Genomic DNA, 60,948 nt, shown 5'->3' on the forward strand with positions numbered 1-60,948 from the left:
ACAGGGACAGGGGGAGCCTGGAATCTGGGCTACCTGTAACAGAAGAGGGGGCATCGGGAGGCGGAATGGGTTTGGAGCTGGCGTGGGGGACAGGAAATGAGAAGCTGAGCAGAATCATTGAAGCTTCTGTGTATGAGGCAGTAGGGAGCTGCCACAGGTTCCTGGGCAGGCACACAAGTCCTCCGTTTCTAAGTCCCGAATCCCATGGATACGTCCTTTCCTGCAGGCACACAGAGAAAGTCACTGGGCGTCACTTATCAAAGCTCTACTTGGTAACAGCAGGGCGATGGCCACAGTGGAGCCAGAGTGCCGAGACAGAAGGCTGCTGCTGGGTCGGGTTGGGGCCCACGAAGCAGAATGGGCTTGTCTGAGCTGGTCTAGCATTTGTCTGGGTGGAGACATGGAGAAAGGACTCTTCAGGCTGGGACAGGAGCAAGTGGAAAGGCCTAGAGGTGGGACCGTGTTGGGGAGCTCCTGGAGGAGCAGGTGGCCAGGTGTACTCGGGGAAGGGGGGCTGCCAAGGTGTGCTTGTAGGGAAGGAGGCCACAGGTGAAGGGGTGCAGTTCATAGAGATACTAAATGGTCTTTTGGAACACGACACAGGATTGGGGTCAGAGGATGCCTTTCACTGGGGAGGATTCCAAAGCCTGATGGGCCAGAAGGGCTCAGCAAGTGGCAGAGTTCAACACAACAACACAAGATGATGTTTTTAAATACGGCCTCTGCCGAGGAGTCATACTACTGATTAAAAGCAGAGATGAAACCCATCTCTTGGCTAAAAATTGAGTGTGGTATGGCCTAGGGCAGAGCCCCGTGGCTGGTCACTCGGCACCTCCTATCAGGCTGCCATTATTTGGTGCTGTTTGGGGGCAGTTCTTCAAACAGCTGAGCAGTACCATGTCAAACGCAGTTTTCCACCATAGGCATGGATGAGGTTATGAAAGGATGCATCAAAAGTCCAGACATCACAAAGCAAACCCAATGGGTGTCTACTGACCTAGGCAGAAAAGAAGTGAGGTTGGTTTCACTCATCCCTCCAACTCTCCCTCACTCCTTCCATTCCTCCTTCCATCTACCCGACATATGCTGAGCGTCTAAGGTAGTGTGAGGCAAGGGAGATGCAAAAGAAACTGAGCAAAGTCCCTGCCCTCAAAAACTCTCACAGAAAGGAGAGGAGGCAGGAGGCAGCCTGTAAAAAAGTCATCACTCAGTGTGATCAGTGTCAAGACATAGCGTCAGAAAGAAGGGAGGGAAGGTGGCTAACTCAGCCTGGGCGCCAGGAAAGTTTCTGAGGAAAGGATCCTTGAACCATCAAACAAAGGAGGCAGTGGGCAAAGGCCCAGAAGTGGAGAGAGTGGCTCTTGGGTGGAGGGTGGCCCGGAGCTGGGAGTGCTTGCAACACCCAATGCAGAGGCCCTGGAGAGCGGTGAGGCTGCTGGCGGGGGAATCTCATGCCGGGCTGGGGAGACGGGCCTTTATCCTCGAGACAACAGGAAAATGTCAGAGCTTTGTAACAGAACAAGGACATGACCAGATCTGCACTCTTTGAAAGCTCATTCTGGGGTGATATACAGGGGGAGTCAGAGGGAGCAGCCGCCAGGGGCGGGGACACCTGCGGTTTCAATTGCCCAGATGAGAAATGAGTTTTGCCTGGCGTGCTCTTCATGAGCCCCTGCTGGGCTTTTTTATTTTTATATCCATTCAGAAAACGTATACTAGACCCCTCCTGGGATGCAAAGGTGAAGTGCTCCCCTCCCCATCACCACAGCTTGCAAGGTCTGCTTTTTCCCTTCTCAGAAAACCCAGCCTCCCGGATCTCCTCCCAGGGACTTCCCCCACCCCCTGCTTCTAGGGCATCTCCAAGCGCAGAGAATAAAACGGCCGGAGGAAAGGTGTTCACATTGGGCAAACAGTAGGGCTGAGGTGAGATGGACTGTGGCCACCTCCTCTGCCCCCCAGTACCAGGGAGGACATTTGGGGCTCGTAGAGAAATGAATAGAGAATGGTGCCAATATCCCAAAGGACATGGGGGAGGGGGGACATTTTCTATGAATGGAGGACCCTGTGAAAGCAGGATCAGAAATGAGTCTAAACACTGCCTTAGCCCAAGAATTATTGGAGAGAAATAAAAATCAAGATCCTCGGAGGAATACGTGCTCCTCCGGGGAGAATCGGATTTGCCGCAGTGGTGACTTTCTCTCAGATAAACCGAACAGGAAGCAGTGCATTCTGGTTGAGAGACTGAGCGAGAGCTAAAGTACGACCCTCTTCCTCTCACAGAGGAGCAAGGGAGCCCCCAGCTGAGACACCCTGTGCGACGGGCGTTTGCTTGCTCCCAACCTCCTTTGCGCGGATAGTCAGTCTAAATGAAAAAGGGTGGATAGATATCCACATTGTTCTGACCACGCTAAGGACTTACCTTCTCTGACCGGAGGAGAGGCTTTCTGTCCTTTTGATATGTGACTAAGGAAAGAGGTAGCCCTGTTTGCCACTGGAAGCATCTTAGGACCACAAAGGAAAGCAGCCTTCAAATGAAGCTGACACGGAGGGAGGCAGAACGGAGGAACGGAAACACCTATGTCCTCCATGGCTTCATGGAACTGCTGGTAGTACATACTTGGGCCCGCCCTACTTCTGATGTCTTTGTTCTTCACGTCTGATCTTTCGGGTTCCTTTACAAAACACTGAGTCTGAACCTTGGAGGGCAGGACGGTGCTATAAAGGGGTGTGGCCCCTTACTAAGAACCTTACTGCCAACCAGGCTGCATTAACAGAGTATAGTGTCTGAAATGCGGAAGGTGACGGGCTCACTCTGCTCCCTCCTGGCCAGACCACCTCTGGGCTCTGAACTTCAGGTCCAGGACAGCAGGGAGGAGAAAGATCTTATTAGATGAGTAGCATCAGTGGCAACTGAGCTGGTTTACCCTGCAGAAGAACAGCTCAGGGACATGGCATTTCTGACTTCAGAGTGGTCTACAGTTGGGGCTCAGGTCTAGCAAAGTGGGGTTTGGTGTCTGGTGCTGTTGCTTTCATCAGTGGCCTTGCCTAGGTTACATCACATGTCTGTGCCTCAGAATCCCACCTTCCTCACAGTGTATTAGGAAGACTAAGCGAGGCGATGCATGACAGGTGCTTATTATTATGGGTGGCCATAGTGGTTCCTCAATTAGTATTAGATACTATTATGATTACTAGAGGCCCAGTGCATGGGATTTGTGCACTGTTGGGGGGCGTGGCCTGCAGGGATCGGCCTGCTGTAGAAGTGCCGCGCATCCTGGTCAGCCAAGCAGTGTTACCACTGTGGGAGCACACTGACCACCAGGGGGCAGCTCTTGCATTGAGTGTCTGCCCCCTGGTGGTCAGTGCACATCATAGCAACTGGTTGACCGGTCATTCTGGTTGTTCCACCATTCGGTCGCTGGGCTTTTATATAGAGAGATTACTGCTATAGCTGAATGGCTGTCATAGGGAAGAGGGAGAGTAGGGGGTGAGCATAGGGAAGGGCAGCAGGCTCTATATAAGGAGGACCCTTCTCATTATTAAAGCTGCCTCAGTGGGTATGAGCTTTCCACTCCTGGAGGTGTTCCAACAGAGGCTGTATGAGCCCCCTCCCACACTTTAAGGGCCACCTCCAGTTCTTAGCCTTTTGGGGTCCTTTCCAGTTTTGCACCTGGTGGGGATGCCCATGTCAGTCTGTCTGCTGGGACTTTATTCCGGTTCAGAGCAAAGGAAATGGGCAGATGGCGTGGCCCAGCCAGTGTCTGCACAGGAGGGTATAAGACCGCTTTCCGCCTCATCTCTCTGCTCAGAAAAGCCTTTGGAATTCTTTCTGAGCACAAGCAGCAGGATAGGGACAGGGCCGAGGGCAGGAAGAGGTGGCTTAATAAAAAATCCCAATAAAGCTCTGAGGCCCCTGGCGGCCAGGGGCAGGTCCTGGGCACAAGCCTTCCTTAGACCCGCCTAGTGGGGGGCCCTGACTAATATTCCTGGAGTCTGCACCTGCCCCCGACTTCATTAACAATGCTGAAGGGGCTGAGAGGTCCTGGGGGCTCCTCAGTGTTGCCTGACAATATTGCTGAGCCCTGCACACCAGCCCCACCCCATCGTATGTACCCCCACCCCCATTCCAGACCCTCTGCTGAGGAATGGGCTTGATTCAATCAGCCGTTTGCCTGTGGGACTGTCCGGGCCAACTTATTACGGGCAGTTGCCAGCTCCAGGGAGCCAGGCAGTCCTGGCGTGGAATTTGGAGCAAAGATTTATTAAAGAGCAGCAGAGAGGTGCCAGGTGGGGTTCTGTTCCCCCATCCCCACCCCTGCAACCAGACCCAGGGTAGGCCCCAGCCAGAGAAGGCTAGGCTGGGGTAGGTAAGGGCAGGAACGGAGGCAGAGCCCCCAGGGCGTCTGGCCTGGCCTGCTGGTTCGAGCTGGCATCCCTCCACTGGGGACTCTGGGTGGGACAAGCTCAGGCCTTGTTCCCTCTACCTACCCCCTAATATAAAGCACAATGCTTTAAGGAGTTTGGGCTGAGAAAAGCTAAGTCTGGCCGGTTTGAAGACAGCCAGACAAAGGCCTAGCGCGGGACCGCCCGGAGTGCCTCGGCCCTCAGCTGCCTACAAAAGAAAGGAAAAAAAGAGTGCGGACTTTGCAGTTCAGCTTAAAAAATAAACCTGTGAAACAGAGCCAGTCCCCCCTTCCCCCGGCTCCAGCATTAGCAGGAGGGGCTGAAAACATTTGTTCACACAGGGGAGGGGGGGGGGACCCTAAGTGCTTCTGCTTCCTTTTTTTTGCCAAATCATGCAGAAGATGCTGGCAGCTGCAAAGATTCAATTATGCACAATGCAAAAAATCATTTACAAAAATAATGGCACTCGAAAAAAATGGCCTCTCCAGAAATGGCGTGGAACAATAAATCCGTTAATTAGCTAATTAATATTCAATTGGGGTCAGTGGGCTTAATAGAACCTTTCTTGGAGACCCAAGAAATTCTAAACTGCCGCGAGGCGCCTGCCCACTGCCATTATCTCAGGCATGCAGGCCCTTATCGGGCTGCCAGCTGTCCCCGAACAATGCGGGGCCCTTATCAGCTGGGGCAGCAGCCCTGGCCGCTTGCTCCAGCTCCCCCCGCCCAGAGGAGCACGCAGCCTCTTGGTAATTGATATATGGCACAGCTTTGTCTAAGGCTGTTTGCTCTGCTGGTATTTAAGGCAGCGCGGGGCCCCCTGATTGATTGCCATTGGCCAAGTTTCTGATGACAGTGACAATCAGTCAATGAGGAACCAGCCAATGACAGTGGCTGACGCTCTTGATGCCCTGGACGCCTGGGCCAGGGCAGAGGCCCCACATGTGGCAACTCGCTTGGGTTGAACTTGAGCTTTATTGCTCTCCTCAAGTGGGACCAGGTCCCTCGTAGATAGGCCTTTACACGGGTGACCAGCATTCCCGCCCTGCTGTGCTCAGAGGTTGGACCAGACCCTGGTTACTCTAAGTGTGGTCCATGGACCTGCTGGTCCCTCACCTTAGAACTTGTTAGAAACATAAATTCATGGACCCTGCCTCAGATCTCCTAAGTCTGAAATTCAAGGTGGGGGCTAGAAATCAATACTTTAGTAAGCTCTCTAGATCAGTGGGCACCAACCAGTGGTGATCCGTGAGGTCCAAAAGGTTGGCGACCACTGCTCTAGATGGTTCGGATGCGCCCTGAAGTTTAAGAAGCAATTGAGGAGATCAGAGTTCCCACTCCTGGCTGTGTCTTAGAATCACCGGGATGGGGAAGAGTTAAATATACACATTCCTGGGTCACTGAGGTGTGAGCCCTAAGCACTGGTGGACACTCTGGGAAAAGTAAGACTGGCCAGCAAAGAGGCAGGGGAACAGGCTACCATGGTCACGGGCCATCAGGAGTCCTGTCCAGTGGAACAAGGCTGCACGTGTCCAACAGTGCGAGCTCTGGCTGTGCAGGATTTATGCTGCAGAAACCCATTTGGGAGCCATCGGGTATTCAGAATGCATTTTCCGCAGAAACGATGTCCACCTGGAGGATGAGTCCTCAGGCTAACCCCCAGACACTGTGAGGCCCACAGGGAATCTGTCTCAGAACCCTTAGCAGAAGGGTCCCTGAAATGGGGACGGGATGAGGAGGATGGAGGGGGACTTATCTATTCTCTTCCCAAGGCTGACAACACACTGAGGCCTCAGCTGCTTTCTGAATGGGCAGTTTTCTCAGTGTCCTACTTGCCCCTCCTGCCCCATCTTCTCTCTTCACCCCCTGAACCCTCCTCTATCATTGCAGCCTCTCAGGCCCACCCTTGCATGTAGGGCTCTGAGTCTATAGCTCTGTCTTCTCCCTGCCTTCCCTTAGCCCAGACCACATATCCAGAGTCACAAGCACTCAGGGGGCAGCTTGATGGCAACTCCACAAATAAAAAAGCAAGCTTGAGTCGCCGAGGGAGAGGGCGTGAAGGGGCCTGGATTTGGAGCCAGCCCAGGATGAGGAAGTAGGGAGGATCCCCACCTTGATCATCTTCCACCTGCTCCCAGGTGCTGCCTGAGAGTTAGCCAAGCAATAGGAACAAGGAGGCCATAGGGGCAAAACACCAGGCATGACCCAGCTCAAGCTCAATGCCCCCGATCCCATGCAGGGGGAGGAGTATCTGCAGATTGCCGGGCCTAGTGATGGGAACCACGGCCAGGTGCAAGGAGGGCTGAGCGTCAGCAAGTGATAGGGCCTCAGTCACAGCAGCTGGAGGCAGGGCTGGTGGGGCAAAGCTGGTCTGAGCAAAGGGCATCTCTAAGCGTAGAAAGCTGGCATCCTGGGCAGGTGAGTCAGGTGAGCCCCATTACACATTAGGATAAAGTGATCAGCCCTGGGGCCCAAGGCAAGGACGAGATGTGATACTGAGCGAGACCGGAGTGATGCCTCCGGGGCCACACTGAGGCCACTGGTGGGGTTTAGTGGCCAAGGAGAGAGGAAGGAAGGAAGCCCCAGGAAGCAGCAACTGGCCAATCTGAGCCGTTCCTTTGTCTCTAATGTGACTCAGCAGCGAGGACTCAATAGGCTGCTCCTCCCAGCTGTTTCTATGTTGAGAGCAGCCTCCAGGCCCTTGACCTCTGCGCAGGAGGATTAACAGGTGTCAGGTGTTTCTGGATCAGCCCCCGGCCTTGTCTGGGAGGCTCAGCCGCACATTCCGCCTGTGTGGGCTGTTGGTATCACCAGCACTCAGCGTGGGAAGGATGCACGGGATCCCAACCAAATGATCCTTTCATCGGCGTCCTCCCGGGGGCTCCCGGTGCATCAAACGGCTGTGGAAGAATATCAAGGCAAGTATCCATCATCCTTCACTCTGCTCAGTGAAATGACTGCCACTGTAATGTACTAACAAACCCTAATGAGAAAAATCACCCTGCGTTAAGTAAGCAAAGTGTGGACTTAAGAACTCAGGGATTTGCACAGGCCCTAACCTACCAAGTGAGCAATTAGCCTCAAAAGCTGCCCAGAACCCCAAAACAATCCCTCCTCCCACAGGTGTGCACCCCAGTGACTTTTACCCCCAGGCGGCTCCCTGGTCCCTCACTGAGCAAGTCTGCTCCTTTGGACAACGGGTTTAGCCCATCTCACCAGATCGGGATTGGAGGCTACAGTGTTGGCACCATCCCCTCTGGGGAGTGAACGTGTGGTCCCAGGTCGGGGGTGCTGCCATGCACAAGCTTTTGAGCGCAAAACACCCCGATCTTCTTTTCCCAGATCAAATCTGTTCCAGTTGTGTTTCAGCGGCCGCTGGATCCAGCCCCTCTCCAGGAGGCTCCCACAGCCAGCTGTTGGGAGAAAGAGAGACAGCGAGAGCTAGTGACAGACAGAGACATGGAGAGAGATTGAGAGCCTCAGAGACAGCCTTGGGAGAGAGGAAGGGGGCCTTGAGAGAGCAAGCTGGTTTGTGTGCGAGGAGGGGAAGCTCTAGTGACTGGTGATATTAGCTGGGGCTCTCCTTCCTGCGTCTATGATGACAGTTGCCAGGGCAGGAGTGGTGGTGGGCTGGGACCTGCAGGTTTTCCTGAATTCAAACCCCGATTTTAATCTTGAGCGACTGGTTTTCTGTGGGCCCAACGTGGCTTCTCCTTTAAGCAGGGGACAGCCTAAGCTTGCTCCCATTTTGGTTGTTGTTGTGTGTTTTTTGCCACTTGTCCCTGAAACATCAGAGCCTCAGACCCGTGTCCACCCCGACTTTACAGATGGAGAAACAGGCTGCCCAAGGGCACACTACATGCACTGAGTCAGGTGCTGGGCCAGTGCAATACTCCAGGAAAGCCCATCCCCTCTCCCTTCACTACCTACCTCCTGGCCAACCCTCAGTCCCCTCACCTGCCTCTGTGCAGGGACATCCAGGCCCCACCACCAGGGAAGTTTCCACTCACCTGAATGCCAGCAGCCGGAGCAGGAGGGCCTGAGTGCGCCTGCGGAGTCTGGAGCTCCTTCAACTTCACAACTAATTGCAGAGAGGCAGTGGGCGGGCTCTTGGCAAGCGATTAACTGTCCCACGGCATGAATAATTTGCATAGAAAATGCTTTATTTTGGCAATCTATTAAAGGGCCCACAGTGCGGTGGCTTATCTCAGTCTCACAGCACGGGGAAGGCTTGGCTATCTCGTTAAGTTCTGTTGATGCATAACAATTTGAAATGGGCACAAGCTACTATGACATTTAAAGATGCCTTCACTTAATTATATTACACAAACAAGGAGCTGTTTATCCTTGGGAATAAAGTCTTTTTGAAGTCAAAGTTGGCATGTGCATAAAGGAAGGCATTTTAACTGATTTTTCAAGAGGGGGGCCTCCTCACTTTAAACTTGTGGTGGGGGGGGGGGGAGCATTTCCCTAGGGCCTCGTAACACAGAGGGTTCCATGGCTGAGATGCAAACTTTAAGATTGGCTCCCTTGTTCTTCTTCTTCTCTGGGGGTGGCCTACAGATTGGCACTTAGCACAAAATTGTGGAAAGAAAAGCTTATTAGAGCGAGGAAAAGAGACTGGCTGTGTGACCTTGGGTGAGCCCCTCCCCTTCTCTGAGCCTCCCTTGCTTCCTGAGCAACACGTGGGTGGGGCTTTCCTGATCTGAGTCAATGGCTGGAGAACCACAGTGTATTTCTGCTTTCTCTTCGCGGCGCAGCTTGTTGGCAACACAGATAAAAGTACAGTCTCCTTGTTAAAAGCCAAAGGAAATCCAGGTTCCCCATCAGTACTGGTCTTGGAACTGGAAACATGCTATGGGAGGGAGATGAGAGCAGAGAGGAAGGGGCTTGCAGCTGCTGCAGGTATTGGTACCATTTGGCTCTGCCAAGCCACAGGCCCCAAGAGACTACAGAGCTAGCAGCCTTGCCTCACCTCCTTGAGAACTAGGAATCGGGTCCTGGATGGAGGGAACGCAAGAGAGCCCTAAGAGCACTGAGAAAACCCATGGAGCCCTGGGACGCCTGCCTTGCCCACAGGTGCTCATGGCAAGGCTGACAGATGCTACCTAGCTCTTCACCTCTGGGCGTCGGAGCAGAGACCAGTGCTGCTGTGGGAGAAGCGCTGGACACAAGGTTAGGCGGGCTGGTTCCTGGCAGGGGGAACCTCTGATGTTTCCAGGGACAGCGCTGCCTGGTCATTCAGGAGAAAAGGGTGCAGAGAAAGAAGGGCTTTGTCTGGGGCCCTGGCTTCCAGGCTCTGTGTTACTCCTGGCTTCAAGCTTTCCAGAAAACAGACTCTCTTCCCAACTCCCAGTGCCCTTCCTGCCCCCTCCGAACTGAGGACTGCACTCTTACCAGCTCATGGTCACCATGCTCCTGCTTCTGCCTCTTCCTGGCACAATATATATATTTATATATTTGTGATTAATGGGCACATTAGCTGCGATTAGGTATAGAGATAATTCCCATTCCATTATGATTTCCTTGAAATAAAACTCAAAGTAATCGATAGAGATTAATTAGCATTAATAGTTAAGTTTCTGTTTCACCGATGTGTGCCACTTTGAATAACACCTAATGAAATGCCAACTGTTAGACAGCATTAGGTAGCTCCTCGGCTGGTCTTCAGCTGTCGTCCATCACTGCCTGCTCTAACATGACTGTCCCCAGTCCTGAGTAAAACCAAGCCGCTGAGTATGTAAATTTTGAGTCAAAACCTTCCTCATTACTAGAAAGAGCTTCATCTCCAAATGTTAGCAATAGACACACAGGTGAGGGCAGAGAAGTCACTCTTAGGCCTAGACCATCTGGATAATAAGAAGCAAAGCTACCACATACTGAGCAGTTTTTCTGCACCAACCCCTGTGCTAAGCACTTTGTTATGTTAAACCACATAAAATTAGTGTTTTGCAGCTCAGAAATAGCCAGCTAGTTGTAATCTTACATGGTTCTACCTAATATGTCATTTGATTCTTACCATACCCTTATCATCTATAATACTCTTTCCATTATTACACATTAGAAAAATGAGGCACAGAAGTTAAATAATTTACCCAAATTTCAGAGCAAGTAAGTGGGGCCAGGGGCCATCTTTGGAAGACCAAGAGCTCTGACTCTACAGGCATCTAGCCCTGACACTTTACTTATTACCAAAATGTCCCCATAAGCATTTCACATGTTTCAATCAACAAATGCGGTTAAACTGAACCTGGTACGTACTGTGTGCTCAATTAATGTTTATTATATCATGAATAAAGGGCTGATTACAGGGGTGCCCAAGGTACCAGTATCAGAATGGTGTGCAGAAATGGGTAGTGGGGAGAGGGGTAGTGGGGGGCAGATACTGCTCAGCCATCAAATGCTTGGCTGAGGCTCCTCACATTCTCTTCTCCCAATCTGTCCCCACCAGGTTTATTCTTAGAGTCAGATATGGCTGGAGGGGTGTTGGGGGGGGGCAGAGATAGACTCAGGAGCTGCATGGCTGGGGCACAGACCAGGACAGGGGGTGGTCTTGGGAGAGCAGAGGAAGGGAGCAGAGGAAGGGAGAAGAGGTTGAGCAGAACCATCATGCCATGAGCCACCGTGACTAGGTTGGAGAGGAGAGCCTCCCTGGGCCCGGGTTCCCCTTCCAGACCAGCTGCAAACAGGCTGTAAATGTCCACTGACATCAGAGAGCCCTGTGCCACGTGTCCTTCCAGAGCGCTTGGAGTGCTTTCTTTCTGAGCCCAGGTCTGCTCTCTGAGCTCAGGTCAAATCTGCCCTCTCTCAGCCACCTGAACCTCAGCTTCTTCTCTTCCCTTAATGTTGACCCATGACGATGCCCAGAGGCTGAGGTCGGGCGTCCTCAATGGCCAGCTGTGGAGGGAGGGAAAGGTACATGAGCACTGGTTTGCCAGCTCCAGAGCGTGCCCGATGGTCTCATACATGGTATTAATCAGTGGGTTGTACTCCAACTTATGTATTTACCAAGTTTTGGTCAAATATAACTAAGAAATTGAAAACTGGAAAATGACACATAGCTATATAATAATTCAGCCACCCTATTGAATAGCTCCCAATAACAAGAGATGGATGTAGTTAGCATAATTATTGCTTTCAGTTTTGCATTGAGTAGCGTTTCCATGAGGGAGTGATTGATTAGCAGATGCTGTCGCTGTGCATTTCCTCCCTTTGGGTAGCCAGCCACACTACACACAGTGATGACAACAGTCCACGTGACAAGGTTCAGAAGAGGCACTTGGTGAAGTTGGAGGCTTCAGACTCCAGGCTGTTTCTTTGAGGCCCAGAGTGATGGGTGGATGGGAGCCAAAGGAAGAACAGCTAATCCCTGGAGAATAACAGGAGTCTCACCTTCTTTAGGCCTAAAACCTCCAGATATGGGTTACTCCTAGCATCTTTTGAAAAAGGAAGTTCATTTCCATTCATTGACTTACTTGGCATTATGTACTTCCCCTACTGTGTCCTGGGGGACTCCAGAGAAGAATCACCCACATGCTCTGCTCTCGCAGAGCTTGCATAGTTTATCTTATCTTATCTTGGATGCTACACTCAGTATCATTACCATCACAGCCTTACCCCATCACCATGTGTTATGACCTGTAAAACTCTTCCAACTCATTAGATTACTTAATCTTGCAATGATCCTATAAAGGTAGAGACCATTATTCCCAGGGGAAATGGAGGCCCCATAAATAGGTGACCTTTCCAAACTCACTCAACAAGTCAGTGATGATGAAGGGACCATGACACCAGTGTTTAATTCGGAGTCCAGAACTCCTCCCATAAAAGCGTACTATCTCCTGGGATGGGAGGGTGGCAGGGGGAGAACTCTGCTTTGCTAGCATTGATCTGGTGTGATATGAACAGGGTGGAACTCATCTGGCCTCGGGGGCCCACACAGAGAGCATGAGCCTTCATGAAGCCAGGGTTCAAATAGCCTCGTCTGGATGGAAGAAAGCAACAGATGGACAAATCATCTTCCAGATATGCCCACATCTGTATGAGTGTCCTGAGTCATTTATCATTCATTCAACAAATATTAACTGAGGCCCTACTGTGTGCAACACACTGTCCTGCAGGACATCCTGGATGTGCAAGACATCCTGTCACAATCCCCCAACTCTTCCCCCTCCCTTCTCCTGCCCTCAGTCTGGCTGTCACGACCCAGAAAGGGAAGGTACCATGGACAGCTCAGTGCACTTGTCAAAGGGAGGAATCGCGCAGGAAGGAAGGCAGAAACCTCAGCCACCTCCTCTTTTCCTGGGAACATTCTCTTTTCCTCTATGAGAATCCAGAGGAAACCTGGTCTCCCCCTGCTTCTCCCACACATTTAAATCTATCTATACCCCCATCCATTTGCCTTATGGCACCCAAAAGCTAAGAAAGAATATTTGGGTGTTCCAAGACGGCTGAGAAATCAGCCAGACACTCTCCCTTGTCCCTTCCTCATCTGCTTTTCCTTGTGAAACTATTTCATGTGACTCTAAACTCTTGCTCCACAACCCAAACTCTGTTCCTGCCACTATCCTTTTGGACTTTTAGTTTGTTCTGGGTGTTTCTAGTGAGTGAAATTTCATTTTTCCTTATTTAGCTTGCCCCTGTCTTGCCTTGGGTGAGAGCCCCCACATCGCACCCAGACCCTCACATCAGCTACATGGCTGTGTCCCCTCTCGGCTAAACCTAAAGAGACTATCAATGTGGTCATATCATCAAAGTGGCTCTACTGGGGGAGGAAGGAAGAGCTGGAGTCTGAGAACTAGTTAGATCAGAGCTAATAGACTGGGAGAGGTTGCAACTCATTATTGATAGAGAAGGCCATCAAAGGAGTTACCATATGAAGGTTTCTAGTCCTAGGGCTTTCTGATATGAGTGAGTAAGAGGGAAATTAGAGAAGAGGGAGAAAATCTGAAATAGTTTCTGTGGAAAGCAGGACACAGAGATACTGGGGACCAACAGAGGGCAGGATGGTCAGTACCGAGAGCCTGGCAGAAAGGAGCCCATAATCTGTAAGATTCTGCTCCTTGTATTTGGGTGATTGTCCCCAGTAGTACTCAGCTCCCAGGATGCAAAGAGGAAAGATGAATGCTTGGACTGACACAGGATTAGGAGTTTGCCAACAAGGGCAGTGGGAAAACAGAGGCCAATTGAACTGAGTGTGTTGACAAGACAGTAGTAAATGTGATGGATCAATGGAAGGATCAAGAGGAACTGAAGCCACAAGAAGACCAAAACATTTCTAGGAAAAAAGAACATGACGAGCTTTCAAGTTCAAGGAAGTGTGAACATCCTAAAAATATAAGGTTGTGGTCACCAGGAAATACCAGAAGATAAGGCTTCAAAAGGTGAAGTAGTTTGGGTAAAAACAAGGTCAAGAGTGTGTCTCTAGGCAAGGGCTGCTAAAGTAGTGTGGAGGTGGAAATGAAGCAGATGCAGATGGAAAGAGGAAGCTGAGACCCTGAGAAGTTGGGGTAGTAAGTGGACCCTCCCATAGATATGAGAGTCTCTCACTCTATCACCCATGCTGTCTAAGAGTGTGTTCTGGAAGGGCATAGATTTCAGGAAGCCATTGACAGCTATGAGAATGTCATGTTATCTGAATTGTGAGAGCAAAGACAAGGCACTTAGTGAACAAGAAGTTTCATGGTTTCCTCACCCCCACCCCCCAACACCCAGCCTGTATCTAAGGCATTAGGTCTGTATTTAAGGCTTAGGAGCAGACGTATGTGTTTCTACCCACAAGAGCTCCCTGGGGCTATGCTTTGGTCTCCTCTCAGGTCTCCTGCTTGTAATGGAACCTCATGGTCAGAGTTAGTGGTGGGTAGTAGGTTGCAGAAATGGCTGCAACTTATATTTCCTCTGTTTTCCCTTTGGAAATGTGACTTGTAGCATTTCCCAGCAAGAGTCTTTTTCCTACTTCTTGAATCTTGCTTGGGTGGTTTTGTGACTTGTTGCTCAAAAGAATATGGCAGATGAGATACTGTGCAAGTTCTGAGCCTGTACCAAAAAGGCCTTGCATGCTTCCATTTAATTTCTTTGAACCTTGAGATGCCAGGCGAACAATTCCAGACTACCTTGCTAGTTGGTGAGTCACATGTAGCCAGTTGCCCCTGTTCCCGCAACTGACAGCCAGCCAGCCAACTTTCAGAAGCAGAGCTGTCAGCCATGTGAGTGATGCCTTCCTGGGTCATCCAGCCCGTTGCTAAGCCTCCAGCCAATGGCAGACACATGAGGAGGCTTAGCCTAGATCAGTGGTCAGAAAACTCATTAGTCAACAGAGCCAAATATCAACAGTACTTCTTCAAAATAGACTCGCCCAGGCCTAAAACCAACTTCTGCGCATGGGCCACGAAGTTTCAATCACACTGTATGTGCGCCCACACGTGGTATTTTGTGGAAGAGCCACAGTCAAGGGGCCAAAGAGCCGCATGTGGCTCGAGAGCCGCAGTTTGCCGACCACGGGCCTAGATCAATGAATCCAGGGCCAAATCAGCAGAACCACCCAGCCAGCCCATGGACTCATAAGCAATAACAAGTGGTTGTTATTTTAAGTCACTAATTTGGAGGAGTGTCTTAGCTTGAGCTGCTATAACAAAATGCGCCAGGCCGGGTGGCTTAAACAACCAACACTTTTTTTCCGCTCACAGTTCTGGAAGCTGGGAAGGCCATGAGCAAGATGCTGGCTGATTTGGTTCCTGATGAGAATTCTCTTTCAGGTTTGTAGATGGCTACCTTCTTGTTGTAACCTCACATGCAGAGGAGAGAGAAAGAGATCAGCTCTCTTGTAACTCTTTTTATTAGGGCACTAATTTCATTCATGAGGTCTCCACTCTCATGACCTAATTATCTCCCAAAGGTCCCACCTCCCAATGCCATTACACTGGGCTTCAACGTATGAATTTGAAGGGGATGCAAACATTCAGTCATAGCAGGGAGGGTTGGGTTGTTATGCAGCAAAAACTAGCTGGTACAGGGTGGAATAGAAAGAGATAAGAGATGCATAGACCTATGTAATAAAAAGATCATGTGCTAATCATAGCATCTGACACATCACAGGACCACTTCTCTTCTGCCAAAGACAACCCTCTTCCCTTCCCCTGGGCAGATGCAGCCCCACATGAAGCTGCATGGCTTGCCAAGGAGGGCAGATGGAACGGCAGCCCCCGCTTGCCAGGCACCCTTGTGCAGGGCACCACTTGCCCAACTGTAAGTAGCCTCCTGGCATGCTGTCACGGCCTCCGAAATTGCTCTCTCCTGGCAGCAAGTGTTGTACTATGCAGTCCCCCAGGATAACCAATTGAACAAGAACTTGGTATCTGGTCAGGAGATGGCAAATCAGATTCTTCCTTTTGGAATCTGGATCATAAAATGAGGGAGAAAATCCATTAATAGCAGGAGTAGAAGGTAAAAAACAAGATGCATCCAGAAAGGCCTTGCAGTTGTGTATGGGATCATAACTTCTGAAGGGCCAGGGAAGGTTGTGGGAAACTGAAATTGAGAAATTATGAGTAAAAGGAGCCGGGAACTCAGCAGGCACACAGACTAGGTGTGGAAGAGGAGAAGCAGCTACACAGGGAATGGCCCAGAGCTGCAGTGAAGACCTGCTACCGCGGTCCTCCGGCCACTTGAGGTCTGGAACAGTTTTCAGTCAGGCAGTCCTGTCCTTGGGCTGCAGGAAGTCTCAGATTCACTGCTTATCTGTCTCCCTCCCTTGGGCTGTTCTGTTCCTTTTGCACCAAAGACCCCTGAGTAAAACCAAAGAGACCCCATCACTGCCCATCTGCTGGCCTTCTTCTCTGCAGTCTGGGCTGAGAGGCCAGCCTGGGGCACCAGGGCTGGGCCATTGTCTGCCTCTCTGGGCTTCATTCGTTAGGACACTGTGGGGGACGTATAGACCTGTGTCTGGAGAAGTGGCCAGGTCAGTGAGGCTGAGCTCTAGGGGCCACTGAGAACAAGCTCAGGCCCACACAGCCCAGCCACGCAATGGGGCCCAGGAGACAGGATAGAACAGACGGACGGCGGGGAAGCTACCCAGAGCAGCTTTAACCTGAGAGCTGGGGACAAGCTGCAGCCACAGAGCTGGCTATACAGGGGTGGGCTTCCCCATGTGGGTGTGCCCTGAGGTCTGTGACCAATCCTAACTCCCCCCAAGCCCCCAAGAGCCTAAGCACTGGGCAAGGCAGGTGGATCTAACCCCAGGGAGACAGAAGGGTCCCGCCACTATTGGGTCAGCACTCCTGCACAAGCCTCACCTTAGCAACTCACCAGGGTGGTTGAGTCATCCAGTTCTTTGACAGGAGGGACAGTTGTGGACTTCCTGCTCTCTAGCCTGTAAAATCTTCCTCTGGTGATCCCAGGAGCTGTCATCGCTTTGGTTCCCATACAGACACTGCCATCTGCTGGGAGGACATAGGAGCAACCCAAAGGCTGCCCTGCCTGCGTTTGGGTCCAAGCCAGCGCCCATCCTAGGAAAGCCCCTGTCTCCTGCTAGTCTAGACAGAAGGTCCCCAGCCTCCCTCCCTGACTCCCTGCCGGCTTCCTTTGGCTTCCCAAGCCCTCTCACACTCCCTTAGGGTACCGATCCCTCTCTATTTTTGGGTTCCTCTCCCCTAACTTTCCACCTTAGGCACTTGCTCCCTAACTAGCACAGAGCTGCAAGCACAGAACAGGGCTTTGGGGGAGTACTGCCCCTTGGGCAGGAAATGTCTGTCCCCTCAGTCATGCTGGACCAGGCCAGGCAGGGAAGGGTGGCCACAGTGTCTGACCTGTCATAGGTCCGGAGGGGAAGCTGGGTGTGCTGCTTCAAACTGCCAGCGGACTGCCAGCCAGAGAACCAGGCCCATGCCAGAGCTGCCTGCACTGAAGACGGGAGGAGAGGAGCAGGGAACCTCCCTGCTAGTGAAATCTGGAAGGAAGTCAGGAGAGTTACCTAGCGGGGCACAGAGAGGGAGGAGCCCTCTGAAACATCCCATCGGAACTCCCACTTAATGGATGAGAAAACTGAGGCCCAGAAATAGGGCCTATCACACTGCCCCTCTGATAAGAAGAATGATGAAAGCTCATTCCTGAAGGACCTGGAGGACATCTAGCCGAATCCTTTCACTTATAGACAGGGAAACCAAAGTCTGGAGGGTCACAAGAGGGAGGGATGCTCACCTGCTGGAGGTTGCAATGCTAGTTAGTATTTATCCTGTGCTTTTTCTATGCACAGACTGCCCCAGAGTGAAGAAGTCAGCCCCTAATGTAGGATCTGGGTGGCAATTAGGACAGGGGGACCCCGGGGGATGGGTGGGCAGGGAGGCCGCCCAGCTTCTGGGGAGGAAGGGGCTGAGGCTGCAGCCACTGGCTGCCCTGTCCTACTGTGTGATGTTCCTACCATTTCCCTCACTGCTCAGAGCAAGGCCGAGGTAGGAGGCTTATTTATTCCTGCACCTTTATTTATCCATCTTTTATTCATGCAATCTTGTCAGTGTATATTATTTACATTATAAACCATATGCATTCCCACACTCCCTCTTTAGAAAAGGCCCAAGAATACAGATTGCTGCAAAGCTGTGAAAACGGTGGTGGTGGCGCTGTGTCTTCACCCCCTCCCTTGGGCCTCCCAGTGGAGCTGCAGAAAGCCCTCATTATGCCAAGCGGAGAGCCCTGAGACCTCCCCAAGCACCTACTCAGTGCAGTGTGTATATCTGACCCCCAATAGAGGAACAAGAGGAGGAGGAGGAATGAGAGTGGGTTGGATCACAGGGGAACTGGAGGATGGCATTTCCCCCCACACCTTCTTCCTGAGCAAGCCAGGCAGGGCTGGGTTGTGGCACCAGCTGCCTGAGGCCATCTGAAGGGAGTGAGCTAACTCCAAACTAGTCTATAGAAAAGCCTCAAGACATCAGACAGGTGGATTGCAAATGCCAAGACCAAAGGAGGAGAACAGGTGTGTGAAGGAGAGATGGAGGGGGTGGCATTTGAGCAGAAGCAAGTCAGGAGTAGATGCAGCAGGCAAAGAGGGGCGGGGGGCGGGGGGGCGGCCAGCCACAGTTTGCATTTATAGACGGACTTAGGTGGAGTGGGAGGGCCTGGAGTTCTGGCCAGACTGAGATTTGAAGAACTGGACTGAACAGATGTATCCTGTAGCTGTGAGACTGAACAAAGGGGAACTGGTACATACATCTCTGAACAGGAAAAATAAATCAATTATTATTTTAATTATGTATCAAAACCTCTGGGTATGTCTAAAGCTATACTCAGAGGAAGAGTCATAGCCTAAATACATTGTTAGACAAGATAAGTAATAGCTAACAGAACAGGCAAACCTCCAAATTACAGAGGCTTAACACAATAAAGGTTACTTCTTGTTCATGCTTCATACTTGTTTCTAACAGTCACTTAGGGATGCAGGCTGATAGAGGATCTTCTGCCTTGTATCTGGGCCATACTGGAACACCTGGCCTACAAAACTGCAGTATTGAGAAAATTGACCCCCAAAACGTGTCTCTTATATGTACACACACACACACACATAGAGTTTCACAAGTGAATTCATTCATACCTATGAGGAAAAAAAATTATGACATTGAACTGTTCCAGTGAATTTTTTTTAAAGGAAATATCCAGGTTATTTGTTACAAAGCTAGTGAAATATATTTTTTAATTTGAAAATATGTTTTAAAATTACAGTTACAATTGGCATATAATAGTATATTGGTTTCCAGTGTATAGTGGTTAGATACTTATATACCTTACAAAGTGATCACCCAGATAAGTCTAGTATCCATCTGACACCATACAAATTTTCAATATTATTGACTATATTCCCTATGCTGTACTTTAAATTTCTGTGATTGTTTTTCTAACTGGCAACTTGTACTTCTTAAATCTTTCACCTTTTTCACCCACAAAGCTAGTAAAATACAAATAGCAAAACTGTACAAGACATAAAACTACTATAGATTAATTTCACTTTTGAATAAGAAAGCAGAAAGCTTAAATAAGATATTTTCAAATAGAAGTTAGCATATTTTTAGATATTACAATAATTACCAAGTGAAATTCATACCATAAATGTAAGGGTGATTTACAATTAAAAAATATAATTTAGCATATCAATACACCTTGACATAAGTTCTCAGACTAAAAGTTATTGTTCTTAATGTTGAAAAATAATTATTTCTATCAACATCAACAATAAGATCAGAATGTACTCTAACACTACTATTATTTAACATTGTGCGCAGCTATTGACCAATATAAATACAGGACCACCCAAACTGTCACAAGTACAAAATAATTGCCATCTGAAAAAAATAGTAAAAGTGAGGCTATTGAGGAGAGTTTCTGTTATCAGTTTTGGCACCAATTTATTTCTGCCTTTTGTTTTGGCCACATAGTATTGAAGACATTCTGATACCCAGAGAAATGTAGAGAAGCAGAATGACAACCTATTTTAAGTTCACCTTGCAACCTCAGGAAAAGCTCAAACTAACCTGTTTCAGAGGCTTGAAAGAGAACGGTAAACTCCCCCCACCCCCCCAATACAGAATCACCAAAGTGATCTAACTCCTATGTTTCTTATTAATTACAGTTTCACCAATGACGAACTCCAAACTTATAATTTTTTATGGACACATTTATAGGAAATCAACATATATTTATGGAAATAGAAGAAGAATCTTTTTAGGCTCTACTTTTTTTAATGAGTTAATATGAATAGTACATCAGGAACTATCAATATATTCAAATTTAGTAGATGCTGGATATATGTATTTTATTCTCAAAATAGCTAAAATATATTTGAGTATGTATTTTATTCTCAAAAGAGTTGAAAATATATTTGAAAATAAAATTAAGAACAGCCCTATCCAGTTTGGCTCAGTGGATAGAGCGTCAGCCTGCGGACTGAAGGGTCCCGGGTTTGATTCTGCTCAAGGGCATGTACCCTGGTTGCAGGCTCCTCCCTGGCCCAGGCCCTGGTAGGGGCACGTGCAGGAGGCAACCAATCGATGTGTTTCTCTCACATTGATATTGCTCTCTGTTTTTCCCTCTCTCTTCCACTCTCTCTAAAAATCAATGGAAAAATATCCTTGGGTGAGGTTTAAAAAAAAAAAGAAAAGAAAATTAAGAACAATCATTGAAGGAAGCCCAGCAGCACACAAGTTCCTACTGAAAACCATTTACAGACCACCAGCCCCAGCACCATAAACATCATCTAAGCCAAACATGAGAATGTGGACCATCAGTGATTCAGTGTAAACCTGGGCCCACTTCATTTCCCCAATTGTGATTTCCAGCTGCTATGTAATATGCATGGAGGCTTATTTCCCTGTCAGTTTAGGAGCTGTTTCAGAGCACTTTACCTGTAGAATCTAGACATCGTCATCTTCATTCATCCACCCAAAGAATACTTACTGATGTTTACCATGTACCAGACACTGTTCTGCGCACTGGGGACACAGAAGTGAGCAAAACGGACCCAACTCCCTGCCCGCATGCAGCTTATACTTTAGAGGGAGCGACAGGAGAGAAACTAAAGTGCCAAGCTGTAGAAGGTGCTAAGCGATGCTATAGACTGAATGTTTGTGTCTCCCCCAAATCCGAATGTTGAAACCTAATCCCTAATGTGATGGTACTTGGAGGTGGAGCCTGTGGGAGTTGATTAAGTCATGAAGGTGATGAGCCTCATGTGTGGGTTTAGTGTATATAATGAGACCCAGAGAGTGCCCTTCCTCTTGCGCATGTGAGGAGGTGGAAAAGATGGCGATCCATGAACCAGGAAGGGCCTTCACCTGGTTCATAGGTTGACGTGCAACCACTGAGCCAAACCGGCTGGGCCAAACTCACGTATTCTCTGCAAGTTTGATACATTCAGTTGCAAGAGCTACAAATCTAACTCAAGCTTAACATGTACCAAAAGAAATGGGAGAAATGAATGGCTCACGTGGCTGGGAAGGGTTCAGGGCAGCCCATAGAACGAAAGGAGCAGGAGAGTCTTGCGAGGCGGAGCCAGGATTCAATACCACCAGGCTCGCTCTCCATTCCTCTCGTGTCTGCTTGTTCCTGCTGGTCTCAATCTCTCCTCCTTCAGACAGGCCTATCCCACATTGTGAGAGAAAATAATCGCCTGGAAACCCCAACCTTACATCTGTCTTAGTTTGGGCCCCCCTAAAGAAAGCAGACTCCAAGGCAAGAGTTTGGGTGCAGTACTCTACTTGGGAGATGATTTAAAGAGGCCTGGGGGAGTCAGAAAGTGAGACAGGAAGGAGAGGAAGCCCCCAAATGGATGTGTGAAGGAGCAGGTCACAGCTGGAGCCACTGGAGCTTCATCCCATTGGGATGCCTCGGAAAGAATGTGCAAGGAGGCTGGAGTATTTACCTTCCAGCCCATCACCTGAGAGTTGCTCTGTGGGCGATTGCTCTCCAGTAGGCCTAGCTTACTCCTCAAGCCAGAGAACAGCCTTATCCAGAGAAACACAGGACCCCAACCTGTGTACAGAAACTGTCTTCTGGTGAGCTCAAGGGTGGACCAATGAGGTCTGCTATAAGATCCACTACAAATCCTTCCAGCACCAGCTCAGCCTATGAGGGACCCTGACCCAGCAGGCTTAGATCAAGTGCCCGTCATGGACCAATCACAGGCCAGGGAAAAGGCTGCTTGCTAGGAAGGGGAGCAGCTTTACCTGTTGAAATAGAAAGGGTTCCCCTACTTCCCTCCACCCTCTTCAGTGCCTCAGTAACTAAAACCCATACTCACTACAGAAGTACTGAGTCGTAAGAAGAAAGGAACTGGCGAACACAAAACTGCCTACTTCTCCAGTTTGCACCAACTTGATCTCCCGGCAGAAAGAAAACAGTCATTATCAAAAAGCCAATTGTCATTCTGCCTCTTTAGCAAAAATTCCCATTAAAGATAAAGCAAATTTTAATTAGATTAAGTATCCAATTACTGTAATTACATTTTTTAAAAATTCACATCATGGAGATGACCCTTTTAAAAAGGGTTATAGGAATAATTAGTGTATTCATATTAACCAGAATGTATTGGATAATATTTATACCCAGAAGACAAAGTACGTTACGCACATTTCACCTTTGGGGAAAGCTTGCAAATGTTGTGGCAGTGACATGAATATTTATAGGCAAGAGTGTGCTTTAGCAAGATTATGTGAGGAAGCATTTAAATGCTCACCAATTTTTACCCAGGGGCAAAGTATACAGAAAATGTAGTGCAGGGATTATGGATATGCAAAGTGTGACTTAAGAGGGGAATTTCTATCAGTTTGCTTAATTAATTGGAGCCAAAGACTATTTCTTCTCATTCAAGGCAGAAAGGACCAAAGTATCCAACTGTGACTTCTCTCTGCTCTGCTTCCGCCAGGGGTGGGGCCAGTGAGGGGAGTTGGTAGGAAAGCGTGAGGACCTTCTCTCCTGGACCATTCTCCACCAGGAAGCTTGGGTTCTCCTACGCCCCATCTTTATCCACCCAGGCCCAGCTGGATAGGCCTTAGGTGAGGAATACGGGCCTTGTAGAAGCTTCCTCCGGATAGGTTTTCCTCTGACATTGTCTTCCCCTCTCTCATTCCAGTTTTCTTCCTTACAACCTGCCTTTGAGCTGCAGCTACTGCCGCTGTTATGGTCTCACACACGATTGCCTTCCAGGCTCCATCACACTTGCCACCTCGGGGGAGAGGAGCCGCACAGACTCCATTTCACAGATGAGTACACAGGGGCTCCAGAGCTTGGAACAAATCCAACAACCACACCACGGAGCCGGCCCCAGACCTGTGAGGCCTCCGCTCTGCCTGTCAGGAGGCAGCCTGTGGCCACCGCCAACCGCAGGCCTATCTGTCCTCTGCTGCCACCTACACTAGTCAAACAGGCAGCCCAGCCATTGCCATTTCCTCTCAGAGATCATTTCCAAACCAGAGTCAGCCATGGGTGTGTATCTGGCGGGGAAAGAGCAATGGATCTGCACCCTAGTGGCAAGGGGAACTCTAGTTTGTTGGATCATACATTGAGACTGAGAGGTTCTCAAGGTGGATAGCATCAGACAAAAAAATATGTTACAAAGATTTTGGACATCCACAATGGACAGGTGTTTATCATAGACTTCTTATCCCTGATAGGAGCTCTGCCCATCTTTCAAGGGCCAGATCCAACATACTCTCCTGTGTGCATCCTGTTGCTCTCCTACCTTCCTTCTTTAGCCTCTTCATTCTGGGCTTTGGTGTGACAGGCCTTTCCCACTTCTGCTCAGTTTCCTGGGTACTTGGGTCTCATTTCCTTGCTAACCACCCCCATTTCCTGCCTATAGGAAGGGTTCAGGACTCTCTACAAGGAGACCTACTGTGGTTCTTTATGGGCTCTTCTTTAAAATTGTTCTCAGAGACAGAGGTACATCCTTAGAATCTCTTCTGGGATGGAAAAGCCTCATTCATGGGGGAATTCCATTTTTAGAAATAGCCAAATTTACTGGACTAGTCGTCAGAGTTCTTCAGAGAAATAGAACGAATTGTGTGTGTGTGTGTGTGTGTGTGTGTGTGTAGATAGAGACAGAGACAGAGAGAGAGAGAGAGAGAGAGAGAGAGAGAGAGAGAGAGGTGGGCTGGCAGGCTAGAGACCCAGGAAGAGTCGATGCCACAGTTCAAGTCCGAAGATCTCCTGCTGCAAAATTCTCTCTTACTCAGGGAGATCAGTCTTTTGGTTTATTCAGGTCTTCAACTGGTTGGGTAAGGTCCACCCCCATTATGGAGGACAATGTTCTTTACTCAAATTATGTTTCTATCTCTCCCTCTCCCTCTCCCTTCCTCTCTGAAATCAATAAAAATATATTAAAACACACACACACACACACACACACACACCCGGAGGGAAGTGAACCAGGTGAGCGTCCTGAGAGAGAAATAAGCAGAGCTCCTGCTGGTCCAGGAGGAGAGCATGATTTGAGGCAAGAGGATACATTATGCAGATCCTCAAAGGGGACCCCAATGAACTGGGACTTCATATGGCAGCCAGGAGGTGGTCACTGATGGCTTCAAGCAGAGTAGGGTCCAGAGCTTGGACTCTGGAATATTAGCTCGTCTGTTCTTGTACCTTCCAGTGACTCCTCATTCATTCACGATTTTAACACCTGGCCACTATCTTCTTTTCTGCCATGTTTCTGTCCTCATACTTGGGAACTTCAACATAATGATGTAACATAGGTTTCCACTGAGGCCCCTTACCATTTTTCATGAGCACTCTTGCTAATATTATCTCCTCCCAAACTTCATTACTATTGATGGGCAAATGACTCCCATGTTTGTTTCCAACCCAAACATCTCTTCTGAGCTTCAGACCCATATATCCAACTGGTTAGCCCCAGTTGCATATTTCATGGAAACTCAAATTCAACTAGTCAAAATCTGAACTCATCATCTTCCTCACAACCTTGATTCTTCTGTTCTCAAAATCTTGTAATATGGAATTAGTGTTTAACCAGTCAGTCACCAACGCCAGAATCTTGGGGGTCATCCTAGGTTCCTCTTAGAACTCATATCCCATCAGTCACTACTTCCCTAAGCTGCACATGTTGCCCATAAGTCCAGAGCTTCTCTGGTTCCAGAAAGTAAAATTGGTCATAAAGAGGGCAAGTTTTAAAGTAAGTACAGCTGAATTTAAATAATCACTTCCAATTTATACTGCATAATTGTTGTCAAGTTACTTAAGTTTTCCGTTCTCTGGTTCTCTCATCTGTAAAACGGGTATTGCTTACTCCATAACCTTGTTAGAAGAATCAATTGTTTTGATATGTAAGATAGTTGGGTCATAGTAAGTACTCAATAACATTTAATGATGTTGATAATATCAATGATGATGATGCCTGAACAACACCAGTAGGGGCAACCACCCGGCTGCAATAATTGAGGAATAAGATTTGGAGACTATCAATTGATTCTTAACCGGACTTTCAACCAATCCTTCTTTATTCAGCCCCACTCCACATCTAGGCCTTTAAAGGAACTCAGTGCCTCCAATTCCTAGGACTTTTTAGGTCCTGAGGGGCACATTAGTTTGCTTCTTAGAGGCTTTCTCTCTGAAAGACTTCACTTTAATGTACAGAGTCCAAAATATTCCCTGCATTTTCTTGTTGAGGGGCCTATCTGTCCCATTATGGAACCCATCTTCCTCATCAGCCCCTGTGGTGCCATTTCAGGGTTTGAGACGCAGTTAAGAACTAAAAGAATGTTTATTAAATAGATCAATACAGACAGGAAGAATTGTGGGGATACAGAGGAAGGAGAGGCTGACTAGAAACGTTCCGTGAGGGTAGTATTTTTCAGCTGTTCTTTGGAGTTTTTAAGGGGTGCAGAGGGAACCCAGCTAGCAAAGTAAGGAACGTGCCGGGGATATAGCAAATGATCTAGTTTGAAGGAACACTGGTGAGACAAGCTCTGCAGGGCCTTGAGGTCTTGGAACGGAGTTTGACAGTTGTTCTGAGGAGAAAGAGGAGTTGTTGAGACATTTTAATCTGCGGAGAGAGATCACTGGACCTGCATTTTAGCATTCCCCTGCTTTGGCCGCAGATGGAGAATGGATGCGAGGGGCATGGGGTGAGGGGCTGGAAGATTGTCAGTTTGTTGAAGTAACGAGGAACTGGCTGGTGTGGCCTGGGGTGGGTAGTGAGCAATGGTGGTCAGCGGGGATGGAGAGGAGGGCGCGCAGTGTGGGTTACTTCGGCAGCAGGATGCTCAGGGCAGGATGCACAGGTGCAGGCGGGGAGGTAGGGGCAGGAGGAGTTCCTCATTTGCCGGGAGTGCGCGGTACCGTTTACAGTGAAACCTCGCGGGAGGAGCAGGTCAGCCCGGCACCGCGGAGTGGGAGGTGCGGGCGCCGAGCGCACTTGTCCCTCGCGCGTCGCCGTCGGCGCAGCCCGCGGTTCGGTCCGAGGAGGCCGCCGGCGCCGCGATTCCGCTTCCGGTTCGCGTCGGCACCTGCGGCGAGGGCGAGCGGCCATGGCGTACTCCACGGTGCAGAGGGTGGCCCTGGCCTCGGGGGTCGTCCTGGCCGTGTCGCTGCTGTTGCCCAAGGCCTTCCTGTCCCGCGGAAAGCGAGAGGAGCCGGCGCCGGCGCCCGGAGGTGAGCGCGGGCCAGCTCCCCAGGAGCGCCCGGCATCCCCGCTCCCTGTAGGGATGGGGTGAGGCCCGAGTCTCCGGTCCCCACCTGCAAAGCCGCCCAGCGGCTGGAGAAGGCAGCCCTGGCGGCGTTTGGGAGGTGCCAGGCCCCACAGTTCCCTTGGCTGCAGTGGGCAGGGCCCCGACTCCCCTGCGCCCTGTGCCTCCTGACGCTCCCGGGCCGGACGGCGCGCTCACGCCGGGCTCTGCGCTCCCAGTGGCCTGCACCCCCGCTACTCGCAGCCCCTTCCCCTCCCTGGCTTAGCTCATCTCAGGCAGGTGCTTTGAGTCAGGAGCGCTCCCACTTGGGATCCCTCTGTAGGTTTCCGTGTGCTTTTGTGTGTAATAAAGTCCGTTGGAATTGGTGTTGCTAACCTTAATTCCTGGTGTGGTTTTAATTTGATGTTGGGGTGTGTGTGCGCGCGCGCGCCTTTTAAAATATACAGGCATACCTTGTAGATACTGCGCGTCCGCTTCCAGACCACCCTAATAAAGCGAGTATTGCAGTACAGCCAGTCGTGATCTCTTTGCTGGTGGAGGGTCTTGCCTTCAGTTTGTTTAAAAAAAAGAAAAAGCAACACCCTGAAAGGTCCATAAAGCAAGGTATGCTTGTGACTTGATTTTAATCCAAGTGTTAGTTTCTGAAGTGCACAAATCATTAAGGTCCCTTTTCTTAAGTAATTTGTTGATTCCCTTGTTATTGACATGATGTCAATGACCTCATGTTTAAAAATCCATCTTGTTGGTTGCATTCCGGGGCTTTTACATGATGAATGAGTGTAAAGGTGAATGCCTAAGGCTGGGAGAGGGAAGGAGAACAGGTGATGTGGTGCTCCTGTAACTGTCGCCTGTACATTGTCTCTGCAACATCCTTAAGGCTGGTGTTATGGTCTCCCAACACTTCCACTAATGCTCAGCCTGTTGGTTATTGGACAGCTCCCTTTAAACTGAAATCCATTTCCCTCTCATTGGTGCACACTGGCTGTAGTCCCACCCTCTTGTCCATCATCATAGATTATAAATACTACAAATACAGAGAACTAGGCTCTAGGGGTGGAGGACATATCAAACCCAGAATTCTGTTGATAGAATTTGCTTGATAATCTTTAGACATGCAAAACAATTTTCCCGAAAGAGACTCCTAAAAAATATTTTACATATTTGTTCTTACTTTTTTCTTTATTACAGAATCCTAAAGGGTTTACTCACTTGTCTAATGACACTGTCTGCCATGAAGGAACGCAAATTCATGATAATCTTGAGCAATTAAGATTTTTCTTAAACAGCATTTTACGAAGTTGAATTCCCATTATGCTGAGTTATCTTTAATAAGTTGTATTGAGTGTGAGTGGGAGACACTCCTCTGAATGTTGTAGCGTGTAGAGTAGAGATTAGACCTGGCTCTGTCCCTTGAGAACTCAATTGCTGGTATTTAGTGTTCTCCTGTTAGAATCTTTGCACTAACTAGGGATGGAGCCTGCAGCCTGGGCATGTACTCTTACCAGGTATCGAACGGTGACCTCCTCATTCATGGGTCGACACTTAATCACTGAGCCATACTGGCCAGGCTTTTGTATTCTTTATTACAGGGGTGACTATATGATAGGAAATTTTCTTGTTTACTCATTTTTTTTTTGTTTCTACTTTCTAGATTGTAGCATCCTTGAGAGCAGGGACCTTGTCTTGTTTACCACTATTTCTTTAGCACCTGGCTAAAACAACATTAATAGATATTTTTAAATGAATAATTTAGGATTATGAAGCTATCTAATTGTGAACTCACTTTTTGCATTAGTTACTGAAGTAGTATAATCTAGGCAAAAACTAATCTTAAATGATATATTCTGGTAACTAGAATTTGCTAAAACCCTTGTCCTTGTACACTGACATTTTAAAAACAGCGACTCCTGACCATTTTTGAGTTGCATGTCCCTTTGAGAATTGGATGAAAAGTTATGGATTTTCTCCCTAGAAAATGCATGTACTTTTTATGTATACATTCAGAATTTGTGTATCAATTCAGAGAATTCACAGAACCTAGGAATCCTGCTTTAAAGAAAGGGGCAGTCTCGATGATTTGAAAATTCTTGAAATTTGTGTCATTGTAGCTTCCATTTCTACCCATTGGAATATGTGAAAAAAAGCACAGTCCCTTTTCCACATGACAGCTATTAAGATAGTCTTTTAGCAAATATTTGTGATGTACCCTTTCACATAGAATACACACAGTGTATAGTTACTAGTTACTGTGAATTGCCGGGGTCTTTCTCAGCATCTAGAAGGGTTCAGGAATCTGGAGAAGGGGCTGCGCGTAAATTAGTAAAGAGACTAGACATGAAGTATAAATTTAGAAGGCATTTTGGAGAGTCAGAGGAGACCTAGCTTCAGTAACCAAGTTCTCCAAATCTCTGGACCCCTAGCTTTTTATTAACACAAATTGCCCTAAAGCAAAGCAGATATACATATCAAAGGTAAGATTTGGTATACAGCAGGCAGGTTGGGGGAACTGCCCTGGGCTGTCAGGCAGCAGGCAGTAATATATGCAGATGTTTAGGTTTGGGGAAATGCTTTCAGCTATTCCAGCAGGCAATAATATGTATCTTCAGCCCTGCTGAAGCCTCAAGGTTCAACAACTTTTTAAAATATATATATATATATATATATATATATATATATATATATATATATATTTATCTTTATTGATTTCAGAGAGGAAGGGAGGGGGAAAGAGAGATAGAAACATTAATGATGAGAGAGAATCATTGATCGGCTGCCTCCTGCATGTCCCCTACTTGTTATCAAGCCTGCAACCCAGGCATGTGCCCCCGACCAGAATCGAACCTGGGACTCTTCAGTCTGCAAGCTGACGCTCTATCCACTGAGCCAAACCAGCTAGGGCTTCACCAACCTTTTGATGAAACATCTTGCATTTATGACATGCTGGAATTAGCCTTCAGCAGTGAATTCCAGGAAAAAATAAGCCAGATCTCTGCCTGAGGAACCCACAGCTTAGTAGAGGAAAACAGACAACAACTAAGTGCAAAAAGTATCAGTTACAGGAGTCAAGTCCTTGCAAAAAAAGGGGAGATATATGGTTAGATTGGTCAGATGCTTTGGGGGTGAAAGGACAAAGCAGAAATGAACTCTCCTCCACTTTATCTTGTAGGGCTGGGCCCTCAGCCTAAACCCCCTCCCCTTTCTGAGAGTGACCACAGGAATGCCAGTAATATCCTAACTCCCCCAGCCACCACCTGAGTGGACCAATGAAGCTCCAGGAATGCAGCTAAGGTCCTAATAAGGCTATAATGGGGGATGGCTCAAACCTCAGAATGTGTTGGTCACTTCCTGACCTTTGTGCTGTAAAACCCTGCTGAAAAACCCTGACCAGAGTGACCAATCTCTGTAACTCACGTCACTTACCTAAGCCCACCCAGATGACTAGCCCTATATAACCTTTGTTCTCTTGGGACTCAGGGCTCTCTCTCGCATCCAGTAATGGAGGCAGAGGGGGACCAAGCCCGGGCTTGAATAAAAGACTCTATGCTTTTGCATTGGACTTGGCGCTCCCTGGTGATGTCTTTTGGGGTCTTGAAATCTGGGCATAACAGGGGGAGGGGGGCAAGAAAGTTGTCGGAGTAGAGTATGGTATGTGTGTTTTTCTAACAGCTTTAAAATGTTCTTAACTTTACTGGGGTGACATTGGTTATTTTTTCATTTTATTTTAATTAAATTCATTGGGGTGACACCTAACAGCTTTTTTGAGATATAATTCACATACCATACAATTCACCCATTTAAGTGTACAATTTAGTGGTTTTTAATACATTCAGAGTTGTGCAACCATCACCACCATCAATTTTAGAACATTTCATCCCCCCCAAAAAAAATCCCATTATCTTTAGTCATCACCCTATAACATGCCCCCCTTCAGCCCTAGAGCAACCACTAATATACTTTCTGTATCTATCTATTTTTCTATTCTGGACATTTCATATAGATCTTTTGTGACTGACTTCTTTCACTTAGCGTGATGTTTTTATGGTTCAAACATGTTGTAGCATGTATGAGTACTTCATTTCTTTTTATGGCTAAGTAATATTCCTTTGCGTGGCTATACCACATTTTTAAATCATTTTATCATCAGTTGCTGGACACTTGGGTTGCTTATATTTTTTTATTATGAATAATGCTGCTGTTGATTTTTGTGTATATATATATATATATATGTTTTCATTTCTCTTGGGAATCAAGTGCGAACATTTTAGTGTGGCTGGAACTAACTGGAATTTCAGGGTCATGTGATTTATTACTCTCTGTTTGAAGAACTGCTACTATTTTCCAAAGTGGCTGCACTGTTCTATATTCCCACCAGCAATGTATGAGGGTTCCAGTTTCTCCACATCTTGCCTACACTTGTTATTGTTTGCCCTTTTGGTTATAGTCATCTTAGTGGGTGAGAAGTGGTATCTCCTTGTGGTTTTATTTGCATTTCTCTGATATTGAGCCGTTTTCATGTGTTTATTGGCTATTTGTATATTTTTGGAGAAAATCCTATTCAGATCTTTTGCCCATTTTTAAATTGAGTTACCTCTTATTATTGAGTTTTAAGAGTTCTTTTTATACTAGATACAAGTCCACTATCAGGTACATGATTAGCAATTATTTTTTACCATTGAGTGGATTACTTTCATTTTCTTGATGGTGTACTTTTAGGGAGAAACATTTTTAAGTTTGATGCAGTCCAGTTTATTTTTTCTTTTGTTGCATCTTCTTTTGGTTCATATTTAAATAATCATTGCCAAATCCAAGATCATGAAGATTTATGCCTGTGTTTTCAAGTTTTATAGTATTTGCACTTACATTTAGTACTTAATCCATTTTGAGTTAATTTTTGTATACAATGTTAAGTAGAAGTCCAGTTTCATGTGGATATGCAGTTAGTTGTTCCAGCACCATTTGTTGAAAAGCTATTCTTTTTACATTGAATTGCTTTGACACCCTTGTCAAAATTCAGTTGAATATAAATGAGAGAGTTTATTCCTGGAATCTCAGTTCTTTTCCATTGATAAACATACATTTGATATATACAGAATGTGGCAAAGTAGGTTTACAGTTGTTTGTATGGAAAACATACAATGATTAATAAATAATCCTATATAATAAAAGGGTAATATGCAAATTGACCCTCATGGCGAATGACCAGAATGACCACTGGACCAGTCACTATGAGGCTCACTGACCACCTCTTGGTCCCTTTCCCCGGTCAGCAGGCTCTGATCACCTGATGGCGAACGGGGTACCAGGGTTGGGTGGCGGGGGACACCAGCGGCGCCAGGCCAAGGCCCCAGCCCAGCGGGCCGCCCAACACACAGAGGGCAACCCGCAGCGGGGGCGGGGCCGGCAATTGGGTGGGAACAGCCAACTTCTTGGTCCCTTCCCCCGCCGTCAGGCACCAATCACACCATGGCAAACGGGGAACTGGGATGGGTGGCGGCGGGGGGAGGGGCAGCTGTGGGCAGCAGGGAAGATGGCACTGATCGCAGGACAGGCCTAAGGACCGTACCTGCACATGAATTTTGTGCACCAGACCTCTAGTACAAGAATAAACTCTGTTTCACATACTTACAACTGTACACCTACTTTTTGCCTCACTCTGTAAGTGTATATGGGTGTGTATGTGTGTGTGTGTGTATGTATATATATGCCAGTACCGCAGTCTTAATTACTGTAACTTTGTAGTAAGTTTTGAGATTGTGAATTCAACTTTGTTCTCTTTCAAGATGGATTTCTGAGTCCTATGACCCCTCATTTCCATATAAAATTTAGAATCAGCTTGTCAATTTTTGCAAAAAAAAAAAAAAAGAAAAAGAAAAATCCAACTGGGATTTTAATAGATTGTGTTGAATCTAAAGATCAATTTGGAGAGTATTGCCATCTTAACAATATCAAGGCTTTCCATCTGTGAGCAAAAATTTCTTTTTTAAAAAAATATATTTTATTGATTTTTTACAGAGAGGAAGGGAGAGGGATAGAGAGCTAGAAACATCGATGAGAGAGAAGCATCGATCAGCCCGCAACCAAGGTACATGCCCCCGACCGGAATCGAACCTGGGACCCTTGAGTCCGCAGGCGGACGCTCTATCCACTAAGCCAAACCGGTTAGGGCAAAAATTTCTTTTTATTGAAGTCTTTAATTGCTTTCAAAGAAGTTTGTAATTTTCAGTGTTTAAATCTTATTTTTTAAAATAAATTTCGAAGTATTCCTTTTTATGTTATTATAAATTGAATTAATTTTATTTTAGATTGTTTGCTAGTGTATAGAAATACAATTCATTTTTGTGTATTAATACTGTGTCCTGCAACCTATTGGCTCTAAAACACAATCATGTCATCTGCAAATAGAGATAGTTTTACTTTTCTTTCCAATCTGCATGCCTTTTATTTCTTTCTCTTGCTTAACTGCCCAGGCTAGAACCTCCAGTATAATGTTGAATAGAAGTGCTGTGGGTTTTTTGTAGATGCCCTTTATCGGATTGAGGAAGTTCCCTTCTATTTCTAGTTTGTTGAGTGTTTTTATTATGAAGGGATGTTGAATTATATAAATGCTTTTTCTAGGTCAATTGAGATGATTGTGGGGTTTTTGTCCTTCATTCTGTTGATATAATGTATTACATGATTTATTTTTGGATATTAAATCAACTTTGCATTCTTTGTCTAAATTGAAGTGGTATCTCTTAAAGTGTTTTTATCATCCAGACTAAGAAGGGCATTCCAATCAGAGGGAACATGAGAAAAAAAAAATCCAGAACCTTGAAATAGCTTTAGAATTGTAAGAGATGAGACAAGGAAATTGGAAGGGCCAAACTGAAGATTTTTTTTCTGCCATATTTTAGGAGTTTATGTTTTACTCTAAAGGTAGAGGAGGCCATTGTAAGTTTGCTACTAAGTAGGAGACATCAAGTCTGGTTTTGGAAAAGATGCCCTGACAGCAGCATAGAGGCTGCATTGTGAGGTTTTCTTCAGCGAGAGGATTGTTGCAGGATTCCAGTGGAGACATCATGAGCTTCATTAAGCTGGTCAGTTAGGATACTCATGACAACTGACAGAAAGTTCAGTTGTCCTCTTAAAACAGAAAGGGAATTTATTGTCTTGTAAATGAGAAGACTGTGTTAGAACTGGCCTCCAGTGTTGTTTGATCCAGAGATTCACAATCTCATCAGGGCTCCAGCTCTGATTTTTCTGTGTCCTTTTTACTTTTGGGCTCCTTCTCAAGTTGGTTCTAGTCTCTGACTGTTCTCTCAGGATAGCAATAGTGGTTGACACCGTTCCAGACATCACCCTGTCTATTCAGGGAAAGAGTGTGTCTTCTCTTTTAAATTCTTCCTTCAGTCCCACCTCACTCTTACTCTCCAGTAGTTCCAACTAACATATCCCATTTTGATGGCTTGAATTAAGTTATTTGCAGTGTTTGGGTGGGAAGAATATGCTGATTAACTACTCTGAAGTTGAGAGTGATTGCCAAAGGGAAATAGGGGTAGAGAGGAAGAGGAGTAAATAGAACAGGGGAGGCTATCAGCAGTGGGTAGGAGAACAATTTTAAGAGACATTTTTAAATAGGAGTGGAAGGTGAGGAAGAAGGAGGTATCTTGGATTCTCAGATCATTGTTTAGGTCAGTGGTTCTCAACCTTGGCTGCACATTAGAATCACCTGGGAGTCTTTTTAAAATCCTGATTTCTGGGCCTCATCCTCCGGAAATTCTGTTTCTTTGTTATGGGGTGGGGCCACAACATTAGTAACAAAGAAACAGAATTTCTGGAGGATGAGGCCCAGAAATCAGGATTTTAAAAAGATTCCCAGGTGATTCTAATGTGCAGCCAAGTTTGAGGACCATTGGTTTAGGTGAATAAATAGATGGTGATGCCCTTCACCAAAACAGGAATGAAGGAAAGGTAGATTTGAGGGGAAAGATGGTGAGTTCAGGAAATTGAGGACTAGTATCATGTCCCCTTCTTCAGACTGTTTTCTTACTTTGACATCTCAAGCTCCCTCTTCCACTCCTCATGTGACATATATGATGACATAGTTGCAAGTATCTCAACATCGCTTCTTAGAAAGTAAATAACAGCATGTGTAAGCCAATTAGCTCGTGGAAGAGCAGCCTGTTGCCTCTTTTTAAAATCCTATATGTAATGTATCCTGGGGATTGCTTTAGATTTTTGGCATTTTTACTTGCTGATCTTACTGTATATTAGAATCCTAAGGTTTTTTAAAAAAAAACACAAATTTTTATTTGTTTTGTACTGTTTACTTGATGTTTTGGAACCAAATATATACTTGATAGTCTTCCCTGTTGCATTTTACCTGTTTAAATTTGGTCTATAATTGTAGCCTCTTGAAGTTATTTCAGAGCATTCATTTTTCCATTCAGTGTATTTATTTGCCATCTCTCTCAGCTACATGCCATTCTTGATTTTTAAAAAGATCTTTTGTTTGGGATATTTTCAACCCTAAGCAAAAGTAGAGTGAGTAGTAAAATGAATCCACATTACCCTGCTTCAACAACTATCCTTTTGTGTCATGGGCATCTCCACCTACTTTTCCCCCATACACTCGATCATTTTAAAGCAAATCCCAGACATTGGATTAGTTTATTCTTAAGTACTTAAGGATAGAGCATACATCTCTAAAAATACAAATTCTTTTTAAAACATAGCCACAGTACCATTATCACACATAAAAATCAATAATTCCACAATGTTATTAAATATCCAGTCTGTGTTCAAATTTCTCTCACTACCTCATGATATTTTTTTCACAATTTCACTCTTAACTATGATCAGCATGTCTTTTTGATCACGCAAATTATTTTCTTAATGTATCAGTCATTTGAAACTGCTGTTAGGATTGCACCTTTTGTGAAGAGTTAGTTATTCCACCAGTTGATCATTTGATTATTTTACTCCACATTACTGTCTGATTTAGACTTTGATCTGCCTGCTTCCTCCCTTCCCTCTTCAGTCCGTCCTCAACAAGGCAGCCATATTGATCCTGTCAAAGCCTAAATCTCTCTCCTCCACAGTACCTTCCAGTGGCTTCTGGCTCACTCAGATGAAAAGACAAAATCTGTACATGACCTAAAAGGCCCTACTTAATCCTCTTCGCCATTTCTTTCTGTTTCCTGCTTTCTCACTTTGCTTTGACCACACTGGCCTCCTCCTTGCTGTTCTTTAACATGCCAGGCATGCTCCCACTTCAGGGAATTTGCATTTTCTGTTTTCTCTTGGCCTGAAATGCTATTTTTTAAAAATATCCATCTGCCTTTCCTCCATCTTTTATTACGCCTTCACTTGAATGATATCTCCTGAGCCTTCTCTGGCCACTTGAGCTAAAATCTACCCCCAACATGTACTATCCCCTTAGCCTGCTTATTTTTTCTCTCCTTAGTATTTATCACTATCTTGTTTATTATCTCTTTTCTTACTTACAAAGGAAGTTCTACGTGGCCAGGGATTTTTGTTTTGTTCACTGCTGTATCTCCAGTTTTAGACCATGGCTGCACATAGTAGACAATAAATATTTACTAATGAATGAAAGAATGAGTAAATTGAGTGCATTAATGAATGCTGGCTCCTAGGGATTATGGCTTCCTCTATTAGCATTTGTAAGCCATTACCTTTTTACTGTTATTATTATATTCTTTATGGTTACATAAATTATTATGCATGCATGTGTGGACTATTATGAATCCAGTAAATGATATGAATGAGTTTTAAATGATAGGAGGAAATTACATGCTATACGTAAAAAGTAGAATACTCACTATGTATTTACCAGAAAGAAATAGGTCAACATTTTAACGGTGGTTATTTCTGGATGAAATATGGGTGGTTGTTATCCTTTACACTTTTTTGTACTTCCTCAATTTCCCATAGGTATGCATTTCTTTTCTAATAGGGAAAAAAAATACCTTTTTTCCCTCCTGCATCCACTCCATCATAAAATGGAAAAATCAATTTTAGAATCTAACCTACTCACTTCTCTGTAGTTGAAAAGCCCACCCTTCACTTTCTACATTTTTGCAAACTGGAACAGTAGTTATCTATCTCTATTCTTTCAAGATTTCTCTTTTTATTGATATAATTTCTTAAATTTTTTTTAGTTCAGTGGCCTTATTTGTAAGTGTTCTCAATCTTCTTGGTAGAAATTATTTAGTGAATAGACTTGAATTTATTCTCTTCACCCATCTGGGACTTCATTTTATTTTTTTTTCCATTAGGATTATTAATTCTCTTCCATTTAACACAAAATTTGCTCCCTTTGATAGAGAATATGGAAGCAAAATAAAGGTTAAGAAATTCTGCTCACTCAGCATTACATTTTATCATCAGGCAAGTTGCTGTTTGCTCTAAAAATACCCTTTTGCTACCCTTTTTGTAGATCCTAATTTATTTTGGACCTTGGCCTCCTCATGTGGTTCTTCCAAGCCTTGCTACTCTTTCTTGCTGATTGCTTTTGTGTCTTTCTGTTCATCTCTCTTCTGTTCTTTTATTTTTTAAATTTTATTACTTTTAATCATATTTTATTTTTCAGTTATGGATGCCATATACTACTTATTAGTTTCAGGTGTATACCCCAGTGATTAGACATATACATCCTGATAAATCTTGTACCCATCTTACACCATACATAGTCATTAGAATATTATTGACTGTACTCCCTATGCTGTACTTTACATCCCCATGACTAATCTGTAACAACCTATTTCTACTTCTTAATCCCTTCTCCTTTTTCACCCAACCCCTCAACCCTCCCTCCCATCTGGCAACTGTCAAAATGTTCTCTGTATCTATCAATCTGTTTCTGTTCTGCTTGTTCATTTATTTTATTTTTTAGGTTTAATTGTTGATTGATATGTGTTTATTGCCATTTTATTGTTCATATTTTTATCTTTCTCCTCCTTGTCCTCCTCCTCCTTCTTCATATTTTTAAAGAAGACCCTTTAATATCTCATGTAATACTGGTTTGGTGGTGATGAACTCCCTTAGTTTTTTCTTGTCTGGGAAGCTCTTTATATGTCCTTTGATACTAAATGGTAACTTTGCTTTTGGTCATTTCTTGCCTACAAAGTTTCTGTTGAGAAATCAGCTGACATTCTTATGGTGAGAACTGCCTTGTAGGTAACTAAATGCTTTTCTCTTGCTGCTTTTAAGATTCTCTCTTTGTCTTTAACCTTTAGCATTTTAATAATGATGTGTCTTGGTGTGGGCCTCTTTGGGTTCATCTTGTTTGGGACTCTCTGCATTTCCTGGACTTGTATGTCTGTTTCCTTCACCAGGCTCGGGAAGTTTTCAGACATTTTTTCACATAGGTTTTCAATTTCTTGCTCTCTCTCTTCTTCCAGTACCCTCATGATGTGAATGTTAGTATGCTTGACGTTGTCCCAGAGGCTCCTTACACTATCTTCATTTTTTAAATTATTTTTTCCTTTTTGCTGTTCTGATTTGGGTATTTTTGCTTCCTTATATTCCAAATCACTGATTTGATTCTTGGTTTCATCTACTCTACTGATTTCATGTAAATTATTCTTCATTTTTGACTGTTTTTTTTGTTGTTGTTGTTATGGTTTCTGTGTCCTTTTTCATGCTGTTGAAGTTCTTACTAAAATTCCTTGAAGCTCTCACTAAGTTCCTTGAACATTCTTATATCTATTGTTTTGAACTCTGTATCTGGTAGTTTGCTTGCCTCCATTTCCCTTAGTTCTTTCTTTCTCTGGAGATTTCTCCTGTTCTTTCACTTGGGACCTGTTTCACTGTCTCTGCATTTTGGCTGCTTTCCTGTGGTTGTTTCTATGTATCAGGTACAGATGCTACGTCTCCCAGACTTGGTAAAGTGGCCTTCTGTAGTAGGTGTCCTGTAGGGCCCAGTGGCACAGCCTCCCAGTCACCTGAACTGGGCACTTCAGGTGTGCCCCTTTGTGGGCTGTGTGCACTGTCCTCTTGTGTTGAGCCTTGATTGCTATTGGCATCACTGGGAGGGATTGACCCCCAGACCAATTGGCTTTGAGGACCAGCTGTGACTATAGCAGAGGAACTGCTGTTGGGATTGACTCTGTAGAACAGGACTTGCTTCAGTAGGGCTTTGGTGCTCACCTAGCCTGCCTCTTGAGAGCCTCTCAGGAGGTGCAAGATCAGCCACTGCTTGTCTCCTGCCTGGGGCCACTAAGCACAAGCTACAGAGTGATCTGCAGATGACTGCTACTTGTGCTGGGCTTGGAGGTGCCCAGGAGAGGCCAAGCTGCGAACCAAGGCTGGCTGCTGCTAGTGCTGGTCCTGGAGCCACTTAGCAAGAGTTACAGGCTATGTAGGGGTCAGATGCTGCTTGATGAAAGATTTTAGGAAAGTCAGCAGCATGAGGCAAGAGAGGCCATTTGCATGGAAAAGCCACTTGAAATGGCTTGGGTGGTGGGACAGGATTTCGGGGAATCACCAGAGTTGGGCAAACAGTGTGAGTCTGGTTGATGGAGACTCAGATGTGGTGCCCTCCTGCTGACTCTCTCTATTCTTTTAGAAGAACTCCCTGCACATCTGCTTCTTCCCTTTGCCTTTCCTACCTGCTTGACAATTTTTGGAATGCCCAAACAAATGTATTTAAAGAGCTTTCCTTTTAGAGAGGGTCTCATGCCATGGAACTGTGTGTCTGTTTTCAGAACTTCTTAGAGCCTATGCCATACATCCTCTACTTTGTTGTCACAAATACTAAGTTGGCCTGCTCTCTTTTTCTTATGATTCTCCTTTCATTTCACCAACCAATTTCTTCTTTGGCCAGAGTAGCAATTCTCCTCCTCTTACCTTAGGTATCTGTGGAACATGAAATGTCAGCACATTAGGTCAGGAACTTTTCAGTTGCCCCAGTGTTACCTGATTAAGTCTTTGAATGGGTGCCAGGGTTGTTGAAGCCCTCCAAGATGACAGTATGCTGCTTCTGTGTTAGAGTCGACTTCAGGGGGGTCCTATCCACCACCTCCACTTGGAGCTCCCCCAATAATGTCATACCTGGCATCTCTTCTGCTGACCCTGCTTGCCCATGTTTTCCAATGGGTGTTTCACTTTGAATGCTTATAAATAGGGTTCCTTACCAGCCCTTTCCCAGTAGCCCTGTTTCTCTAGAATAGTTCAGACTCTTTTGCTGTCGTGTTCTTCTCAAGTGAGTTGTGACCACTGAATCTTGGCAAAACACCAAGACCTAAATGTGTAGAGCACTTTGATCCGTCACCTTAACGGCCATTTTCTATTCTCAAATGGTGAAATCAAGAACACTAAAAATAATGAAATAAAATAACTGTTTTTAGTCCTAAGAGTGACTGGGCTGAGTCTTGAGAATGCAGTGTAGGCCAGCAGGCACGGTGTAAGACATCCAGATCAGTTGAACAATGTGTACAGTGTGTAAGACCACAGCATGCCCTGTAGGGCCCCAAGCATAAAGAAAATACTACACGTTTATTCAAGAAGTTCTTAGTTTGTCCTCCAGCCACCGAGCAACAGGAATACACCTGTATTTGACAAGTTGGGTTTAGTACTTGTTGTGGCCAGGGAGAAGGCATGCCATGAAGCATGGGGTATCTCAGTAAAAGAGTGCTTGAAAAGCATTATTATTGGATTTGAGCTTGTAGCAGGTGATTTAGAACAGCGGTTGCCAAGCTTTTGGACCACCAGTGGTTCGCGGACCACCGGTTGGCTATCGCTGCTCCAAAGGTTTCCTTAAACCAGTGGTCGCCAACCTTTCAGATCTCGCAGACAACCAGTGGTCCGGTCCACAGACCACTGGTTGGCAACTGCTGATTTAGAGGAAGGTTTAAGGATGTGGGGCTTTGCGATGCTGTCAGGAAGTGGGGAAAGTTTATCTGAAGCAGTGGTTCTCAACCTTCCTAATGCCGTGACCCTTTAATACAGTTCCTTATGTTGTGGTGACCCCCAACCATAAAATTATTTTCGTTGCTACTTCATAACTGTAATTTTGCTACTGTTATGAATCATAATGTAAATATCTGATATGCAGGATGTATTTAGGCGACCCCTGTGAAAGGGTCGTTCGACCCCCAAAGGGGTCTCAACCCACCGGTTGAGAACCACTGAAAAGGGAGGGCAGACTAGAGAAAGACTGCAGCTCTAAATGGTAAAGAAACAGCAGTCACTCATTATCCAGGAGTGGGGGCTGTTTGATATTTGGCTGGGACAGTGTTCATGTTTTGTCTATTCAAGCAGGTTACTGAGTAGTCATTTTTTTTTTTTTTCGTCTTGATCTATTGTGTACACATAATGGCCTGTCTGATGTTGATGCCCTGAAATTGCTTGTTTAACAGGAAAACACCAAGACCTAAATGTGAGTGCCAGATCAGCTTATAGCAACACCAGGGCCAAGCTGATAGTACCAGGGCAGCTTCTGAATGCCATAGGCTGCTTTTCTTTTTCTCAGATATGATTTGTAAGTTCAGTCAGCACTAAATAAAATTGGGTAGAAATGATGCTTAGTGGAAGACCTTACCTATTTCTGTTTCCCAATCCATTCACATAGAGGGTATAGGGCACATAAATATAACTCTTGAATAAAGCCAGGTGTGATAGGGGCAATAAAAGAGGTTTGAGAAGTGTGTTCTAAGTACATGGGGAGAAGACACTTTGGGGTGAGGGCAATGGCCTGGGCCTTGAAAAATAGGCTGGATTTAGATTATGTGGAGTTGGAGAGAGAAGCAAAACCAGTGGAATACAAGGGCTTAGAGGCAAGATCGCAGGGTTTACTCAAAGCATGGTGAGGAGCCTAGTTAGGCTGAGTCGGGAGTATGTAATGGGAAAGAAGTGTGAAGAGGGACTTTTGGACTAGATTATGGAATTCAGGGGTTTTTTTTGGAATTCTGTTTGTAGGGAGGGAACAATCAGAACTTGTTAAACACCTACTGTGTGTGCTGGGTGCTTGGAATATGTTAAATCTATAATCCTGTAACAATGCTGAGAAGTAGCTATTATTATTTGTATTTTACAGATGATGAAAATGAGCTCTAGAAAGGTTCAGGATCTTAACTAATAACTGACTGAAAAGATGGTCCTCATTTCACTTCACTTTGTTGCCTCCTGGTTAACATGCCCAGTTGTCATCAGTGGGAACCATTGAAAGCTTTGATCAGAAAAATAGGCAAGACCAGTTAGAATTATGCTTCAGGAAGATGACTCTGGTAACAAAACAGTAATAGTTAACATGTATAGAGTACATGGGCCTTACCCTATACAACTTAGGTACATAAATATCTTTTTTGGTAATATCTAGGATGAATGGAGGGGAGAAGCTGGTGAAAGATGAAGAAAGATCTGGTTAAGTTAGCAGAAAACATCAAAGCAGTGGTAAGCAAAGTAGAGTTAAGAGGGGAATGTAAGAAGAGGCCCTTAGAGACGAGTGATGAGGAAACAGCTGTTGTCCCAGGCTCCACTTAAGTAATACTGAATTAAATATGGCCTCTAGAACATCCTCAGTATTTAGAAAGAAGCTCACATAACTTACGGAACTAGCCCATTAAGATCTTTCTTGAACTGTGTAATCAGAAATAAAAACACATTCAGTTCTTTATTGATTTATTTGCCCTGAGAATGAAATGCTGCAGATGGTTTAATGTTGCTTTCAGAAAGCTCTTTTGTTAACAGTGCTAGAGTTTTTGTTTTTGTTTTGAGCAGCAGGGATGGTTATTAACAATGGAAAGTAGAGCTTTGCTCTGTAAAATCCATTAAGTTTTTAGTCAAGCTTAAATGACATGCTAAGTGAAGTATTAATAATTAAGTAAACCTATATACGGAGAAAGCTTTCAATAAACAATTAGGATTTAGTCAGGTCCCATTTTAGGGAATGCTTAAGTACATTTAGCGATAGTGAAAACAGCTGTTTTCTATTTTGGAGATTCTGCATTATTAATGCTCTATTATCTTTAATGTTCTGATCTCTTAGTTTTCTAAAGCATATTTAAAAAAACCTCACAAATCTTGTAATGTAGCTATAAAGTAGAATGTTTGGAATAGTGAAAAATAGAAAATAAGCTAAATGTTAATCAGCTGGAAGGGGGATAAATAAATTGTGACATGGAAACGGAAGGAGCGATGCTTTGAGTGAATGAACTAGAGTTACATATGTCAACATGGGGCATTTCTAGACCAAAATATTGATCCCCATCCAGAAAAAAGAGAAGTTGCAGAAGTATGAATATAGTATCTACATTAATAAAAGAGAAATATGCAAATTGACCATACCTTTATGACACCCACCAGCCAGCCAGGAGTGGGTATGCAAAGTAACCCAACAAAGATGGCGGGTTAATTTGCATGCACAGGCGCTGAGCGGCCGGGGATGGGGTGGGATGCTTGTGTGGTTGCCATGGCGACGAGCAGGCGTTTGGCACCACCCCAGCCACTCTGGGCAGCGTGGGAAGGCAGAAAGGCGGCTCTGGGCAGGAACAAAGGCAGAAAGGCTCCTCTGGGCCGGAGTGAAGGCAGTGCCTGCAGCCAGGGGAAGGAAGGCTCATTCTTGCATGAATCTTCATGCATCGGCCTCTAGTGATACCATAATACAAAGGTTTTTAAATTGTGGTAAAATATACATAACATAAAATTTATTTTTACCATTGAGTGCACAGTTCAGTGGCATTAGGTACATTCACATTGTTATACAGCCATCACTACTATCCATTCATAATATAAAGGTTTAAAATCGTCAAGATAATGTTGTATATTGTTATGGATGCATGCTTACATAGTAAAGTCTAAAAGTACACCTAAGGCCGAAACCGGTTTGGCTCAGTGGATAGAGCGTCGGCCTGCGGACTGAGGGGTCCCGGGTTCGATTCTGGTCAAGGGCATGTACCTGGGTTGCGGGCACATCCCCGGTGGGGGATGTGCAGGAGGCGGCTGATCGATGTTTCTCTCTCATCGATGTTTCTGACTCTCTGTCTCTCTCCCTTTCTCTCTGTAAAAAATCAATAAAATATATTTTAAAAAAATAAAAATAAAAGTACACCTAAGCCCTGACTGGGTAGCTCATTTGGTTGGAGCATCATCCTGATACACCAAGCTTGTGAGTTTAATCCCGGGTCAGGGCACATGTTAAGGCTCAAATAGTGGATGCATGAATAAGTAGAATGACAAATTGATATCTCTCTTTCTCAAAATAAATAGAAATTTAAAAAATAAAATAAAAGCACACCTAATAATCACCAAATTCAGAGTTGTGGCTATCTTAGAGTACATGGGAGTTCCAGTTACATGTACATGGTAAGTAGATATTTAAGTGCTCATATATTATTTATACTTTTTTGTACACTTGGAGTATTTCATTAAAATTGTTTTAATCAACTAGACATTTTAAAATGTTTTATAGTCATGGACTTTTTAAACATTCTGGGCTCTTAAGTTCTGAGAAACATGGTGGCACCAAGACCCAAGAGTTGAGGTTGCTCCCTGTTGAGGAGAGTTAACTTGACAAAAAGAAAAATCTCTTCCAAATTGAGCATTCTGACTTGAGCCTGCCGTTTCAGGTATACCCTTGGTCACAGGTGGTAGAGGTTATATATAGGTCTCAAGCTTAAAGATCTGAGAGAATGACTCTACAAAGAAAAGAAATACAGGAGAAGAACAGGTTTTGGAAGGTGACGAGTTTCATTTGAGATGATAGACATATAAACATTGTTTTCTATTTTTTTTTTCAGCTCCTCTTTGAATCCACTCTACATTCTCTTTCTTAATCATGTTGTTCTATTTCTTGACACATCATGATTCAGTCAGTGTTGCTTTTTGAAATCCTATAATGTACTTCCTTCCTTACACCCTTTCCTCACTCATTAACTCAAGACAGTTCTAACAGTCTGAGCTGTATAGAGGTGGCATGAGTGTCCTGGGGGAAGTACTGAGTTTCCTGTTGGATGGGATTCAGCAAATTCAAGACCACCACTTAAGGGAAGTAAGGATGTGGAACACAGGTGGTTAGACTAGATGACTTTAAAAAATAGCTTTGTTGAAATATAATTCACATGCCATGCAATTTACCTGTTAAAGTGTACAGTTGGTGATTTTTAATAAAGTCACAGAGTTGTGCAACCATCTCCACAATCAATTTCAGAACATTTTATCATTCTCCGCCACCCCCCCCCCCCCCCCCACTTCCCAGCCCTAAGAAACCACTAATCTAGTTCCTGTCTCTATAGGTTTGCCTATTCTGGACTCTTCATATTAATGGAATCATATAATACGTGGTCTTGCGTGACTGGGTTTTTTTTTCAATGTTCACCCATATTGTAGCATTATCATACTTCCTTTCTTTTTATGGCCAAATAATATTTTAGTGAATGGATATACACATTTTGTTTATCCATTTGTCATTTGATGGACATCTGGTTATTTTAAGTAATGCTGCTATGAACATTTCTATACAAGTTTTTGTGTGAGCATATTCTGGCAACCATCAAATTGTTTTCTGCATCTGTGAGTCTGTATGTATTTTGTTTGTTCATTTATTTTGTCCTTTAGATTCCACAGATAAGTGAAATCATATGGTATTTGTCTTTGACTTATTTCACTTAGCATAATACCCTCTAGGTCCATCCATGCTGTTGCAAATTGTAAGATTTCATTTTTTAAGATTTTTAAATTGATTTTTAGAGAGAGAAGAAGGGAGAGGAAGAGAAAGAGAGAAACATCCATCATCTGCCTCCTGCACATCCCCTACCCGAGATCAAGCTGGAAACCCGGGCATGTGCCCTGACCAGGAATCAAACTGTCAACCTTTTGGTGCACAGGATGATGCCCAACCAACTGAGCCATACCAATCAGAGCAGGTTCATTCTTTTTGATGGTCAAGTCATATCCCATTGTATATATGTATCACATCTTCCTTATCCAATTATCTATTAATGGGCACTTGAGTTACTTTCATACCTTGGCTATTGTAAATCATGCCACAATGAACATAGGGTGCTTATATCTTTTTAGATTAGTGTTTTGGGTTTCTTTGGATATGCTAGTATATACCCAGAAGTGGAATTGCTGGGTCAGAAAGCAGTACCATTTTTTATTTTTTGAGGAACCTCCATACTGTTTTCCATAGTGGCTGCACCAATCTACATTCCCACCAACAGGGCACAAGGGTTCCCTTTTATCCACATCCTTGCCAAAACTTGTTTGTTGATTTATTGATAATAGCCATTCTGAAAGTTGTGTAGGTGATATCTCATTGTGGTTTTAATTTGCATTTTTCTGATGATTTAGTGATGTTGAGCATTAATATGTCTCTTTGATACCTGTATGCCTTCCTTGGAAAAGTATTCCAATCCTCTGCCCATTTTTTAATTGGGTTGTTAGGTTTTTTTGGTGTTGAGTTGTATGAGTTCTTTATAAATTTTGGATATTAACCCCTTATGAGATGTTTCATTGGTAAATACCTTCTCCCATGCAGTAGGTTGTCTTTTCATTTAGCTATTTCCTTTGCTATGCAAAAACTTTTTAGTTTGATATAGTCCCGTTTATTTTTTCTTTTGTTTCCCCTGCCCGAGGACATATATCTCAATACTTTTATTATCTGTCTTTTTTATTATAGCATCCTAGTGGGTATAAAGTGGTATCTCCTTGTGGGTTTAATATGCATTTCTGTGATGGCTAGTGATGTTGAACATCTTTTCATGTGCTTATTGGCCTTTTATATGTTTTGGAGAAATGTCAATTACGAGCCGTTGACCATTTTTAAATAGGTTATTATTGTTGAGTGGTAGGAGTTCTTTATATATTTTGGGTATTAGACCTTTCTCAGATATATGATTTGCAAATATTTTCTCCCATTTAATGGGTTGTCTTAAGTTTCTTGATGGTGTCCTTTGTAGCACACAAGTTTTACAATTTGATGACATCCAGTTTACCTATTTTCTTTGGCTGCTTGTGCTTGGTGTCGTATCTAAAAAACTGTTGTCTGATCCAAGTTCATGATGGTTTATATCTGTTTCCTTCTAAGAGTTTTGTAATTTTAGCTCTTAGATTGAGGTTTTTTAATCCATTTTCAGTTCATTTTTAAATTTAATATGGTGTGAATGAATTAGTGGCCTAACTTCATCCTTTTGCATGTGGATATCTGGTTGTCCCCATACCATTTATTGAAAAAGACTGGATACCCTTTTTTAAAGTTTATTTTTCAGTAACAGTCACATTTAACATTATTTCGTACTAGTTTCAGGTGCATAGCATAGTGGTTAGACAATCATTTACTTGACAAAGTGTTCCATCCCCCCAACATTTCCAGTACCCACCTGGCACCATACATAGTTATTACAATACTAGTGTCCTGGTGCACGGATTCATGAACATTGAAAGGAAATTAATTAGAAGAAATATTTTAATATCACTATTCGCCCTTTCTCTATAATAGCAGTGTCAACCAAATTCACGATCGACAATGACAGATAGAAACACACGTGTGTGATTGGCACCAGCAAGAGCTTTATATGTATCGCACATGCGCAAATCAACTGAGCCTTTTATAGATATAGAATAAACTTGCTTAATTAGATCTGCTTTGTGATTTAGCTAAACTTTTTCCAGCCAGTGAAGCACCCCAACTTCTCTTTCAGGTAATTGTCAGCAACACAGCAGTAAATATCAACATGAAGCAGATTATCATTATAGATCATGCAGGGAGAACAAAGGGTAAAATATTTAACTGTAGCAGTGTTTGACTATATTCTGCACAGTGAGAAAACCTGAAGTCATTTTCAAGTTCCACCATTTCTTACTTCTTTTCAGTCAGGTCAAGTTTTTAAACTTTCTAAATCTCCATTTTACGGCTAATGAAAAGAAAATAGGATTCTACCAAGTCTCCTATCTACCTACTCCAGGACTTCTGTGAGGATCAAATGAGATGAGGCACATGAAAATGCTTCACAAACATTTGGTTAAAGTGTAAAATGTTTGTACCTGGCTATAAAGCAAGTTGTGTTCCTGGGCTGAAGAAACTCCAAGGAGTCTCGTCACTAGGGAAAGGAAGCTGGGCATCTATAAGATCATCACAGCAAACATTCTCACACATGTCTATAAAGTCTAACATTCAAATTGGGTTATAGAAAGCCTTATTTGAGAATTTCTCTGGAATTTATGCACCAGAGTGGGGTCACTGGATCATAGAGTATAGACATACTTAATGTCACTAAGTACAGCCAGATCACTGAGCAGAATGGCTGTGTCAGTTTACACTCACCACACAGCACATAAGAGTTCTTGCCTCCTGACATCTTTGCCAATCTTTACCATTACCCACCATTCTAATTTTTTTCCTTCTGACAGGTAGGAGGGCTATCTCATTTATATTTTTCTATAATATATAATTTATATTTTACTCAGTGGTTTTACTTTGGTCATCGTTTAATGTATTATTTTTTTATTTTTAAAATCTTTTAAGCCCTAACTGGTTTGGCTCAGTGCATAGAGCGTCGGCCTGCGGACTCAAGGGTCCCGATTTCGATTCTGGTCAAGGGCATGTATCTTGGTTGCGGGCACATCCCCAGTGGGGAGTGTGCAGGAGGCAGCTGATTGGTGTTTCTAACTCTCTATCCCTCTCCTTCCTCTCTGTAAAAAATCAATAAAATATATTTTTTTAAAAATCTTTTAAGCTTTTCTTTCTGTGAGTTCCCATCTTTCTATTGGGTTCCTCGTGATGTTCGTATTTAATTGTAGAAATTTCTTGTCTGTTCTAGTATTTTAATCCCTTGTCAATTTTAGATGTTGCAAAAGCTTTTCCTTGTCATCTATCTTAACTCTGTTCATGGTATTCTTTATTGAACAGAAATCTATAATTTTGTTGAATGTAAAGTTTTTCACTGTACAGTTTGTATTTTTAGAGTCTGGTTTATGGAGTCTTTCTGCTCTCTAGTGTTCTCTGCTTTATGATTTTATCTCCCTGTGGTTTTACCACACAAGCCTGTTTACATGGCCTTTTGAAGAGATGTCTTTCCTTTCTCACCTCTGGCTCTCAGGAGGTTTGGCAGTTGGTGTTAATGTTTGGCTGCTTCTGATGGAGGAAAATAAATGCAAGAAAATGATACACTCCCCTTCCTGTAAGCCCTGCTCTCACTCACAGGGAAGAACTCCTTTCACTCTGTTTGTACTGCATGAATCCTGCCTGTTCAGCTACGGCTGACTAGAAAGGGATGCATACCTACACTAGCTGAGTATTCATCTCCCTTCAGGAATTTGGAATTAGGTTCACTCTCTGCTGGCCTCTTGAAAGACATGCAAATGAGGGGTTTTGGGATAACCATCTTCTCCCATGTTCCTAGAGAAGCTAAATAAATGGTCTGCAGAGAAATAATGAAGAAGATATTCACAGAGAAACAGGAAAAAAAAAGCCTTGTGGCCCATAGAGAGGGAAAAAGATGAGATAGAATGTGAGAGTAGCTGTCCTACATCCTGATGGCTTTCCAGTTTTAGTTCTATTCTCTTCTGAGACCAGATTGCATCATCTGTACTAGTTAGGGGTGGTTAACTGCTATAACATACTCCAAAGTATACAGTGGCCCTAACCCACTGGAAGTTATTTCTAAGTTGGTGGAAGGCTCTGTACCACGCAGGTGTCTAGGAGTCCAAGTTGATGGAGGTTCTGCCGTTTTCATGGTCACATGACTTCCAAGGTTTCCCTAGGTGCCAGCATCCAGCTGAAGGGAAATGAACTTGGAGTTTAATACATGGGAAGTTGTATAGGCCAGGCCTTGGACTAGCTCATATCCCTCACATTCCCTTGGCTGGAACTCAGTCACGTGGCCACATTTAACCGTATGGTAAACTGAAAACTGTCTAGCTGTGGACCCAAAAGGAAGGGAAAAATGGGTTTGGTGAACAGCTAGAGATTGCCACGTCATATTATCGGTGTGATGCCTCTATGTCCTTATAACCAAGTTCCCATTTTTTCTTAGACTTGTTTGAGTTGGCTTTTATTATTTGTACCTCAATGCATTAGGTGTTTTCATAACAGCCATATTTAAAATAGAAGAAATAAAGACTGATGAATTTATTTTCTCAGGAAAATTGGGCCGATTTCCACCTATGATGCATCATCACCAAGCACCCTTAGATGGCCAGACTCCTACAGCTCGCACCCAGAGGTCTCACCTTGCAGAGGCCTTTGCAAAGGCCAAAGGATCAGGTGGAGGCACTGGAGGAGGAGGAGGAAGTGGAAGAGGCCTGATGGGGCAGATTATTCCAATCTATGGCTTTGGGATATTTTTATACATACTGTACATTCTATTTAAGGTAAGTGGAATCATCTTGATCCTATTATATCAATGACAATCTAATATTATCGTAATAAAAATCATTGTCAGTATTAAAACCCTTTACAGTTCATAACCCTTTTTCAAATCTAGTATCTCTTTAAACCTTGCCTCCTCTTCATAAGGTATTTAGGATAGGAGTTATCCTATCCTAAGTTTTATAGATGAGAAAATCTTCACTCAGAGCTTAAATGATTTCTCCAAAATTCACAACTGAAACTGCAGAACCAGGACTTGAGCCTGGATCTTCTACTTGCTAATCCAGTTAGCAATAAAGTTAAAAGCCCTTGACTGGGCGTATTTGCAAGCTAAAAAGGCATAAAGCTGCTCTAATCTAAGAAGAGCTTTGTTGTTAGGATTGGCTCAGGGGTTTTTAGGTAGCCACTGTGAGGCCAGGTGATGACTGTACCAACAACACTTTGTCCTTCTTCTCCCCAGAGTATGAAGTGCTGTTTATTAACATATCGTCTTCAGTAATTCTTCTCAAACAGAACTGCCATATCCTGAAACTAAGCCTGATATTTCTTAGTTCTGGGGAGACATGGTTTGGGCCCTTTATAAGTAGACTGCTGATTTAAGTTCCACCTCCAGCCCAGCTTTGGCAGGCCATGGGCCTCACTGGGGGAAGAGTTTTACTTTGCCCTTCTAACTAGAGGAAGAGGCGAGCTCCTCCTAGCCCAGAAGTTCTGCAGGCAGCCTGAGGTGAGTGTTAGGTGAGCATGGCCAAGGCAGATGGCCGGTAGAGAGATATTTTTTCCGTGTGCCTTGCTAATATTTTACTTGGAAAGCTATTGTTTTGTTGTTGTTGTTTTTGTTTTGCTTTGTTTTTTTTAGATATTTATCTAATGTTGCTATTCAAGTGGATTTCTGACTTAATTTTTGTCTCCCAGCCTTTTTCTTTTTTCACTTAATATGAGGGGTTCCGTGACTTTGAGGTTCTGAGCTGCTGTTGATGTGCTGTACCTCCTTCACTTCTCAGCTTTCAAAGGGGAAAACTGCAGCGGACCGGAAATGCTCTACCACCACACCTGGAGACACCTACAGGAAAATTAGTAAGTGCCCCTTTCAGAATGGTCACAAGTTTGACTGAGTCAGACAGCTGTAATGCAGCCAGACGGACAATCTGGGTATGTCCTAAAAGCATTTCTCAAAAGTTGTCCCAAATTAATCTGATGCCATTTTTTACCTTAGCTCTGAGAGTTCCTGAAAGTTTCCATATTGACGTTGGCTTTAAAGGGAAAGATAGTTACAAAAAGTACAAAACTACGAGTTCACTTTTTCATGTTAGTAAATTAATATTTCACATTTGGAATGCGTTCCTTCTCATGTCCAGACTTCAGAATATCGGTAGCAAATATCCTTATTTCACAGAGAGGAAAAGCAAGGCAGAGATCAAGTCATTGCCAAAGTCAGTTATTAGATCCAGGGACAGAATTGAACTCTTCTGGCTCTTGAAACATGATCATCAAATGTTCACTACCAACTAAAATATTCTGTGCTCTCTGGGGAAATGCAATGTATATGGCATAGCTCTCCCTCTAAGAATTTATAGTCTAGGATGGCTGTCAGGAAAAATAACTTGTGCAAAGTTGACTACCTAGACAGAAGGGATCTGATAAAAGCCTTATAGGAAATCATGTCTAGCTGGGTGTCTGTGGAGGAGGCCTGCCAGCTAGAGGGGATGGCTTGGGTGAGACAGCCTGGCATAGGGCAGCTGTGGGGAAGAAGGTCTAAAGCAGGGGTCCTCAAACTACGGCCCGCGGGCCACATGCAAATACAAATATTGTATTTGTTCCCATTTTGTTTTTTTACTTCAAAATAAGATATGTGCAGTGTGCGTAGGAATTTGTTCATAGTTTTTTTTTTAAACTATAGTCCGGCCCTCCAATGGTCTGAGGGACAGTGAACTGGCCCCCTGTTTAAAAAGTTTGAGGACCCCTGGTCTAAAGAGTAGGGAAGTTAAGCCATATTTTTGAAGGTCTTTGAGGCCAGATTGCTTTATCCAGTGGATCTTGAAGCCTCATCAGAGGTTTTTAAAACAAAGACATCAGCCAAATGAGGTGAGGCTGGACCACAGAAGCATCTGCCCTCGGCCATTATTGCTTTCTGTATTTATTCCGCATTCTCTATGGAAATAAATATTTCAGTCACACTCTGAATCCTTTTTAGAAATCTTAAATATTCAGGGACTTCTTTAAGAAAGATGCTGTGTTCTTAATTGAGATAATGTTTAACAGTGATGGTAAATGCATCAGTAAAATCATTTGTAAAAGATTTGTGGACTCTTTAAATTCGAGTAGCAAATTCTGTATCCTGTCACATAATCATTGAAAACAGAAGTAAATAAATAAAATCCTAAGAGCAGCTGTTTTATAATGTAGTAGCAGTTATATCAGCTCCTTATCCTTCAATTTCAAATCATGCAGGAAATAAAAATAACTTAAGCATTTATGTAGCACAGTCCTCCACTTTATAGATGTTAACTGCATGAATAAGAATGTGGTCCAGAAGTATTAAAAGGCCTTTGAAACACTACGTCTGCAGTAACCCTTTGAATACATCTGGGTAGAGGATAGCACTGGTTATGACACAGAAAAACTGGATTATCTACATAATGAACATCATTTTATTTTCCTACTGCCTTAAAGTTCATTTCATGTACTGATGAGTGATTTATTTTTTCTGTTCTACTTTTAAGGTCTTAACGTTAGTTGAGAAAACTACTTCTGGGAGGCAGGTTTACACCAATTCACTCCATATGACTGGGACAGAAAATCTTGGGCAGAGAGGTCTCAAGATTTCCTCTATTGAGGGAGCATGAAATTTAAACTGTTACTTCTAGATAGGTTTTTAACCTCATGTGCAGGTGAACTATTGCTCATTTCACTTAGTTTTCTAAAGTACCTTATATGTTTCGTACTTTACCCTTGAGCATCATTTAGATTAGAATAGCCAAGTATGGCAGCAACCTAAGTGTCCATGGATAGATAGATGAATGGATCAAGATGTGGTACATATATACAATGGAATGTTACACAGCCACAACATAGAATGAAATCTTGCCATTTGAGATAACATGGCTGGACCTAGAGGGTGTTATGCTAAGTGAAATAAGTCGGACAGAGCAAGACAGATAACTATATATAGAGGCCCAGTGCACGAAATTCATGAGAAGGAGCGGCTGCCTGCCGGGGCCTCCCTCCCTTCCCCTGGCCGGCCCCGCCCACTGGTTGAACTCCCAGACAACCTCCCAGTGGAGGGGACAATTTGCTTACTATGCTTTTATTATATAGGATTTCACTTACATGTGGAATCTAAAAAACAAAGCAAATGAACAAACAATGCAAAACAGAAACAGTTTCATAGACATAGAGAAAAAAACTGATGATTTCCAGAGGGGAAGGGGCTAGGAAAAAGGAAGAAAAGGTAAAGGTGAATAAGAGGTACAAAATTCTAGTTATAAAATAAAAAAAGTAATGGGGATGTAATGTATAGCATAAGGAATACAATCAATAATATACTTACCTGGTATAGTGACAGAATGGTGATCACTTCATTGGGTATGATAGTGTAGAATAACAACGTTACACACTTGAAACTAATATAATGTATATATTAACTATATTTTAATTTAAAAAAAAAAAACAGGAAAAAAGGGTATGTTTATCTTCTTCATTTCTTCTTGAGTGACTATAGGGGTATGTTTTTCAGTCCTAGGTATTTTCTTAGCTGGTCCTACTGTATTTCTGTGCGTAAGAGTGATTTGTTCATCACTCACTAAACATGTATCCTTTAGATCTTGGCACCCAAACTACAGCACCTTTGTATCCTGATTGGATTAGCTGGAGAAACTCTTAAGTCTCTTCCCTGAGCCTCAGGACCAGCCTGCATTACTGTAGAGTGTCACAGCCAGCCATGTCTTAGAAAAGAGCTTAGGGAGTTGTGTGTGATGATTCTTAGATCAATGCTTGTTTTTCAGCCAATTTTGAGCTTGTTCAACTGCAAGAAAAACTCAAGGAGACAGAGGAAGCCATGGAAAAATTAATTAATAGAGTGGGACCTAATGGTGAAAGGTAGGTTTTCAGGACTCAGACTATTTCCCATTTAGAGAATCAATTCAAGATTTTTCTCTTCTTTGATTTCTGGACCACTTACTTTCATTTTATATAGTTGTCAACTTATTTGTCATTTGCATGTTACTTCTCACGAACAATCTCCGTTTTCAAGAGCATATGTTCAGTGTTATGTACATTATTGAGAGTGAGTGTGAAGGTCAGGGTGAAGTCCTTCCACCCCTCACCTCCCCTTCAAGGGTGGCCATGTGGTCCCTGGCCAATCACCACACTTCATCTCCTTGGCTGCAGTGATGGATTCAGTGGTATATATACAGGACCCAAGTTGGGCCAAGTGTACTTTCGCCTAAAACTGGATCTTGAACCCAGTGAAACCTGATCTGAAAGCTTTTCATATTAACTCACCCTGGCAGCAGTCCCTAAAGAGATTATCCATTTGCTCCTGCTCCCTAATCCCTAGAGCTGCTCTGCCTCCCACCTTCCTGAATCCTGGATCTTCAGCAATTCTTCTCATATTGTGAGCTATCTCACATTCTCCCAATAAATTCTACTACCTCCTCCAAAATCTGCTACCTCCTCCAAATACAAGGAGCCAGTTTATTGGAAGATTGGTTGTTTGTAACCAAGGAATCCTGATACAGCCTGTGATTTCTTTTTTTCCTCCATGAAGTTCCTTAATTTGGCCCAACTAGGACCTGGGTTGGAAGGGTGAATTTAAGGTCAACTTCGATGTAGTGGCAAGGCCTCCAAGGGGACAACGAATAATACGACTGGCTTTGTGTGAAAAGTCAAGAGCAGGTGTAGAGTTTGGACATCATCTGCGTAGAGGTGGTGGTTTAATCTGATGCTGGGTCAGTTTTCTGAGGCCGTGTTTGTAAGAGTAGAGAAATGAGGGCCCTAGGATTGAGTCTTCATGACAACCATGTTTCAGGAATTGGGAGCAGGAAAGTGAGCCATGATCAGAGGTAAGAAGAATGGTTAAAGAAATGGGAGGAATACACGTCTCAATAGACAAGGGAGAGGGCATTTCAAGAGGATGGTCCACAGTACAGAGAAGTTAAGAAGAATGAAATGTGAGAAAAAGACTTTTGGACTTGAGAGTAAAGTGGTCATTGATGATGCAAATTTTGGTAAAATGACGGAATGGAAGTCAGATTTCAGGGAGGTGGAGAAAATAGTCTGTGAGGAAACAGGGAGCAACCAAATACATGAGCACTTACAATGTTCACGGCACTTGCCTATACAGTCATAGTTACCACTGCCTTCCAGGAGTAAACCAAGGTGAGACAATAAGGAATCTCTGAAAATATTCATTGTGGTAAATTCAGAAGGTGTAAGGTGGGCCATGATGAATTGCCTAATGCATGACATGGGCAATATTAGTAGACCTGTTCAGAAATGAAAGAGATGCTTTAGTTTGGAGTTCTCTGAGAAAGCTGCTCTTGTCTGTTTCTGCCTCTGTTAGTCATTCCTCTTTTATTTAAGGTTCTGGTTTTTCATTAGTTAAGAGACAGAATCCAGCCCTAGCCGGTTTGGCTCAGTGGATAGAGTGTTAGCCCTCGGACTGAAGGGTCCCAGGTTCAATTCCAGCCAAGGGCACGTACCTTGGTTGCAGGCTCGATCCCTGGCTCTGATGAGGGCTCGTGTGGGAGGCAGTCAATCGATGTGTCTCTCTTACATCGATGTTTCTCTGTCTCTCTCCCCCTCCTTTCCACTCTCTCTAAAAATCAGTGGGAAAATATCCTCAGGTGAGGATTAACAAACAAAAAGAGAAACAATCCAGGCTGTTTCACTCAGTAAGAATCAAAATACATTGAGTACAGTCCAGAGAAGTAGCATGTGCAGCCAAGAGCAAGAGCTTTGTGATGAGCACACAGGCTCTTGTAGGTAGGGGTGACCTGGATGCCCCAGAAGCGCCCCCCCCCCCAAAGTGGTCATTGTAAGAATTGGGGGTTATGTAGAGCAGATGAGCAGTTGTGGCGAGTCAAGCTCCTGTACTGATGCCGTCTAAGAGGCCCAATACGTTTTGCTGAATGTAGAACAGACAAGCTTCTTCAGTTCAGGCTGTGAGGCCCTTAGTGTGGAAGAAGTGGAGCCCTGGTGTTGTTTTCCTCCCACTGAGGGCTGCAGAAATGCACCTTTATTTGCCTCAGTTACCACCTTCACATTGGAGGGAGGAAACACTGTTCTTTTTCCTTATTGGTCATTAAGGCTAAAGTTTGTTAGGCTGAGCATAACAAGGAATGCTGGCTCCCACTGGCTGATTAGAAACATAGAGGACAACTCCATGGGAGGCTGTTCAGAAGGTATTATTTTTCCTTCATTAGTGTTATGCTGATTTTTAATGCTTTGGGTTTTTAAGAAAAGAAGCAGCCTCGGTTAAATCCTGCCGCTAGTTAAAGCTTGTAGCAAAGCAGACAGTTCTCAGCCTTCTCTGTAGGGCCTTGCCTGCCTGTGAGTGTGATGCAGTGCTTCCTTCTCAAAAAATAAAATGCTCCTACCGTTTTCCTTGAGCCCATCTTATTCTTGCAGACATTTGTCCAGCGCCACCAGCGAAGCTGGGACTCAAACCCAGGTTTTCTAAATTGTGGAACTTGAGCACTGTGCTTTAAGAATTGCAAAGGAGACTTTAGTTTTAAAGTGCTGACATTAACTAGCAATAGAAATGTATAATTTCCCTCTTGAGGGTCTCAGTTCCCCCAGTGTCTGTGGTCTAGATTATTGACTTGTCAGAATGATCCAGCTCTGGGATTTTGGGATGTATCTGCACAAGTATATGCAGCCTGGTGATTGTAGGGATGGCCTAGTACAGTGATGGCGAACCTTTTGAGCTCGGCGTGTCAGCATTTTGAAAAACCCTAACTTAACTCTGGTGCCGTGTCACATATAGAAATTTTTTTATCTTTGCAACCATAGTAAAACAAAGACTTATATTTTTGATATTTATTTTATATATTTAAATGCCATTTAACAAAGAAAAATCAAACAAAAAAATGAGTTCGCGTGTCACCTCTGACACGCGTGTCATAGGTTCGCCATCACTGGCCTAGTAGCACATTTTCCCCTAGTCGAGGCTGATGTCCCAGCACCTTTTCTTTTGATGACCTTGCGTCAGACAAAAGTAGCTTGCAGTAAATGGAGTGTTATTAAGAAACAGTGAGGTGCACTGAAAAAATATTGAACCAAAAGCTGAGCTATCTGGGGTCTGGTCCCAGTATTGACACACCTCATGTGGGACCTTGCGCAATACCTTGATCTATTCTGGGCCTTAGGTTTCCCGTATATAAAATCAAACCGTGGAACTGATAAGTGTAGTTACCAGCTATGCTGCTCTAGAATCAGTTCCTAGAATTATCTGCTGCTGCTCCACTTCTAGAATCCAGACAGATCATAGTGATATTTATGCTCATTGCCAAGGAGTATTTACCACTAAGTGGCTGGATTGTCTGATATTTCTAAGCAGAGCACAGACTGTGACTTCTGACCAAGAAAAACAGCTGCTGTATCAGCTCCAAGAAATCACCAGGGTCATGAAAAAAGGAAGATTCACTGACGGGCCCACTCCAGAGCAAGAGGCTGAGGAGGCCCCTTACATGGAGGACTGGGAAGGTAAAGTGCCTTCTCCTTTCTCTGTTAGCTGTCAGCCCAGAAAAGAGATGTTAATTATTTTTAATCAGCTTTATTACTGAAGTATAATGTATATATAATAAAATTCACCAATTTTAAGGGTATGGTTGGGTGAGTTTTGACAGATGTGTAGAGGTGTGTAATTACACCATAACCATGATATAGAACATTTCCATCACCCTTTGCAGCTAATTCCCTCCTTCTGCCGGTGGCTTAGTTTTCATATTTTTATAAGTGTATCTTAACAAAATAGGGAAGTAGACATGGATTTATATTCAGAGATCTTAACTGCTATGTTACTTATAAGGGAAAGTTGGAAGGAATCTAAGGGTCTCCAGAAGAGGCAGGGTAAGTCAGATCAGTTCTGTAGCTGTGTGAGGGGATATTGTGCAGCCAGCTTTAAAATGACTGCTGACATGGAGAAATGCTCATGATATAATGTTGAATGAAAAAAATCAGGTATAACATTTTATATACAGGGTGATCCTTATTTTAAAAAAACATATATATTAAAAAACCATATATATATTTTTAAAAACATATATATATATATATTTTTAAAACCATACACACACACACACACACACACACACACACACACACATGCTTATAGATGGTAAAAAGCCAGAAGTAATACAACAAATTATTATCAGTGTTGGGATTCTAGATAATTTGTTTTCTTTCCAAAACTTGTATTTTTTCAAATTTTCCACCATGAGTCCCTATGACTTTTATAATGAGAAAAACAAACAGTAAATGTAAAAAAAAATCTCTCCATACTCTACACATCCCATAAAGAACCCCTGCTTTTCAGAATTTGTAGGCAGAAGTGGTTTGCGTTTGGGTTGACTCTACTGATGATTGTAATGTGCACACGGGCTTTGGATCCTCCAGCTTTGCCACACTGAGCAGCGAGCACGCTGCTGCTGCCAGCATGGGCGTGGGCTCCAGCACGGCCCATCTGCTGCTCAGGCTGACACAGATTGATTTCATTTCACTCTTTAATTTGGCAACACTTTCTCTTCCCTCATTATCTAGCTGGGCTTCAGTACCAGTGTTACTCATTTTGTTTACCCGTTTGTTGTATTCTTTTGTTCCATTTTGTGAAGATGAAGAAGCCACCAACGGGAATCCTGTCTTCTGAAAACGCAGCACTGTCCTTGGGGATTTTGGGCCCGTCTTGCTTTTAAAGCATTCTCTGTTCTGACACTTGCCAGCCATTTCAATAGTAAAAGGCTTCCTGGTGTATTTTTCAGAGTTTAGCGTTCCTTCCTTCCACTCCACCCTCCACCCCCGGGAAGATTTGGAAATGGTTCCAAATAAAAATTATAAACATTAGCCTTAAGCTGTGCTCTCTCCATCTGGTGTTGGGTCCTTTCTTTTTTTCTACTGAAGGCTCCTGTTGTTTGTTTAATCTTCATGCTACTACAGAAGCTGGAGGTGTGAGACTCACCCTCTGCCCCAAGCCCGCTGCACTTAAGGGATTTCCATCTGAAGGGGTTTGAATTTCAGAGAGCGCTGGATAGTCAGCCAGGCGCTTAGAATTTACTGAGGTGAAACTTTAGAGCTGTTAGTCATCTGCGAGATTCCTTGAATGGATTTGTTGGAATGGGATGGCTGCTGCCTAAGAAGCCGCTTTGAGTCTGACACTTTATTTTGAAGAGACAGTCTTTGTAAGACTTTGTGCTGCTTTTCTCTCTAGGTTACCCTGAAGAGACTTATCCAATTTATGACCTTTCAGATTGCATCAAGCGTAGGCAAGAAACAATCCTGGTGGATTACCCGGACCCCAAAGAGCCCTCTGCGGAGGAACTAGCTGAGAGGATGGGAGTGCTGGAAGAGGCAGACCATTTGGGTTGGGAAGTGCCCGCTGACGGCAGAGCCCAGGAGGAGAATCCTGTTACTTCATGTGACCCAGAGCCAGAAACGTGTTCCTGCTGTCTTCACGAAGAAGAGGACCCCGCGGTCTTGGTGGAGAATGCTGGATTCATGGCAGACAGTTACAGTGAGGAGGAGGACACCACCCAGGAAGCGTGGCCCCAGGACTTCAGAGATGAGGGGCTGGGCATCAGTGCTGACAGAGCGTGTATTGGGGACACATTGAGGAAGCGGAGCCCCCAGGGTTTAGAGTGAAAACAGCCAGTTTGGTGAAGTATCCATTACTCTGGTCTCAAGGTGACCTTGCACTCCTCTCTAGATTTCACCCTTGGCCCTGTATTTCATTCTCTGCGTTTAAATATTATAGCCAATCAGGTCACTACCATGGATATCATGTATCCTCCCTGGTGCTCACACACCTGTCACCTGTACAGCATCATAAAGTAGGAACACAAGATGGCTTCGCTCTTTCTCTCCCTGCCTTTCCTCCATCAGAGAACTGATCCACTGAGTAACTGTTTGCTCTATCATAATTACAGATGGGACCACTCAGGCAGAGGTTCGACTCCGTGCTGGGAGTAACAGGTGGTTTACCTGTGAAAAAAACATCAGCTTACACATGATGAGGACTTAAGGTTGCAAGAGTGAAGATTTCAGAGTCTGAGATGCCGTATTCTCTGGGCCTTGAGCAGGTTAGTGGTCCCCTGCGTTCAAGAAAAGAACATTTAGTTTTGGGGGATGATGGAGCCAAAGCAGGACTCTGCTGTCCGAGCTGAAGTCCCTTCCTCACAGCAAGGGCCAGAGGACTCACACTGACCTGAAAATGGGCCCAGCCTGGATCTCTAACTTCCTTTATCCCTGTGCTGCTTAATAAAACTGCTAAACCCACCTCTTGGTCTCCAGCGGCCAGGGGAAGCTTTAGGTGGAGACTTTAGTCCTGGCCCTGCAGAGCCAGGGCTTGAGGCTGCAGGAAAGCCTGCCCACGGGTAGTGGTCCTGCTGTGAGATGCTCACAAGGCCAGTGAGGGAAGTGAGCCATGCATTTATGGACAGCCCTTGCCTCGAAGCTCTTTTGGGATATTGTGCCCTCTGCGAAGTTGGTTTCCCAACCACATGCATTGAGACAGAAATGAGGACTGAACTTGTTGTCAAAGTGCCAGCCCAGCAGGGAAGCTGCAGAGTGTGTCTGCTGCGGAGAACCAGTGCAGTAGGGCCCAGGGGAAGAGGCGTTCGTTTGCCTGTGTTCAGACATCTGGGTCCTCTGAGAGAGCTGGGGGAGTAGGAAATAGGTTAGGCCTGATCTCAAAGCTGCCATCTGTGTTCTTGAGACAGGATGAGTGAACCCATTTCCCGTGGTAGACCCGAGGGTTTAAAGAGGGCGCATTCCCGAGGACACTCCCAGTCATGAAATTTGGAAGACTTGAAAATTAAGAAATTATGTAAAGGTAGATATGGC

The 60,948-nt window shown here is 44.4% G+C and overlaps 1 protein-coding gene across 5 annotated transcripts; it reads left to right on the forward strand.

Moving 5' to 3' along the window:
* Positions 1-26,400: 26,400 nt before the first annotated feature.
* Positions 26,401-60,125, forward strand: RIC3 (RIC3 acetylcholine receptor chaperone). 5 transcript variants are annotated; one of them, XM_070425374.1, is made up of 6 exons: positions 26,401-26,547; positions 49,666-49,895; positions 50,895-50,967; positions 53,895-53,988; positions 57,449-57,597; positions 59,318-60,125. In XM_070425374.1, exons 1-6 carry the CDS (start codon positions 26,424-26,426, stop codon positions 59,746-59,748), a joined length of 1,101 nt encoding a protein of 366 aa, XP_070281475.1. In that variant the 5' UTR covers positions 26,401-26,423; the 3' UTR covers positions 59,749-60,125. The 5 variants fall into 5 exon arrangements, with proteins under 5 accessions (XP_070281475.1, XP_070281477.1, XP_070281476.1 ...); XM_070425376.1 differs by having other exon boundaries at positions 59,357-60,125; XM_070425375.1 differs by having other exon boundaries at positions 57,452-57,597.
* Positions 60,126-60,948: the final 823 nt, after the last annotated feature.

The sequence above is a fragment of the Myotis yumanensis genome, unplaced genomic scaffold (genome assembly GCF_028538775.1).
Source record: "Myotis yumanensis isolate MYYU_CA2020_CCGP unplaced genomic scaffold, mMyoYum1.0.hap1 SCAF_10, whole genome shotgun sequence".
NCBI classification, from domain to species: domain Eukaryota; kingdom Metazoa; phylum Chordata; class Mammalia; order Chiroptera; family Vespertilionidae; genus Myotis; species Myotis yumanensis.

Excerpts from the sequence above, each read along its gene's own strand:
- RIC3 (XM_070425374.1), top strand. The coding sequence starts at position 26,424 with ATGGCGTACTCCACGGTGCAGAGGGTGGCCCTGGCCTCGGGGGTCGTC. Across the intron at positions 26,548-49,665 it reads GCCGGCGCCGGCGCCCGGAG|GAAAATTGGGCCGATTTCCA; the intron begins GTGAGCGCGGGC and ends TTATTTTCTCAG. Across the intron at positions 49,896-50,894 it reads TACTGTACATTCTATTTAAG|CTTTCAAAGGGGAAAACTGC; the intron begins GTAAGTGGAATC and ends TTCACTTCTCAG.